At 37.7% G+C, this 60948-nt stretch overlaps 1 long non-coding RNA gene across 1 annotated transcript; it reads left to right on the plus strand.

The window, feature by feature from the left end:
• The first annotated feature begins 14746 nt into the window (after nucleotides 1–14746).
• Nucleotides 14747–60532, plus strand: LOC136003243 (uncharacterized). Its single transcript, XR_010608046.1, has 3 exons — nucleotides 14747–14939; nucleotides 58255–58345; nucleotides 59676–60532. It is a non-coding gene; the product is annotated as an uncharacterized LOC136003243 (long non-coding RNA).
• The last annotated feature ends 416 nt before the right edge of the window (nucleotides 60533–60948 follow it).

A 60948-nucleotide genomic window follows, 5' to 3' on the forward strand; every position in this document is an offset into this window, starting at 1 on the left:
AATTAGTGGGAGCAATGGGAAAAAATATTCTATTTTCCTATGAAGGAATGGGGATATTACAGTTCTACAAATTAACGACTAGCAGTCAGTTGTGAAAGCAGGCCTTCCTCTTTCATCTTTTGTTCAAAATCAAGAATCAAAGGACAATCACTGATATTATCAGGTATCTCATTTAAAGCTGATGGATGGACGTAAGTTTTTCTTACATAACGCATAATTAATGGTATTCTTTGGATCATTGCTTCAAATTCATACCAAAGCAAAAAAATTAATAGGAATTTTTAAAGGATTAGACAAGTAAAGAGATAAAAAGAAAATTCAATTATATAGGTGTGTGAGATTATACACACACACAAGATATTAAAAGAAGTTTATTAAAGTTGTGACATCATCCTTTTAAAAAAAGTTGGAGAATGCCAATATTAAAGTGGCCTGCACAGTATTAATTCAGCCTTTTATGCATGTAGTTATAAATCAAGCTTAAGTTAAACGATCACATCCTTTTTTCCCACAGGACTTCTGCCTCATTTCAGTAATGCTACAGGGACATGTCCAGACAGAGTCAAGTTTATCTGCCTACTCACCCAGCAAATCAAGTGTAAAAAAAACCCCAAACCTAACAACAACAACAAACCTCTGGTCCAGAAGCTGTACAGTCATGTTAGCAAAGTACAACATTTGATTTAATACGCCTCCTGCAAGAAGGCTGCATGGCTTCCCCACCGCAGCTGGCTTTGCTTCTGCCCAGGGGAATGCAAGTGTAGTACGTGGGGCTATCTGCAGCTGGCCATGTAGGTTTGCCTGCAGTTATATCTTGCCAGAGCACTCATACATCTTCATTGGCAGGTGCAGATTTTTAATTTTGAGAATATTGAGCTCAGCAGTGGTATCTTAAGCAACTTATATTTTCCACTCTTTAAATTCATTCAAGAAAAAAGGCTGCTCTGTATTACAGACTGTTTCACTAAGTGACTAATTACTCCAGGGAATGTTGCACAAAGTGTTTTGCATCTCTGAACATTTTTTTCTCCTTTTTCCCTTTCTGGTTTTAAAGAGTCCCAAGACAATTATACCTGTGAATAAGCAGCTTCCAAAACACTGGTTGTTATCACAGGGAGGACAGAAAGCCAGTTGCCAGGATTGTGAGGAATAACATTCAGAAAAAGTTGGTCTCCACCGTTCTTCCTTCTTACTCTCATGTTTCTGTTGCAGAAATCATCTGAATGGGATGCAACAGGCAGTGGTGTGAAAGTGCTCCATGCTGTCACCAGTGTGAGAATTCCTATAACCTGTAATATAAAGTGTCCAACAGACATCAACAGAAAAATAACATGTGCCAGTTTTTTACACTAAAAAATTAGCTTTACTTAACAGTAGGCTTATTGAAACTGCATGTGGAAATACTTGAAAAAAATCAAGATCGTTTAATCATTTTACCAAACAGCATAATTTCGGTTCCATCTCAGTTATGCCAAAAAAAAAAAAAAAAAAAAAAAAAGAAGAAAGAGAAAAGGAAAAAAGAGAAAAGAAAAAAGAAAAAAGAAAAAAGAAAAAGGGAAAAAAGAAAAAAGAGAAAAGGAAAAAAGAAAAAAGAGAAAAGGAAAAAAGAAAAAAATAAAAATGGAAAAAAAAAAGAAGAAAGAAGAAAAATGGAAAAATGAAAAAGAAAACAAGACAACATTTTCAAATGCTTCCACAAAGTTTAAAGACAGAAAAATTTCCTGTTTCAAACATGCTCTCCAAAAAGGGCTTTTTAAGATCTGATTATTTGGAGTTTGAATAAATCCACAGAAGGACAACTTTTCAAGGAAAGTAATTGCAGTACATTTCAAATTCTGTCCAAAACATCCACCTACAAAAAAGATCTAAAAGTTTACAGCTGAATGGATTAAATTACATCCCCAAACCAGGAAAAATATATGATGTCTCCAATCCATCTGTAAACATTTTTCTAATTTCAAGTGATGTAAATCTCCTGACTCAAGTGAAGTTCTTCAAGGAGATATCAGTTCAAATAAAGTCAGAATCTGGCATGAGAGACCAAATCCACCTTTTTAAGGAAACAGAATTTAATAGTTTAACATAATAGATTATTGTTATTATTATTCTCCTAAAGGCTACAGAAGGATAAGATGATTAATGGTTGGAGAATGCATCACACGCTTTCAAAGTTGTTCAGCATGCTTACAGTCCACTCAAAGTTAGCTTGTATGTTTAAGGTCCTCTTAAGTGCATATTCATGCTTAGACCTACTAAAATACCTGTGACCACCTAAAGCAAATTTCTTCAGATCACTTCCCAGAAAAGAGTTGTACTTGGAGTAATAGTTATAAAACACTGTAACATCTGTGAATGTAGAGAACTACTATGAATGAAACATTTGAAAAGTGAGGCTCCTACAGCTCCGTTCTTCAGCTTACAAAAAAAGTCTGGAAAAAAAAATATCCTTAAGTCATAGTCGTGTTACAATGGCACCAGCTCTTGAAAAAAAAAAATCTGAAAGAATGAAGTATCATCTAAATCAAAGTGAGGCATTTATCAACACAAGGATGATTTCTCTATTATAGTATGTTATAGCAGCACTAGTATGAGGCTACTTTCATGCTAATTATGCTCAAGAATTCAGCTCATTCCAAAATCAACACTGCAATTGTACAAGATACAAATACCCTGAGTTGGTCCATTTAACTCAGTTCCTATGGGCAATGTTTTAAGTTAGTGTCTAAGCAGAAAGAAGGAAATGGTGCGGTGATAAAGGCTGGGTGAGGTGTACGCTGAGTCAAGGCGATTCAGCTTGCAGAGGAAAAGAGACTGACCACAAAGGCAAAGATACGGAAAAAGCAATAGAAATTAGTTCAGACAAGTAGACAAGAAGGAGCTGTGTAGGGCCCCAGATGAAAAAGGAGATACGTGAAGTACATGTGTTGGGCAGTTACAGCCACAGAACTGCTTAGAAGGTGATGTGTCATGGATTAAACAATAGTCAGCATAAAAACAGGGGTTTGGCGCATAAAAATAGGGTTTTGACACATAAAAACAGGCCTATGGCATCCATGTATTTACATGGGGAAATCAAAGCCCTGATCTAATTAATGTACATGCTGAGTAAGTATTAAATAGGGCACTCATTATCATGGTATCTAGTCAACAGAAGTAACCTGTCGAAACATTTACCAAAACTTGCCCAGAAAGTGGTGGAATTTAATAATCCTACCACTAATATATACACAGGTATTTCTAACCTTCTGAAAACTGTGTCTATGCACAAATTCAGACTTTTGTAACATGTTGAATATGTGTCACCATGGTGCCTTTACTTAAATATAATCATAGGATCATACAGTGTTTTGGGTTGGAAGGCACCTTAAAGATCATCTAGTTCCAATCACCCTGCCGTGGGCAGGGTCACCTTCCACTAGACCAGGTTGCTCAAAGCCCCATCCAACCTGGCCTTGAACACTTCCAGGGATGGGGCATTCACAGCTTCTCTGGGCAACCTGCTACAATGTATCACCGTCCTCACAGTGAAGAAATAAAGATGTTTTCTATGAAAGTGAAAGTTTGGAGAGATGTTGTGCAAAGATGTTGCCAGGGAATAACTTTCTCCAGAACTGATTTCTTTATTTTCCAGACATTCTTGACTTACACCATGTTTTGTTCTCTCTCTTTGTATAGTTTTAAACTAGGGTATGCATAATAGATGCCAGTATGACCATCTTAAAGCAACTGTAAATCAAGTCGGTCAGCACTTCCAGTACAAATTACTTATGGATGCCCATGAAAACTTTCTTTGGACAGTCAGGTTCAATAAAGTTTCCAGTCACACGCTGCTTAAGCAGACACTGACATGAAGACTAAGTTTGGTACCATGTTCCTAACCCTAAGTAAGTTGTTCTTCTTCTAGGTAAAAATCTAAATCTCACGGTGATTATGACATGAATCAATTTCAAAACAGTTTTTGACTACATATTCTCTGTCACAGGTTGATTATTATAAAAACTGTGCTGCTCAATCAAATGGTAGCTATAACACATGAATTATACTGAACTTGCTGACAGAACTTGCTGTGCCACTGTCACAATCACTGTGTTGTGCACAATACACATAACCAATGAACAATGAGTAATACTAATCTTCAGTTTAATAATCCACTTATTAAAGTGGATGGGTTGTTTTCTCATAAAGATGTATTTCTTTTATAATTAAGTTAGGTCCATTAAATGGTTCCAGAGAAAGTGTTGATATTTTCAATTCCAATTTATAAAATATTCCAGCAACCTGTTGTTCTAATACAGACAAGATCTGTGTTTCTTTCAAACTCAAACATTTTTGAGCTTAGAAAAGGTAGGAGGATAAAGAAAGAAATGAGACTCTCTACTGAGATATCCACAAAACAAAATGCGATAGGTTCAAGCAATGTTACTGTGATCCACTACTTCCATATTGAGGATACTTGAAGAGATCCTCCTGTGTGCTAGCTATCCACTTTGCATTCTTTGTGGATGTCAAAGTATACGTGAAATCAGTGGGAGCTATGATACACATACAGTGCTCAGCTGATCTCACTGATATAAGATTACCCTTACAGCTTTTCTATCATGCTACACTGCATAATGTGCATCTGAGTTTGACAATACTTCTGTATGATGGATCATACTTGAAAGGGAATGTGACTTGTAGACCACATCCTTCTCCATTTAAACAACAACTCTATGACAGTGGCAGCATGTGTTTATATGGAAAAGTAGTATTGGGAAAGTATTTTCACTATTCCTTTCTGTCATTTAACGTGATTTAATGGTTAGAAGGAAAGGAAGTCACACCATATGTCTGGTGTGACTGTAAATTGGGGACAACTGTTCTGAATCGTGTATGCTTTGCAAGAAATAAAGATCTTCCTCTTGCTTCATTCTGAGTACTTACTGGCTTTTTTGTGCGTTTTCAGCTCATCAGAGGAAGACAAGGTCAAGAGCATATAGTACATTAGAGCAAGGAGATTAATCTTACTTTATACCAGACTATTTCCGGAGTAAGGAGACCAGACTTGTTTCATTTTAAATGTACCTTAAATGACTAAGATTACGCATACTAAAACAAATGGTACAAAGGAGTAATTGCCTTGGCTTTGCAGAAGACCGGTACTGCAGAGGTCACAGTTTGAGAGCTGCTGGTACAATATATTTACTTCAGGAACTACTAATATATACCTCGAATCCAAAGTACTAAGGATATTAACTAAACTGATGAAATGATGAATAAGATTCCTTAACTAACAACTAAGTTTGTAATATCTCTATTTTTTTTCTCTTAGTTTGAGTTTATAACTATCTTGGTTGGTTGTCATTTGCAACTCATGACTGAAGCATCTGTGTTCTTTTCTTCATAAATGTAAACTTGAACTTTCATTTCAGATACAAACAGGAAATTAATTTTAATTTCAACTCACAAAAATCTGTGACAGCTTTCAGAGTTGCAGTATTAATTTTTTTTTTAATAAGGAAAGCTTTTTTCTTTTTAGTTTCTTTGCAGAAAAAGTTAATCAAATATCTGATTCACAGTGGAAATACCAACAGAAAGTTACAACAATCCTATTAGATTAGCACCCAGGATTTCATTGGATGGTTAGACCCAAAGGATATGTTGGATGCCAGTATGAAAAGTGGTTTTGAAAACCCTTTAGATATTCCTCCCTTCATTTAGCATATTTTATTTAAAGCTTACTTACCCTTGGCTGCTTGTATAATGCATTAATCCACTCACACCACAGCATTCAAAACTGCCTAGGTGTTAGCACTCTGCAACTTAGAGGAACTGGTTTGACCTAAGATGGAACATTCAGCACTTTCTGAAATGCAATACTCTTTGAGTTATCTGAGATTGGGCAACCATCAACCCTAAGACTTCAAATTCTGGTGTTTAATAATTAAATTGTAGCATTTAAACAACTCTGCTAAAAGTAATAACTAGGTTAAATCACAAAAGCATAGTTTCCTAAATAGACTGATTGTGTCTCCTTGAAAAGGCAGAGAAGGGAGTGAAAGACTACAAGGTCGGGACAAATTCACCTTTCGCTGTTTTTCTGGAGAAGGTGGACTTCTTGATAAATTGTTCTTAGGGAGAGACGAGGAGAAGGAGGCCCAGGGATTACTCCCATCTGCTGCAGGTAGTAATTGTGTTTGGAAAGGCAGAGCCTTCACAGAGCCATTTGGTGGAGGCTGGGGAATGCAGGTCAATGGAGTGAGTAAATGAGACAATAGAGCCTATAATCATTATAGACTTTGTCCTGTAACAGTTAACCTTACAAAGTATTAGACTTGTCCTCTCCTTTCCAGATTAAAGTACCTTTATTCACAGCAGGTGATATATGTCTAGACTAAGCATATTTTAAAGATGGTTTCACCAGAAAGAAGCATATGATCATCTGAGAGGACCCAAGGAAACAGGTTCAGCTCCCATGCTTTGTTGCTTCTTTCTGCCTAGAGAAAATGAAACTAGGACTACAACTAGGTGAGTTAAGCTAAACTGCTTGAGCAATAATTAAACTGTCTAATAAAAGTTTTGGCATATAAGTCCATGGAGAAAAAAATACATCAGTAGCTTTTATTACAGTTAAAAATACTGATTCATTTATCTGCTTTGATGTACAGACATTGTGATAACAGTTGCTACTTTCCACAGATGTTCTCTAAATATCTAGATAGCTATCCCAGACACTATGCGTCAGCACATTTTTTCTTACCTTTTGGAGATGGGAATATCCCCTACTCTGCAGCCCACTCACAGTAGTTCAGTGACCTTTTTAGGATGCTTCTGTTACCATGAACAGTAGGTGGCAACCATGCTCCCTGCTGTTTGTGACAAGTCCCCTTGAAATCCTACCTCCCCTAGGCTTGCACCCCCTACCTAAAGCTGGAGCTGTCTCAAAACTTGTCAGCAGTGAAGCCAAAATTGAATGGTAGGGAACTTTGAAGGGAAGGACTTGAACCTGAGCCTGTGTTGGACAGGTAGGCATTCAAAGTGGTGTTTGTCTGATTCTTCTGTTTCTTCTCTCCTTCTGCCTTCTCAGCCTCACCAATATAGTTGTAGCCCAAACTGATAGATGTTCTCTGCAGTTCACTGTACTGTCACATCTTTCCTTCTGCTCTCTCCCACTGACCAGTGACAGGTTACCTCAGATGCAAGACAAGGAATCAGCTGTGTCCCTGGAAGTCTGTTGCCCTAGCCAGCTCCCTAAGTGATTTGTGCCTAAAATTGGTCCACACATGTCACAGGTATCATGAGACTATGACTGGTAACAATATGGAAGCTGACCTGACTTTCCACAGGAAACTTAATACATAGTGACGTCTCCAGAATTCCATTCACCAAAAGACTATAGATCTTTATTAATAAAGACTATAGGTCTCTATTAATGACATAAATGGTGGGATTGAGTGCATCCTCAGCAAGTTTGCAGATGACACCAAGCTGAGTGGTGCAACTGATATGCCTGAGGGAAGGGATGCCATCCAGGAGGACCTTGGCAGACTTGAGGAGTGGAAACCTCATGCAAACCTCATGAAGTTCCACAAGGCCAAGTGCAAGGTCCTGTACCTGGGTTGGGGCCCTCCTCAGTATCAGTACAGAGTGTGGCATGAACGAATTAAAGGGAGCCCTGCAGAGGACTTGGGGATACTTGTTGATTGAAAAATTGGACATGAGCCAGCAATGTGTTCTTGCAGCCTAGAAAGCCAGTCATATCCTGGGCTGCATAAAAAGAAGTGTGGCCAGCAGGTCAAGCAAGGTGACTTTCCTCCTCTACTCCACTCTCATGAGACCCCACCTGGCATGCTGCATCTGACTCTGGGGTCTCCAGTACAACAAAGACATGAGTCTACTACAGCAGGTCCAGAGGAGGGCCATGAAAATGATCAGAGGGCTGGAACACTTCTACGAAGAAAGGTTGAGACACGTGGGTTTGTTCAGCCTGGAGAAGAGAAGGCTCTGAGGAGACTCAGTTGCATTCTTTCAACATATAAAGGGGGCTTATAAGGTGAAGAGACACTTTTTACCAAGGACCGTAGCGACAGGACAGGGGGCAATGGTTTTAAACTGAAAAAGGTTAGATTTATATAGGGTATAAGGAAGATTTTTTTTTTTTTTTACTATGAGGGTGGTGAGACACCGGAACAGGCTGCCCAGAGAGGTTGTGGATGCCCCATCTTTGGAAGTGTTCAAGGTCAGGCTGGATGAGGTTTTGAGCAACCTGATGTAGTGGAATATGTCCCTGCCCACAACAGAAGAGGTTGGAACTAGGTGATCTTTAAAGGTCCCTTCCAACCCAAACCATTCTGTGATTCCATGACTCTATGGTCCTTTAGTACTGGTAACGTGGTAAACCCCATGCATAGAGATAACCTGGACATCATTGCCACAGCTGTGGCTTTTCTTTAACTCATTCAGTACTGTCCAAAATTGCAATTGTCTTCAGCCACAGAAAGCAAAATAATCACATTGCTATATGACAGAATATATCCAGTACGGTTTACCAAGGAGTTTCACAGAAATAACCTAGTCACAGTTGTGGGTCTCCTGGTGCTTGAGAGAACATCCTAAAATGGTCCTTGAAGTATAGCAACCTATTATTGTTCTCAGTGTATTATTACGTTATGTAATGTATATAATGTATATCTTTTAATAAACCCATCTTTGACCCATGACTTGCTGATGTTTTAGAAGAACTCAATGAAGTTTGCAATGTTTCTGTGGATACTAGTAATTGTGGAAATGCTAATGGAGTATCTAGAAGCTTAACCAGGTGTTCTTTGGTTAATACTTGGTAATGGCTACAATTAAAATGTTGAGCTGTATATTATGTTAGGTCTCAGGTAAACATGAATTTTTTATTAAGTTCAGAGACCAATTAGACTGGATTTATATTCTTAGGTCTGAGACTAGAAATGAGCAAAGAGCCAAGTAATTCCTCTGTCATATGTATGCAGGAGTAATATCTCTTATTAGTCAGAAAAAAAGAAACTTTTATTTCAGCCATCGTGCACTCTCAGCCTTGCCTGGTTGTTTAGCTATATCATATGGTGTAATAAAACATGTTCCTTTTTTTTACAAGTCCTGTGCAATGTGTTGCAGGAGAAGTTACTCTAATGGAATTTGCCCTGAAGTCAACAAGCAACCATGTTAGACCAGCAAGACTGGCATTGACCATTGCTGAGCTTATACCTACTGACATCAGAGGGAATGCTACTGGTGCAGCTACTGTTTCTGCACGTGGTTTGTACTCATTTTGTTTCACCAATTTGACATTGGTATAAAGTATCTCAATTTTTAGCTGTCTTAAAGTGAATTAGGTCAATTATTATCTGAAACTTTTAGTGACTCTTTGAAGAAAAAGCCAGTAAATGAAGGCAGCAATGTCATAGTTTTTTTGTCTTTATCAAGACGCGGATCCAAAACCAGTTTTTCAGCTTGTTTGCCAAGGAGATAAGTGTTTTTATGACCTAGTGCATTTTTCTACAGCTCTGTTCTGCAGATGCTTTGTCACAATACACATTTTTATCTTAAGAACAGGCACTAGAGCATCCTAGAAGGACGAAGTAGGATTTAACTGCAAGAATATTTGGCTACATGAGGTAATCCATTTACATATTCAATAATAATATACACCATAATAGACAATTCTGTTGAAAATTGTGGGCATTGGCTAAATATATAAAAAATTAAACAGTTTAGGATCACAGAAGTCACCATTTCTTCCTTGAGGGGGAAGGGGTAATATCAAACATAATTTAACATCTTGGAATCTGAGTTATTTTACTAGTTGTCTCGGCATTTATACGTGGTCTGATGTGAAACACTTAGCAGCAGACAAAATACAGATGTTTCTTACTCTATTCCAGTTAAAAAATTGCTAAATATATTGGTTTTATTTAGGTTGCAATAACTACTGGAGACATCAACCAGCTCAGGACTCTACTGTAGGGGGATTACTCTAGCCATGCAACAGAACTGGAGTTCACTTTACCTCATTTTCACTGTCTAAAAGATGGAAAAGTGGTATACAGTAGCTATCTAGACTCCATCTGCAGTGAGGAGAGACAAAAAAGGAAAAATCAGGTGTAATTAATTCCACCTGCCCCATGCATCTGTTATGCAGAGGTTGAGTCACTACTTGAAAGTCTCTGTTAGCCACAGGGAAAGCCTGAACAGCTATGTGGGTCTGCTTTTATACTTGTATGTATCTAAATTATCAATCACTTGCTAAATTATAATCTTTATTCTTTTTTTTTTTTTAAACAAATAGTACTAAAAATAGATGGTGAGAAAAGTGGAAACCAACAGGATCAGCAGTCAAGCAAAATATTTACAGGCCTGAAGCTAAAACATAAACTATATTATTGTCTACTGAAGCCTTATTTTTGTTCATTATAAGGCATTAATTTATTTCCCACATCTGATGTAAAGTACCCAACTGCTTGGGGTAGTCAAATATTTATTTTAACTAATCTAACTTTTTTTTTTTTAACTTACTTTCCTTATTACTTCTTTCCTTCACACACAAGTTCCCGGTACCTGCAGATGTCCTCTCCTCCCTTATTTGGATTCTTGGGGAAACATACTCAGACATTTGGAGCACAGGTTTGGTGGAGCCCCAAGTCCCCACGCAAAAGTGCTGAAATGACTCCTCATGGTCTCCACAAGCTCCTGAGTTGCTGGAATAGTCAGAAGATTTCTGCCAATCCTCCCTTAGGTCCAGACTGTTTCTCAATGGCCCCTGGCACTGAGGGCTTCCTTGGTCTTGAATTAAATAAAATCAGTTCTGTAGATTCAATGGAAAAGTTGAAAAATTAAATTAATTTGTTTCTTCCCCCAGGCATCTCACGTTCCTTTTGTTAACAGAAGAACTCTGAAGAGCTTTAAAATTTGGGCATTGACTCCTCTAGGGATCCATTAAAAGGGCTAATCTGACACTTAATTTCCAATCCAGATCCATCTGTAGAGGAAAAAAAAGAACACCACCCCTGCAACTCTGAAGTGCCACCTTACAACATTTTATTTTTTTAAATAGAAAAGAAAGCAAATAAATTTAAGAGAAAACAAGGAAGTTCTATATGAATTGTGTTGTTTGAAGTGCTGTCCATGACTCTATCTATCTTTAAAGCTGCCAAGAATTTCCGTTACAATTAATTCAGCTCAAAGCACATGGTTTACATTTTTTTCTCAGTAAGAACAGTGAAGAAAAAGAAACAAGTCCATTTGTGGAATAACCCCAGATCTCAATGTTCTGGATTTGATCATATTTGATGATAAATAGAAAGTTTAATGGGCAGACCCTATCCTTCATCCAGGTCCTTCTTCCATTTGGCATGAAGTCTTCATAGTGGACTCCTTACTAATGCTATTCACATAGAAGGACTATTCACTGGCTCCTGCTAAGCCTCAACAACAGGACAGACAGAGCAGTGAAGATAGCAGATGAAAAAAAGAAAAATATAGGAAAAATAAAGCAAATAAAACAATGACTGCCTAAACTGAGAATGAGCTGTGGAGCTGAGAGGTTTAATGTAATTAGAATATCCAGCCGTCAAGCTGTCAATATACAAGTGCACATGATGTAAGAGAAGAACAGTATTTTAGAAGAGATGGTATTCTGAACTCTTTTGGACCCTTTTCAGCAGAAACCAGTTGCCAAGATAAAGACATTGTCCCAAAAGGGCTGTTTCAAAATTGGTATTTATAACATTATCCAGTGGTTTTGTGGTGGGATTAAATGTCCACTGAGTACACCAGGTCAAGTCTACAAAATGAATTGACTTGTGACCTACTTTGGACTTCAAATTGCTCCACCAAGGACAGACAAAAGGCTAGGTGGCTCATTGCATGTTGTCTTTAGCTTTACAATCATACCTCTGTCTGAAGTTCCTGGACTTTCCATACCAATAACACTCAAAATACATTAGAAAGGAAGAAAGCAAACTGAAGCAGTCTGATCCTTTCTACATTTCACAGTATCCTCCTCTGCCCAACTGGTTTCCAGTGCTGTGGTGCTAACAAAGGAATTAAGTCTTGAGAGTCTGCAGAGCCCAGCTGATTTCACACATTTCATTTTAACTGTCTTTTCTTAAAATGATCGGTTGTCAAGTTGCCTCAGTCTTTTAATATCTTGCTGTAGAACCTAAATAAAACAATTTATGCATACTCTGTCTTGATCACAGCTTGGGAGAAACTGGCCACAGATTTAAGCAGGGCTGTTGCAGGAACATACTGTACCAGATCTCCCAGATATTGTGAAACTAATGAGAGGCTTGAGTTTCAAGATTTTAGATGACTGTCCCTTAGCCAGAAACAATGTTGCGTTTAAACCTTTTCCTCTAGGCAGTCAGGGAATACATGAATTGTCATTATGCTGACAAATAGCATGCTCTGGGTGTATTACCACATGCAAAGATGGATAAAGTATGAGTTATCTGCTGCCAAAACCTTTGTGCCATTGAAGCATCGCGTATGATGGTACAATATGCTACTGTTTGGTCTACATTTAGGATAATTGTCTTAGATACCCAAATAAAATCTGTTCAGAAAAACATAAATCTATTTGAAAGTTACATTGGTTAACTGTGATCTTTGTTTTCATGGCTATTCTTTTTGAGCCATTGCACATCTTCCTGTTTCCCTAGAGAGATATGAAGCGACAATGTACTTTCCAAAACTGTTGGAAGGCTTTGTGCTAACAATTATGTTTAATTTAAGAAAATAACTGCGCAAAGCAACATTCCCCTTCCCTAAGTTTAGAGATGCCCTTCAGCACATCTACCTTGAAGTCCATTATCAGATGCACCCATAGAAAAGAAGGAATAGTGAAGGCTACCAGCACTGTTGTACGAGATGAAACAGTGGGTTTGAAGAGACAAAATCCCATTCTTTGCTTTACATGGCTGCTAGGGGAACAGTTTGATAATACTGATCATGTTCATGTGCCTGGAAATATTTTGCCTCTGTCACTTTTTGAGGATGATGCCTTTCTGACCTACTCTTGAGATACTATATTCTCATTCACATATATAACATGGACATCAGAAGTTATTATTTAAATCTGGGTTTTTTCCCAGTTATTTAAACAAGATAGATTGCTGTACAACAAAATCCAGAAGGGTACAACCCTTCTGCATGAACCAACCTTTTTCCATCCCCATACAACCCTCAGTCTCCTAGGGAAAAACTGGCCTCAGAGTTTCCTTAGATACTGAAACAGTTTCTTTGATTTTTGCATTTCCTTTTAATACCAGTCAATCTCTGCAGCTGCAGAAATGCACTGAATTAAGTCTATCAGAGACAGGGGTCTACGGACTGAGCAACAGGAAAAGCTGGATATAATTGCACAGTAAATGACTACTGTTGGTAAGAACATCTTTAGAAAAGTATTTTAACATACTGGTTTGCATCAACTGAGATAACAGGAAAAAAAAACTAGACAAGGAAGAATTACATGAAAGAAAATGAAGCAGAAATTACTGTCTGTATGATTAAGTTAAACTTAACAGTGGTGAATGCTTGAAGAGCTTTGTTGTGCTATCTGTATAAAATCTGAAGAAGCAAATCTAGGCATTTTATAATAGTGTGAAAATACAGATTATTTTCCCAATCCTGCCACACCCACTTGTAATTTTATATTGTCTTTGAATGAACATGAATTACATTCTTCCACAAAGGCATCATTCACACTATTGTAAATGTCATATTGTCACTCGATGCATTAAAGACTCACAATTCCCATTTTTATGGACTGCCTTTCTATCTACAATCAGGTACCTTACTTCAGTTGAGATTTAAAGCCAAGACTTGTTCAAATACGGGCAACACAGAAGATTCCTAGGGGAAAAGCATCCTTCATTTAACTGGTGATGGCATTTGGTTGCTTTCTCCCATGGTGGAAATTTATGTCTCAGATTTAAAGAGCACAGCTGGGAGAGCCAACCTCTTAGCCTCCAGCCTAGGCTGCCTGCACACAGATGCTGTATTTGTCAGCTAATGTCATACATGCTAAAGGAGCCAGAGATTTCATGACTTTCTGCTTGAAAGAGCCTGGGGCAGCCTCACTTGAGACTGCATAGCATGTGCAGAAGAGATCAGACAGGAGCTAAGGGCAGGCATTAGTATACCGGTTAATACAAGGGCACACTATAGGCTTAGCAGCTTTGTGCTAGCCCCTCATAATTTTATATTAGTGAATATTAGCTGTATTAGTCATATTAGTTCAAAGTTGATACAGTATGGCACCAAACTAGAGTACTCCACCCACTAGTAGTAGTACCTTGCATCCAGCTTGCTCTCACAGAGAAGCAACTGAACATAGTGTAAAAGAAAGGAAACTGACAGCACATATTATCAATGCAGATTATCTGAGACTAATCTAACACACAGAGTGTAAGGCTTTCTGTGCTCACTTTTAAGCCATGAGCATCTGGTCTTGGCCATATTTGGTCTACTACCAATGAATGGAGAAATCTGTCATCTGTGGATACCCTAACAGAGCTAGTATCTTCCAAATAAATGTCTGAGCAAAATAAACGACTAAGGCGAAGCTCTGTTCATTGCACTGCTCCAAAAATAGGTGTACACTAAAATAGAGTCAAGTGTTATACAAAGTGTCCTGGCAACAAGAACTAATATTGCAGTGAGTTGTAAGTCCCAGGAATGCAAAGGCAGTTGAGCAAACAAACTGAACTGCTAAGTTATAAACACAGGCTGCTGCTGCAGAGAAAGGCAACAACCATAATGAAACATGGGAAGGAAACCTCAGCATACCGCAAATCTAATGCGCTACCTTCGAGCAAAATATCACAGAGGAAATAAAGGTTTTGAAACTTTTAGAAAAAAGATGGAGAACTTCAGCTGCACTAAAGACTCACAGCAGAGTGGGAACAGTTTCCAGAATGTGACAGCAGGTAAGGATTTTCTGGTGAAGGGGAGAAGGAAAAAGAAACTTTCAGCTTTTTAGTCTCTACTTTTATTCCTGTCAGATTCTCAACAGCCAGTGCAGTACAAAATTTTGCCTCTGGATATGTACTGTGGTGACACATATAACCCCCTGCCCATTTCTGCATCTCCAACTCTTCAGTACATGTTCCAGTCATAGAAATAAATTAAAACACCAATCTGATGAAATATTTAGATGACTAATAGTTCTGTCCAACAAATAGTTCAGATGTTTTTACAGAACATTGTTCTTATTAAGTGGAAAACGATTTCAGTAGGGGTCAGCTCCAGTGGGCTTTCTGCATGGCATGCTGATACTGGGCACAGCAAAGCTGGTTATAGATATTGTTTTGGAGAGAAGCACAGGAAACTAATTTATTTCATGTGACCTAGTTTGTGGTGATGCATGGCCTTCTTTCTGGAGACACATTATCTCAGATATATTGAGTACCGAAACAGCAATTTACACTAACACATTTTAAATCTGTGCAGAACTATCAGCTCTGTGTGGCCACTAGTTCTAAACTTCTGGGAACCAGGTACCTACAGTCCTCCCTGACAAACATGAGTTAACGGAGCTATTAGTTTGGAATGGCCAAACTAAGATCCAGCTTTAAGACTTAATCATCCTTACGAAGATCCCTGCAAACTGTGTCGCTATTGTCATAGCTACAGGTTTAAATGCAGATTTATCTTTACAAAAGTGTCAGTCTTTCCACTTGTCTGATTTCCTGTAGTTTTACTAATCACAGTTAGCAATAAAGAAAATAAAAGGAAGTCTAGCACAAGAGAAAGATAAAAGCAAACAGTCAGTTTGTGTTTTGATTCAGAAAAAATAGTAAAATATGGTAATTGTCAATGACAAGGATTGCCAGATATCTACACATCTTTCATTTTTGTAAAATTATACGTGTTGAATAATTTTCATAAATGAGAGAAGAATACGAGAGGAAGTTACCTACTTGCCCACTAACTACTTGAAATTCATTAGTTGAAGTATATAGCAATCCAAATGTTAGGTTAAAAATATATATTTGTGTTCCTATAGAGCACAAAAGAAGAATTTAATCAATCGTCAAACTTAAATGATGGTTCCACTAGTTTCTGGAAATTATATATCTGCTCTGCATGAGAGTCATCAATGTAAACAAGTAGTCTGGATACTACTGTGATTATAGTAGGTAGAAGTTTCCCTCAAAAATCATTTCTCTTTCAGCTTCATTTCAATGCTTTTTTCTCATTACAAGTATCCAAGACCTACCCATCATTCTTTGGCATTTGAAGTGCATCAGATGTATTTTCAAGCAAAGTATCAACTTTTGCTTCTCAATTTTCAAATAAGATTCTTATCATAACATAATCAATATGAATGCAAAAATCAAAGCTTTCCTCAATTATCTCTATTACCTCTATTCATACAGAAGGCCAGCTTGCCGCCTTCTGAACAGAAATGCTTTTCATTCCTTTGCAATAAAGCCATACAGCCACACTGTTGGCTTTACAAAAATAAAACCAGGAAACAGATAACAACTGATCCTTTTATTGTGATGTAGTGCTGAATGCTTAATGTCCATGCCTCAGAAGACCTGAATTTTTACCACTGTTTTCTTACTTATGAAAATTACAGGATTGACAGGAATAGCAGGGTAGAGTTTTTATCACCATTGCAAATAAATGCTCATTCACTTTTTATAACATAAATGTTTGATTGCATATTTTCCATTTTAGAATGATTTCTGCCTCATATTAAAAATACTGCATATTTCTCTGAAGAAATCTGAGTCTTCATTGTTTACTTAGGAGAAGGCAGTTAACTCTGGATACTGAACTGGTTACAAGATCCTTATTGTATTCAGTCTGTCCACGCAGAACAGTATCAATTGATTTTGTGAAGATTCTTGTTTGAAATTACATAGATTTCAAAGGTGAAGTCTATAGATCTACTGACTGTAAAACCATAAAAAGGGCTTCATGGTCTAACTTGCACAACATGGCCATATTACATGCCAGCATAATTTAGTACTGGACTAGATCACATGAGTTAAGATTAAAAAAATACTTTAAAAATATTTAGTGACGAAGAAGCTTTATTACTTGGACCCTTCTTCAACTCATCACAGTGCTGGTTAAAGATCCATATGTTATTTCTAGAGTCTTTCTGCCTAACGTTAGCCTGTAGTCACTGTTGTAACTTTGCTTAATAAGTTGAGAAGTGCCGTTACTGAATTAATGATCAAACATCAACAGTTTTTGTAACAAAACAACTAAAATGAGCTTGGATTTCCACATGTAGAGTGTTTTCTCATCCTTCAAATGTTTTGTGCAGATCTTCTTGGAAACTTCACACCCTCTAGCATTGAAGGTACAAGACCTGGTGCATTTTTTCTAGTCAAAGTCTCACTAGAACAAAATGCCAGCACCAAACCCTTTGGCTCCTTTATTCTTTGGAACGTCATTCAGGGACCACATTTATACACATGTCTAAGCCATGTTTTGGATATGATAATATGTGCTTTCTCCTCAGAATTTTTAGAATGTTTGAACTCACATAAGCAAACTGAAAGCAATTCTAATTTCAGGGAAGTACTTCCAGTTTCTATTGAGAAGTCATATAACAATTGCAGTGATATTCTATATTTTTATTTATCACTATCTGTGTCAATGAAGTAGATAGTATGGCTGTACATCACTTCTGAGTTTCTTCATACAACAATGGAAAAAGCAAGCAGTATCTGCTTTGGTACTGTAATAGATGAGCATGCTCAAAAGATAACTACTGAAAAAATAGAGAAAAAATACATTTAAAACATTTAATGAATAAATAAAGCAATAATTGTTCTGGAAAGTAATTCCAATAAGAAAAACAAATACAAAAGGTGTATTTCATAATGCATTATGTATTTATAAAGATAGCCTAGGCAGTTACTTTTGTTTCCAGAAAAATATTACAAGAAAAGCAGCTCCTCTGAACTACATATTTCACTTAGAGGCCATGAGACCAATTATACCTTTTCATGCATCTATTATTCTGATCAAATAGAAAAAGAATAATTCAAATGAGATGTATATATACAAACAAAATTGGAAGGTTGACTCTAGATATGAACATATCAATTATTTGTAAAGTAAAATGGTTAAGACTCTTTTTCCATTCTGTCCTCCATTTTATTTTCTTAAAAGTGAAAAATAGAACTGTTCTTACTGAGAACATGGTTTCTAGGAGGATTAACAGAAATTTCCTAAGGTCATTTCTATAACTCACAAAAGTATCAGTAACATTTAATTAATAATAGTCTCAGTGAAATCAGATTAAAGCAACAACATTGAGTTTCTAGCCATCACTTCTTACATTGCTTCTGGCTTCTTTGAGATGCTGTGTAATGTTATCACAGAAACATTTAGCCGAGGCAATTTAATATTTCCCATAGAGAACACAAATCCATTTGCATTGTTATCACCAAATGAAACCTTATTTCATTAATATGTAACATAATTAAAATCTATGAAAAGAGCGCAGATTATATTCTGAAAATAATAAAAGATTAAATTTTAGTGACAGTTCTTCTGATTAAACACAAATATATTTTTTTTCAAGTCACTAAGTGATCCCCCCTGTGTTTTTTGTTAGTTGAATATTTGTAATGTACTTTGATATTGGGTGTAGGTGTGAAGTTGTTGGAAGCAAGAGATCTGCAGTGGGCACCCTCTTTGTGAAAAGCCAGGGGCTGCCCCATGTCAGACACAGCCAGGTTGAAAAATGGACCCACCACAGGACACAGCTGAGCCCATCAGCCATGCTGGTGACACGTCTGAGAAAACATATTTAAGAAAGAAGAAAATACCACATAGGCAGTGAGGACTGAGCACAAAAAAAAAAAAAAAAGAAAAAAAAAAGAAAAAAAAAAAAAAGAAACAACCAAAACCAACCAAGCCAAAAACATGTGAGAAACAATCCTGCAAACAACAAGGTATGAGAAGAAAGAGTGGGAGAAAGTGCCCCAGGTGCCGGAGCAGGGCTTTGACTGCTACCCATAGAGGGGACCACAGTAGAGCAGGTATTTCCCTGCAGCCTATGGAGGACCCCACATCAGAGCAGGTGAATATTCCCTGAAGAAACTGTGGCCTGTGTAGAGGATCCCACTCTGGAAAAGGTTTATCCTGAAGGACTGCAGCCTGGGTAGGACCCATGCTGGAGCAGGGAAAATTGTGAGGAGGAAGGAGCTGCAGAGAGGAGCTGTTATGGACTGACTGCAAGCCCTTGTTCCCCAGCCCCCAGCACTGCTCAGGGGTAGGTTGAGTAGTGGAATCAAAAAGGAAGGAATGAAGTTGAGCCTAGGGGAAATAAGGTGGGGGGAAGATAGTTTAGTTTGTGTCTTTGTTTCTCACCTTCCTACCCTACATTCAGTTGGCAATAAATTAATTTTCCCCAAGTATATTCTGTTTTGCCCATTTTCTCCCTCTGACCATTGAGTAAGGGGAGCGAGAAAGCAGCAGGGTGGGTGTCTGGCAGCCAGCCAAGGTCAACCCACCACACTGTTGTACATTATTTTCCAAGTGAAATGGTTTTGATTAGTAGGTCTCAAGATACTGTTGCTAAAGGATATCCTGATGTGAAAATCTCTTTGAAACAAACACTCATAGTACGCACTGAAAATAGAAGGCAGAAGGAAGGTGGGGAAGAAGGCACATTAATCCAGTTTAGTGTGCAGGTTTCAGATGATGAAATGAAGTTCTACGTTTTTAGTTTTTTCCCATTTTTTGAAGGTACTTGAGATTGCTTTTTCAGAACTTCACTAGTGAAACCAAAATCTCATAGAAGTGCACAGTTTATTGTAATTAAATACTTATAGTAGTAATATACGCAACTAGGCAGTTTCTAATTATTATTGTATATGCATTGCATTAGTTCACATACATATCAATACAAAATTGAATTTAAAAGTTCATGAAAATGCATACCTGTAAGAGAGTGAGTGCTTACATTCCTATTTTGTATGCAAACACAGAGATGAATGGCTTGTTGCCGTTTCATGAATTTTCAGAATGTATATGATATAACTAAATTTCTGTGCATGCACCCACAGTATAAACTGACAGTTTGTAAAAGAGCACAGCAGATAAGTTATAAACAATAGAGTGATGATAATAATTCAGACAAATCAAGTTGGTTGACTCAAAAATATGTTTTATAGTACCTTAATTAATTTGCTTAGATTTTCAGATGCTGTTTATAGCCATTTCAGCAACTGTGACAAATTACCTAAGTTGGAGAAAAAAAGGTATGGTTTAGCAAGAATATATCAGATTCAGCCATGATGCTCTCCTAAATAAAACAGCATCTTTTCAACACAATGTATTAAGATGAATTACTGGTAAGGTTTTTAGTTTCGGTTATAGTGGTCTAGCAGATATGCAACTACTTGGAGTGTTATTGTTCAAGTGCATAGGAATTTAGAAACAAGATCAGGAAAAGTGAATCTAAACAGCCATCTAAAAATTATACTTCTGGGAAACTATTTTGTGAACTTGCTGAATTGGATTGTACAAATCAGAGGTCTCCTGAGATGTGAATATCTAAGAACTGAAAAACGGATGGAGTGCTTTCATAACAGAATGCCAACACTTCATGCAGATTTTTGGTAAGGAATAAGAAAATTCCTTGGCAAAAATTAGTATGTCTGATATATCCCTTGAAACACTGAATGCTGTTCTGATTAGAGCATTTATAAATAAAGTATCTGTTGTCAAGTCATATACAAGATAGGTAACAGCTCACAGGATAGTAATTTTTAATTGGACACAGGCACTTTAACCCACCCAGCTAAGGTAATTATCACAGAATCACAGAATCACAGAATGTTAGGGATTGGAAGGGACCTCGAAAGATCATCTAGTCCAATCCCCCTGCCAGGGCAGGAACACCTAGGTGAGGTTACACAGGAAGGCGTCCAGGCGGGTTTTGAATGTCTCCAGAGAAGGAGACTCCACAACCTCCCTGGGCAGCCTGTTCCAGTGTTCCATCACCCTCACTGAGAAGAAGTTTCTTCTCAAATTTAAGCGGAACCTCTTGTGTTCCAGCTTGAACCCATTACCCCTTGTCTTACTGTTGGTTGTCACCGAGAAGAGCCTGGCTCCATCCTCGTGACACCCACCCTTTATGTATTTATAAACATTGATGAGGTCACCCCTCAGTCTCCTCTTCTCCAAGCTGAAGAGACCCAGCTCCCTCAGCCTTTCCTCATAAGGGAGATGCTCCACTCCCTTAATCATCTTTGTGGCCCTGCGCTGGACTCTCTCCAGCAGTTCCCTGTCCTTCCTGAACTGAGGGGCCCAGAACTGGACACAATATTCCAGATGAGGTTTCACCAGGGCAGAGTAGAGGGGAAGGAGAACCTCTCTGGACCTACTAACCACCCCCCTTCTAATACACCCCAGGATGCCATTGGCCTTCTTGGCCACAAGGGCACAGTGCTGGCTCATGGTCATCCTGCTGTCCACCAGGACCCCCAGGTCCCTTTCCCCTACACTGCTCTCTAATAGGTCATTCCCCAACCTATACTGGAACCTGGGGTTGTTCCTGCCCAGATGCAAGACTCTACATTTTCCCTTGTTATATTTCATTAAATTTTTCCCTGCCCAACTCTCCAGCCTGTCCAGATCTCGCTGGATGGCAGCACAGCCCTCTGGCGTGTCAGCCACTCCTCCCAGCTTGGTGTCATCAGCAAACTTGCTGATAGTACACTCAATTCCCTCATCCAAGTCATTGATGAATATATTGAATAGTATTGGTCCCAGAACTGACCCTTGAGGCACTCCACTAGATACAGGCCTCCAACCAGACTCTGCCCCATTGACCACAACTCTCTGGCTTCTCTCCTTCAGCCAGTTTGCAGTCCACCTCACTACCCGATCATCCAGTCCACACTTCCTCAGTTTTGCCGTGAGGATGCTGTGGGAGACGGTGTCAAATGCTTTGCTGAAGTCAAGGTAGACCACATCCACTGCTCTGCCATCGTCAATCCACCTTGTTACGTCTTCATAAAAGGCTATGAGGTTGGTCAAACACGGCTTCCCCTTGGTGAAGCCATGTTGACTGTCCCTGATGACCCTCTTATCCTTGATATGTCTTAAGATGGCACCAAGGATAAGGTGTTCCATCACTTTCCCAGGGATGGAGGTGAGGCTGAGCGGTCTATAGTTGCCCGGGTCCTCCTTCTTGCCCTTTTTGAAGACCGGAGTGACATTTGCTTTCCTCCAGTCCTCAGGCACCTCTCCCGTTTCCCAAGACTTGGCAAAGATGATGGAGAGCGGTCCAGCAATGACTTCAGCCAGCTCCCTCAGCACCCACGGGTGCATCCCATCTGGACCCATGGATTTATGGATGTCCAGATTGCTTAACTGGTCCCTAACCCAGTCCTCATCAACTGAGGCAAACTCCTCCATTGCCCTGCCTTCCTCTGGGGCCTCAAGGGTACGGGGCTCCTCAGGACAGCCTCCGGCAGAGTAGACAGAGACAAAGAAGGCATTCAGTAATTCTGCCTTCTCTGTATCTTCTGTCACCAGGGCACCCACCTCATTCATCAGTGAGCCTGCATTGCCTCTGGTGTTAGTTTTATCTGCCATGTATTTGAAGAAGCTCTTCCTGTTGTCCTTGACCCCTCTTGCCAGGTTTAACTCTAAGGAGGCCTTAGCTTTCCTAGTTGCCTCCCTACATCCTCTGACAACAGCCTTATATTCTTCCCAAGTGGCCAGCCCCTCCTTCCAAGATTTGTAAACCCTCCTCTTCCACTTGAGTTTGCCCAGCAGTTCCCTGTTTAACCACGCAGGTCTCCTGGCTCCCTTCCTTGACTTCCTGCACGTCGGGATGCACTGATCTTGAGCTTGGTAGAAGCAGTCCCTGAATGTTAACCAACTATCTTGGGCCCCTTTACCTTCAAGCAGCCTTGCCCACGGGATTTCCTCCAGCAATTGTTTGAAAAGGCCAAAGTCGGCCCTGCTGAAGTCCAGGGTTGCAATTCTGCTCGGTATTCTGCTCCCACCACAGGAGATTCTGAACTCCACCATCTCATGGTCACTGTAACCAAGGCAGCCCCCCGCCCTTACTGCTTCAACCAGACCCTCCTTGTTAGCGAGGATGAGATCCAGCAGCGCACCCCTCCTAGTCGGCTCCTCCACCATTTGCATCAGAAAGTTATGCTGGCTTTAGAAAAATCTGATACTGTATAATAACTTTGAATTGGAGCTTACTTGGTAGGGAGGAAGTTATGCAATAAAAGTAAATATTTATAATCTCTGAGAAACTTTTATCTTCAAGAGGAGTGTTTGCACAGCTAGAAGAGGACTATAGCTATGAAACGGCTACTGACATTTCAGAAAATAAACACAAAAATACTCCCGGCCCAACTCCAATGCATTAAGGATATGACACATGGAACATATAATTAGACTGGGGTTAAACACAACTTCAGCTTCAAGTCCATTCATTAGTTGATGTCGAAATGGCATAGTAAGTTTTAGACCCATTCAAAATCATCATATGAAGATGTGTAATCATCCATACATTTTAGACCATCACTGAATGTGTTTCAGACAATGAGACAAGGGGTAGTTTTTAAAATATTCTCCTAAGAAAGGACTTCCCCAAGAATGGAAGGCTTGCCTGTTGAGAAGTCCCAGAAAAGGGCAAGTAGTTTTTATTTATATACAGCAGATGTATTTTGTACAGTGACCAGTCTAGGCACTCAAGGATCTCCACTGTCCTTTAGGCATTGCAAAGTACAGTTAGTAATTTACCGTCAATGAGTCTATTTCTAATTGTGTTTCAGTGGCTCATACTTGTTAAGGCTTGCTGATCCACAAGACTTGATCAGACTGAGGTTCTTAACTAGACTGTATGAGAGGTAGCAAGAATAACACTGGTATTGGTTATCAAACAGTAAAATATGGTGTCTGACTCATGCGGTGACTGGAATACAAAGATTTAAACATCCTGCTTCCCCAGGCAAGTACTTTATTATTCCCATTATACTGTGCCACACATTCTTCTAGTGGTTACCGCCGCCTTTCACATTTTTATCATGCCTCTCTTAACTGGCTATTATCCATACATTAAACATATGGTCAAATGCCAGCAATTCTTATCATCATACATTCAGTTCATACACTAGCCACAAAGCAGCAAATAACAAATTATTAAATTTCCTTGTCTACATATATCCATTGTGCAGCATCATTTTGAAGGGTGATATAAGTCTGGTCACAAATATTGCATGGCATTCTCTGAACTACCTCGACACTCACCTGGGAGCATTTATATAAGTCAAATAATTTTCCACATAAGACATATTTCACTAGATTAGCTTTAATGATATTAGTCATGTAATCCAAATCCTTATACCTACATTGTCTTCTGCTTTTAACATACCCATTCTCTTGATGCCCTGAATTTTATTTCCTATAATCAAATTCTGTCATTCTTCAGATGATTGGCAATAGCCCAAATTCATACATAATTTCCTAGCAAAAGCTTAGTTTTTACTAAGTAGGGTAGTTCAGACACAAAGAGACTCTAAGAAAAAGAAAAATGGTTCAGGGCTATAAAGTACATTTGTTATCTGTTGCCCAGCATGCTTAATACACCACATTTAATGAAAAACAAGTCTGTCTTAGAAAAGATAAGCACAACTCTGGCCTGACTGAATAGGAAGCAAAAATGTTTATAGCACAGGAAAGTATTATTTGATTATAACTAAATATTAATATTTCAGTCTTCTTAAACACATTCATATTGAACATGCATATTCCTTACAGAAAAATCAGTCAGTTTATTTTAAAGATCCCACATTGTAAGAGGTGTTCTAATCCATGGAGTGCACTGGTGACTATAACTGGTCCTAAGCAGTGTTCACTTTTACCTTTTTCACTTATTTAACTTTTTCATGGAAAAAAAGTACTATAATTCCATTTTACCACTTTGGAAAGTGTTTTCTGCACTCTTTCTTTCATATGCTATTTTGCACCTTCATTCACACATCTTTTTACATTCACTTAAACTAAACACATAAAGGACAACTTTTACATTTTTAGACTCACCATCTTACTTGAAGAGAAGCTTAATCTCATTCCAAAACAATGGGAGGAAGTAGCCACCTTCAAAGCAAATACTTCAAAGAACTCAACATAATTAAGTAGCTCTTGGTGAATAGAAATTTCAGCTATGAAGGATAATTACATGAAAAGATGATGGAATCTTTCAAAAGTGAACAAGTTAAAAACCACAAACATTCTTCATTTCAAAACATTCTTATTTTATAGGAAGTTTCAAAATCAATATTACTCATTCTTCCAATCATTCACAGCAAAATCATGGTATTTAACCTGTCCACAAGACAATGTTTTCTGTAAGAGAAACAGTATGTGCCAAATCTAACCATCCAAAACATCTAGTCAGATTTTCATATATCGGCCTGCTTGATATGGCAAGCAGGCATCAGTAACAGGGAAGGCACACCCTGGGTTCAGTGATAGGCAATACAGGCACGGCATTCACAGCTTTGCTATTTGCTAAGCTTACTCTAGTAACCACTTAGTAACCAATATCAAAACATAGTAGAAAACTACTTTAATTGCTCAAGGAACAGTAAAGATTGTTCCTTCAACAAACAGCACTGACCAAGATCTTCATCTTAATGAATTGACCATACTCTATTGATTTAAAGGCTATGAAAGGCCCTTATTTATGTTCATCTTTAACCTGTTCCACATTACAAGTTGTGAGACTTACATGAGTCAGTTTCTGCATCCAGTACAAAACCATGGATGAGCTACAGCATCTCTCTTTTAATCATGTGCAACCTCAATTTCAAAGTTTCCAGCAATTTAAAATCCACAGAATATCTTTGTAAATTTCTCCATGGACAAGTTACCTTCACTACTGACATTTGTCTATTATTTTTATGCCATTCTTGCTTTTAGATATTGTTTTGTCTGTTGGAAAAAAAAAAAAAAAAGAGCATGAGTAGATTTATTATTTATGATGAAGACATTATCTTTGGGAAAGACTATATTATCCCATCATCTCTCTGTCTTCTCTAATAGGAGATAAAACTCAGTTTAGACTTGTCACAGCTTTGTCTCAATTTCTGAATTTTCAACTTCCTTTTTGAACTACTAATTCCTGATTGGCTGCAGTATTCCAGTAAAGCAATGCCAAAAGGAGTGATATAAAAAGGTCTTGCTTCTCTTCACAACATATTCCACTATTTTTATATCCAGCAGCTGCCTGAGCTCTTTTCAGTACTCCAAGCATGTGCTTTCACTGCGATCCTGTTTAAGCCTCTGTCCTCTGTATTGGGTGAATATACCTCCACCTAGTACCTCTAGCACAAAGTCTTTTTTATCCAGAAGTGCAACCATACACTGGGTTGTATTTCACACATATGTTTTGATAGCTTCCAGCTTGTTAAGTGATCTAAATTCTGTATCATTTATCTGTCTTCCTAAGTGTTTGCTACTGTCACAGTTGCAAGTTTGTCAGTGGTAATTTCATACCATATCATTGATAAAATATGTTGAAAGTGCTGAACTAAGAATAAGCTCATGTAAGACCTCATTAGAAATGCCTGTGATTGCAGGTCTGTAATTTGTAAGCCACTAAACACTTGGTGTTTCTCTAACATTAAACCACCTAATGAAAATGTAGTGCAGTGCCACAGCTCTTCATAAATCTCTACAAAAAATGCATCCACACCTTTGCAAACTATGCTTTTAACCTCATAAGGAAAAAGATGTCAAGGTAGATATATGACTGTCATTCTTTATAAACCAATTCTGACTGGTATTGTTACCCCCTTTTCAATTCTTTATTAATAATGTCCAATATTAAGTACTTTCTATTTTGCCTTTATTCAAAGTTGGATGGGCAGGCCTGTAAATACCCAGATCATTTTGTTTAGCTATTCAAAAGTTATCGAATGGACCAATCTTTCAAATGTTTTACTGACATCTTTTCCTAGTATATATTTACTAAGAAAACAAAATATAACTTTTTATGAATCCTTTCTTTTTATTATGCATTATAAACTTATTTTCCTTTATACTTTCTGCCATAACTTTCTTTTTGCACCTTTTATCTTTATCAGTTTCCCGTACATTCTAGCTTCTGGTTGATGTTCAGTAGCATTAGTTTCTCCCATCTTCCACTTCTTATGAGTATTTTTGTTCATTTCTTCACTTCCTCTCTAAATACTGAAGTATTTTGTTTAGTTTCATTTATTTGTTTGTTTTTTATAAGAATAGTCTTCCCAATGGTGTGATAGCAAGGTTGACAGCATCTAGTAAAATGCTTTTGAGTAGTATCCAAACGTCATTCATTTCTTGCTAAATTCTTCCTACTATCTGCATTAGCTATCAGTGTCTTTTTGCTTTATGAGAGAGTGTCTTGAAATCATTACATGTATATTTTACTTTTATGTATTATATTCTGTATGCATATTGCAAACAAGATTCACTGGAATATAATGGCAGATGAGGGAAGAGGCTGAGGGAAGAGCTTGCTGGGTATGAAGAGAAGGCGGCTTTGCAGGGACTTAATAGCAGCTTTCCAATACCTAAGGGGAGGTTATCAACAAGGTGAAGCCAGACTTCCTACTGAGGTGTGTGACAGCAGAACAAGGAAAACTGAGATGCCAACTTTACATAAGATTAAAAAAATACCACACTGTGACACTAACCAAGCATTGGAAGAGAGTGCCCAGAGAAGCTGAGTAATCTCTGTCCTTGAAGGTTTGTCTGACTGGATGAAGACCTGAGCAGCCTTGTCTGATCACAGAGTTGATCTTGTTTTAAGCAGGAGGTTAGACTAAAGACCCCTGAGGTCCCATCTGGCTTGAATGATTCCAATTCCTGTGATAAGATCACTCATAACTCTGCCAGCAATTATTTTTAATGCTGTTTACAATCCCCTCTGTCTGTCAGAATGAGGCATTCCACTGGCTTGATTATGATCATGCTTTAAGTTTAGATTTTTAGAAAACAAAAGTGTTTAGAAATTTTGAGGATATTTTGAATTAACCATGTGAGACATCCAGCTCTTGTCAATGAGTAGATTACCTACAATAACACAAGTTCAGTAAATGTGTATGTCTTTTCAAGCCTTTCTCTCTGTTGTTCATTTTGTATAGCAGATATGCAGCAGGCCTGTGTCAATCATTTAAAAACTTTAAAACTGTGTAAAATGCCAGTTGTGGTAGAGTCACAAAGTAGCAGTTACCAGTTGTGATAATACCTTGTCAGAGGAACTAGGGTAAATTAGGATGAGGAACTCTCTGTTGACACTAACTGCTTGGTTTCCCAGCTCTAGGACAGTTCTTTAATACTTAATGTCACTTGGCTAAAGTTTATTTTCTGTGTCCTATAAGCCACAAACTGGCCGATATTGAACACAGCACACACAATATTCTCTTGCACTGAATGTGACACACACAGATCTTTTTTTGCTGACAAAACAAGAGGCCAGATGGTCCAGATTCACTTCTCTGAGCTACTAAAGAATTTTGTTTTCATGACTTAAGAGTGTAAATAATAATTTAAAAAGACTAAACAACCCCCTCTTCTCTGAAAGGTCGCTTGTGCTTGGCTACAGGCTTTCTACCCAGTCTTCTTTCTGTTAATCAGAAAAATGTCTGAGGGTGCACGCCTTTTGATAAGATCCAAAGATAACACCTTAAAGATTATTATTCCCATAATACTGACCTTTTCAATGTGTTAATGTTGAAATGTTAAAGTGAATTCATGCCAATGAAGATTCCTTTGCTTTCATGTCAGGATTTGAGACTCCTTGTCATAAACAACCTCGGTAATACGTCTGTAGGCTTGTGACTCTTCCCATAAAACCAGTCACACTAGCAATCCCATTTTGAAGTTGATCTTAAAAGTGGGATAGGCTATTGTTCCCCTGTTACCATAATCAGGACAGAACTTGCTGTGTACAATTGAAGCATAAAACTTTTCCTGTTATCTGGTCTGCCAGTAGAATTGGAGACATTCAGCAGGACTTGACCTGAGACTTTGCGGGATTTTGTCTGCAATACGCTACTATAGTAGTCATTAATTCCCCAGACTTTGGTTTTGCTATTCAAATTACACACTCAGTATATATTATCCGTTGGTACCCTGGGAGTAATCTGAAGTGGACATGGGTACAGCATATAGCTGAAATCTTATGTTGTAAAAGAGAGTCAAGAAAGCATGCCTTTGTCACAGCATAAACAAAAGCAAACCCTAAGCACTTTCTAAATGCACACGAATATCTTGGTTAATGTCATCTCCCTCTGTGTCATAACATGGATCTTCTTTTAGCCACCCTTTTATATCTTTGCCTCCACTTCATGGAAACACATATAAACCACTGTTCTCACTTGTGGGAAATGAGTGCATTGTCTTTAGTATAGCGTAGATATGGACCTACATATCCGCATTGTTCTCAAAGCATTCAAAACCAAGGAATTGGTTTCATTCTGAATCTCATCAAACAGTGCTGAGTAACATGATTTGTTATGCATGGCAAAATAATTTTTACATCATCAGAACCCTCTGCTTCATCTAAATGGAAATCCCTAACCTACTAATTAGTAAATGCATTGGAAGGAGAGGAGGGGAAGAAAGAATTTTGATGCAACTGCTACATATATAGTTTTTCTCTAAGTATCTTCTGACCATTGTCAGAGGTAGAAAATTTTGAAAGCCTTACATTTTTATCCTGTCTTGGGGACTTGATAAAGGAATCATGTCTGAGGTTTATAGACTCAAAAATCGAAACAGTCATTTGGGAAAATGATTTTGTGTATTACATGAAATTTTATTACCTCTCTCATGAAGATATCATGCTAATACAGAAAAAGAGGGTCTCTGTTAGCCTGTGGCAGTTTCTAGCCAGCAAAGTAATTGTTGTAGACAAGACGTACATTTTAAAATAATATAAAAACAATGTTAGTCTTGTATAACTTCAGCTGTCTAAAAGCTGGGCATCTAACCAATTTGTCTTACACATAGTCCTTCTCTATAAGCAGTCGGGAGTGGTATGGAAAAGCTGATGCATCTCACATCCCATGTTAGGCACCCACACAGTGGGTCTCAGCATGAGGGTACATTTAGAGACAGACTAGAAATAAAAAGACATATGGAACATGGTTATTAGAGGACCAAATAAGTTAAAGATGGGAAATATACCTATTAGTTGAGGAATCAAAATTTCAGGTCCCAAAATTTTAGGCAAAAAAATTTTAGCTCCTAAAGTTCTTCTCTACTTAAATTCTATACTGAAGATTCTTGTATAGCAGGCTTTTGTAGTGGTTAGCCATGTGGTGTTCTCTCCTGTAATTTTTATTTGTGTTTTCAATTACAGTACACTTCTTAGTAGACAGGCAACACCTTTTATACTAAAAAACTGCTCGAAGTATCAAGCCCACACTTAGAGATAAATTGTTAATTATTTTTATTTTTCTGATGTGGAATAAAAGTCCATGTTATTTTCACCACAAATTTTAATTAATCCAAATCAAATTTCATATATGAGCTGTCAGAGGAAATGCCCAACCCACTTGTGAGAGTATAGCTACCTAATGTAATGTGAAGAAGCCTCTACTTGCTGTTATTTTGTTTAGGCATCGTAGGTGTTTAATTAGATTCTTTTGATGTCAGTAAAATCATTTAACTTTCCCTGAAGACATTGAAAAGTATCTTCTATATTGAAAAAAAGTATTTTCCCATGCCACAATTTGAGTTTTAAGCATAACTACTTACCCAACACATAGTTGTGCCTTTTAAAAGTTCAAAATAAGATCCATGCTCAAATAAGAAATCGGTCATTATATTTTGCTTTTAAAGTATAGTCAGCAATACACTAAAAAAAAAAAAAAATTATATATATATGTTTCCATAACAAAGAACCCCATAGCTGGAGATATATTTGGAAGCTGTTCTAATGGTGCAATTTCAGATAATTTTATTTCTTTCCACAATAATTTTGTTATATACCTAAACAGCAGAAACTAGAGGATAGCTACATAATTTATAACCGTATTTGAAATTTAACACCTGGGTCAGCATATTTGATAGTGTAGAAAACTAAGAATTTAGTCTGTCCATGATGTTTCCAAAGTCCCATTTGGAATTAAATTCTTTCTATGCCATAATTTTTTGAACAAGTCTACAAAGGAGAACGTTAAATGGTAGCTTCAGGAGCAGAACACACTGTCCTATTGCTCTGTCTACTTGCATTTCATATTTACATGTTTTGTATGCTAGCAATGCATGTCATAGAAAGGTGCATTACTGACTGAAGATAAGTATTCCATTTTTCATGACAATTTTCTTCAGAACTCCGATATCATGTAAAATGCTTTTGGCTCATTATACCACATTTTCATCACTGTTACAACAGAATGTTCACACACTGTCCTTCAGAGAGCAGCTGTCAGCTGTAAAAAATTAGTATAATATGATACCTCCAACATTCTGTGACCTTTTTATCTATTCACGCTAAATGAGACACAGAAAATGATACATGCTCATTGCTTGCTACTATAATCATAACTTCATTTTTCTATTTTTAAAATATATAGACATTGAAAAGCTTAATAACTGATGTATTTGCAGTGTTTGCTTGTGAACACCCATCTGTAACTCCTAAAAAAATATTTGTGCCTAACCGTTACTGTGCATTTTTGGTTACACCTGGGCTACAGCACTGAGTAGTAGTATTTAAGCGCATGTGAATAAGAACTGAAAGAAAATAATTTCAAGACACTAAAGACAAACCATCATAGCCAATGTTCCTTTATATACGTTTCCCTTGTGCTGCTGCATCCAATTGCCATTGAAAATATTATCATATTCCTTTTTACTATGGCACTTTTTAAAAACAGTTTACAGGTAAGTAGAAATTATAGAATTATTAATTTTTGTAATCTTTCCTATAAATTATGTAAACACAAGTAGTATCTTTCACTGCTCATTGTTAAAAAAAGAAAAAAGCAAGGCTTTCAAGTCTGGCTGTTAAATCACATTGAGAACACTAGTGGAAATCTCATAAGGACATTAAAACAATCAAAATACTAAAACGAGGCCTCACCAAAGGAATTCATAGATTTTTGACAGATTTTAATCCAGTCCAAATGCAAGTTAATCCAAAACTATTTCCTCAGTTAGGCAGCTGTATAGTCACAAAACTGCTGCCATGCTGCAACAGCAATATATATTAACACGTGTAAAGTTTTATATAGCCATAAATATCAATGCAGAAATATAAATTCATCCTACCTAATTTCAGGTGTTAAAATATGTCTCAAGTGAGCGTGCTGAAATTTCTCGTCCCTTACCACTAACTGTAGAGGACATCTAGACATCTTACTCAGAGTAGGTCACTGATCTTTAGGTGCTAGTATTAGGTGAGATGTATTCCATTGTAAAAATTGTCATCTATGTTCTACAAAATCCTTGACATAGAAGATAAGTTAAACTGTAAGAAGCAACCTTAATTTTTTTGTTTTGATAATATATACCATCAAATAACAGTAAAGGAATGTTAACATGTAGAAGGAATGCGAATGAAAATTCTCTCTAGTGCCATGGTTCTCCTTTTGGTTGTCTGTCTTACATTGTAATTATCATAATAGCTTTCGGCTTTTTAAATATAATGTATTCTACTATTAAATATTTCCATGGTCTGTAAAAATATTTTCTATTAAGGAAAAACAGTGACCGATTCTCATTATATATGTCATTTGTTTCATATGCAATGATATCCATGTAGTTCTTGTGCCTAATAAATTCGACTAGGAAAATTCAAATACAAAATACTCTGTAGTTTTTTTTCCAGAAGCAAGATATAACTGGCAATTATAATTTAGTACAAGCTATGAAACTTACATTGAACATTATTTTATTCCTCAACTATTAGAATTTATTTCACTGGGACTGGAGCTCAATGTAAATACATAAGGATGAATGGCATCATACATCGACATGATAACTAGAATTTAAGACTTATTTAATATAAATAATAATGTGCACTTATCCAAAGCTGTAAGTAGCCTGACTATTAATAACACAATATATAAAATAACATCAGCATTAAGTTAATTGGAAACTTAGCAAACAAGAAATATACAAACATTCCTTTCCAACCTCTCGTCTTACTGGGATGTAAAATTTCCAACACCTTTTTCCCTGCTCTCTCAAAATTATTTCTTTTGCAACCTGAAACTGAAGATTATTGTACTCCGGTAGTTTCAGACTCAGGTGGTACCAAGGTAATGTTTACAGTCCTAGGGCATTTGTAGACAACACATCTGATTGCATGTGTGAGTACAGGGAGAAGGGTAAAGAGGAGAAAGGGAGGGAAGAGTGCAAATAAATCAGTATAGAGTTCTCTGCTGGCAGCAGCTGTGGTAATATGACACTGGATAATACAATATTTTGTAGGCGTACATGATTTATAACATCTTAAACTGTTTCTGGAAGCAATTAAGTAACCAGTGCAGGCCTTAGAAGATGGGATGCTGCCTGCCTCCCACAGTTCAATACCTCACTAAATTGACTGCTGCACTTATTATCAGTTTCAATCCATGACTGCCTATATCAGCTTGGGGCAATAGTCTAATTTCAAAGTAGCAAAATAATAGAAAAAAAAACAGCAAAAAGACATGCTTTCAAAAGATGGCAGCTTACTAACCAAATAAAAATCACAATAAGCTTACTGGGTAAGTCGTATAATAAGATCACCAGCAGAAGTTAGGAAACCTAAAATTGTTTTAAATTACTACTTTCACGAATTTTAGCAAGCAATGGTTCCTATTCTCAGTTGTCTTATTTTTCCTTTTTCTGTATCTCTTTTTGTAACCCATTTCACAACTTCAGTCTTGGTCTAAGTTTCAGACAAGTCACTCCCATGTTTCTAGCTCATGTAGATAATGACTGCAGTCCTTTGTCTCAATGTCCAAGCCACAGGCCCAGGACTACACCTTACTGGTAACATCATTTCCTCTGCCCCCTAAAAACTCCTGTAACAATGGGGAATACACACTGAAGAGGAAAACTGGAATCTATGCTTGAGACCTCTCTTGGGAGAGACTGTTAGCTAAGATTTCATCTAAGGACAAGAATGAAGAATTATTCTGTTTGTTTTTGTCAAAGTCTTCAACTGCAATATAAAGTTAATTAATAGACCAGCAGCAGAATTCATAACACATCAGTGTGGACACCTGATCATTATATGTTTCCCAGAGGAAAATCTCCATTGTCCTTATATGTCTATCTGACATAAATGTTTTAGATAGAAACCAATTTTATAATTTCTGAGCAAGCAAACAACTCTTCTAAATACAAACCAAACAATGGATGTGTCTGATTGATGTTGAGTCAATGCTACCTCAAGAGCTTTGGACATACACTGAGCAACCACAGTTTCTCTTTATAGCTGACAAGTTAATAATGGGGGCTAACACGGTTTTAACAAAGATTAAGGCTCTTTTAAAAATAATTTGTTATTTTACAGTACTGCCACCTGTAATATAATGAAATGTTTATGAGTGAAGCTCTGATGAATGATTGCTCAGTGGTCTGGCTGGATAACAAAATGGATTTTTTACTGAGTATGATTAGCTGAATAAATGGTGAAGTGCCAACACATTTAATTTCTAAAGTATCATAAAACAAATGTAAGACTATTAATACAACACAGCATCACTGGACTTTTTACTGTTCTTGCCATACTCCTTGAGGACATGTAATAGTTGTCTTTGGCATTTTAACATTAATTTGCTCATTTGTTTTCACAAGTGTATAACTGTGCTTTTCTTGCCAGGTGCTGATGGTGGTAACAAAGTCTAAGTTTAAATATCAAGGGTTGGAGTAAAAATAACAGAACTAGTGGCTAAAACCCTACCCAGAAATCTGAGAAAACTAACACCTCCTTTTGAATCACTGAGAAAGCCATGGATCCTCTCTTAAAAGCATTGCATCTGCGGATAAATAAACAATACAAGAGCATTAATGTCAGAAGACACAAAGCCAGATCCACCATGTGTCTATCTTATAAACAAAATAGTCAATCTGGTGATGTCTTGGGCTAAAATCCACAGTATCTGGTATCCTACCTTCCAGATTCCATGCCCAGTAGACAGTTGTTTCCTCAAACATTCCTCAATTTTCTAACGCATCACTTTCAGAGTATATTAATTGTGCATAATGTCCCAGAGATGCACTGTGCAACTGGCTGTGTTGGTTCCCTTGGGAAAATGCTGACTAGCAGACACACCATCCTAGCAGCATCACCTCAGGCAAATGCTGCATCTAGTCATGATGACAACTCTGCTCAACGGCACCGGCACCAGAGCTTTGCACTAAATTGTTGCTTCCATCCAAGCAATCCAGAGGTATGCCACCCAATTGAACCATGGGTGTCGGAAAAAAAAAGCCTGGTTCAGAAGTCTTTCTGACTTAACATCATGCTATGTAGGCTCACTTTCTTTTAAATAAAATATGTTGTTCAGGATTTTAACCATACGGCCATATTCTGGGCAGGGCTTGTACCCACCTTTGGTTCATATCCTTACACAGAATACACACCAGCAGGGACTTCACTCCCTCATACAAGATAAAAGTCATGTAGTATTAACTAAGCGCTCCAGCATCCACTGCTCTTGGATGTATATCTGAGTTTAAGATCATGATGGGGTCAGTTCTGTTGCTCACTAGTTGCACAAAATTTTCTTACTCCTGCCTCCAAAGAATTAATGAATCAAACAAACCAAAAATAACCAAAATATTTGAACTAGCATAGCAAGTACCAGTCATGCAGATTAGGATTTTTCACTATGCAGTTTGTTAAAAAGTAGAGAAATAGGCAGGAGAAGCTCCATTATATGTAATCTTGATACCATAAATATATACTAATCTATTCTAAAATATGCCAAATTTGCCGAACTAAAATTAATGACACTCATTTTCTTGGAACAAATGGCTCATCGAAGTCATCATGACCCACCTATTAACACAAAGATTCACGTCGGATTCATTTTCTTAAATCATTCTAGTAGACTAATGCTTAGTATTTGAAAACTACTATGATCCTATAAAAATATTAAGATAATGAAATTCTAAAGTGAATGGATTAAAATTAACTAATTTCAAAGAAATTAGCATGATTACTCAAGTTACCTTCTTTTTTTCACTAAGGAGTTTCCATATCCTTTTCTTTTTATTTCCTCTACACCTAGATTTTATTTAAACTCAGAATAACACCTATAAAATTACACCATTAAAATATAAGTTGACAGGGAATCACCTTTTGGGGACTCAGTACTGAGAGTATCCACTGTCTTGACAGCCTTCTCCCATAGCCTGCCACTCACTACTGCTGAAGTTTGATGCCTTTTGACACTTTGTCCTCAGTTTCTTACATGTGTCAGCAAGCATTTGCCTAGTTTATGTACCACCAGCTTACTTTTTTCAGCCAGGTCCAACAATCTACTTTCTTAAATCCCTACATCTGAGATTGGAAAATCCAGTTTTCCCAATTCTGTTCTTAACAAAACCACTATGGCGCCATGAATATTAAAGATAATTGAACTCCATTGTACTTCTCCACTTATAGCTATACCCACTAATGGAAAAACAGCATCAAAGCTGTTAGGTTATGTGATACAATGCTGCTCTCCATGGACACCAAGAAGTGCTGAGGAAGAATGACAGGCAGGGGAACTCAAATCCTACCCAGCCCCAGCCACTCACAGGCTCATCACAGGAGAGCTCAGCCCATCAAAGGCCCATGTACATAAACACAGAGGAGCACAGACAAAATGGCAGGAAGAGGAAGCCAAATTACAGACTCAGGTGAATGAACACTCTGTCTGGGCACCTTCCAGGGCTTTCCCAGGAGAGCATCAGTCTCGGTGTCCAAGTGTTAAATCCATCAAAATGAGTCAACAGAAGCAACTCTGTAGAGCATCTTTCAGATCACTGCCTAGGGGCTATGGGGCACATTATAAGACACAGGGGAAGAGCATTTTAAGATTGCACAAAATGTGTTATGGGATAAGGGAGGAATCTAAGGTGAGGAAAGGTGGTTTGGGGAGGAATAAGCATGGGAAAATAAAGGGATAAAGTGGTAACTGGGCTGGCAGAGCATAAATAGTGGGTGGTCAGTGGTCTTCTCTGGCCGTGCTCTGCACAAAGGGCTTGTGTACCTGGATGACAGTGTCCAGAGAGACCAAGCAAGTGCCAGCCTCTGAACTGGTGCCCACAGTGCAGCACCTGGAGCAAGTATGGGTGTGTGGACACTAGCAGAGATCAAGCTGGACTTGCCAGCAAGTAGGTGAAGTGGCCTGGGAACAAGGTGGGGGTTGGAGGAGGTGTATCTCCAAGGATGAGATCACAGGAGGACATGGCTACAGAAGGGGAGTCTCTGCTGTCAGAGGGACCACAGGGTCTGGGGGTCCCTGAGAGGAAGATCAGCTGGAGGGTGTGCATGCTTGTGTGTGTACCTGTGGCAGCAACCAGAGTAGGGCTGTGGACTTGGGAGTTCATATGTCCAGGTGCCAGCAGCGGGGGGGAATGGGACCCAGGGACCATCACTGTGCCAGTGGAATGTCTGAATCCAGCTGCTGGGTGGATCCACCTTGTATGTATATTCCCACTGGAAGACCTCCATCCTGCTCAGCCACAGAGGGGAGCTGGATGAAGCCATTGGTCCCATTTGCATGAGTGCTGAGCATGTCTGCCTGTGTGATGTGTGTGGCTGGCTGTGTGTACATGTGTATTTGTGGTCCTGCACATGTGTGTTTATGTGTGTGCCTACTGGGAATACCAGCCTTGCTCACTAGTGGGACCTGGGACTGCGAAGCTGTGGCAGCCTTACCTCTGTTGGGCTGCTGAGTTTGGTATCTCCCTGGCAGAATCTGCAAATTTTTGCAGTAACACCTGCTTAGTAACATTGCATCATAAGCCAAATTATGGATGAATTTGTATAAATTATATATATATATATAATGCCCCAAATTATTACAATGGATACTACGGAATAAAAAAAACCCCAACACGTACAAGATTTAAACTAACATTTTGCTACGTATTTTAAAACTGTATGGGTTTTTTTTCAACATTTGTTGCCTTTCTAGCAATTAAAAAAAAAAAAGGATATTGTATATTTTCATTCTTACTGTTACTTCACCAATACCAGAAGGACTCTGCCGACAATGCCTTGGTGACATGTGCCAGAGGTTAAATGAAATAGAGCTGTACAAAAGTGATTTTTTTTTTTTTTTTTTTTTTTTTATTTCTCCAAATGGACCAGGGAGCCAGTAGAAGCTGATGACATGTAGTTATTGTCTAAGCTCTTACTTGTCAGTGGTGATGGAAATAGAATAGCTAAATAGTATTATCTAAACCTGTGTTCAGAATCAACATAGATAAATAACATAGTATAAACTGTAGAGAAATCTATTAAAATTATTTCTTTGACAGTTTTTTCAACACAAAACCCCTAAAAATATCAGAATAGCAAGGCTGACGCTGTCATTTAGCATTTATTAAGAAAGTGGGGATGGGAATACCGTAATTTTAAAAGCTTGCTAGATCAAACAAAAATCATTAACATACTCTCATTTTTTATTTTCTTCTCCCACAGTCTCAGTGCCAGAATACAGTGGTTTAATGTGGATCACAGAAAGTGTTGTATGCAGATAATACAAATAGAAGTGCAATAAATGTATTCTTTTTATTTACAAAAAAACCTAGTTTAATCTCCATGTTGCCTTTTCACAGGAAAAATGAAGGTTATATGGATTCAGGAACATTCAGAAAATGAGCAAAGGGCTCTGCTTAAGAAATTAAACATCTGTTGACTGAAATTTGGCTAGCAGAAAGTGGAAGATATTTTTGTTCGGTTCAGGGAAATTATTTGATACAGAATATCTGCTATGCCAAATTTGCCCTCAGTTTAGTTCAGAAAATATAGAGAAAGTTCAGTTAACAAGACCACATTTCTGTTTCACTGAATCACTGCTGTCCAAAGGTTTAACAGCTCCGTGAGTCTGGTAAAGCAGCCTAGGAATTACATTTAATTGCATTGACTAATTCCATTCGCATTGATTTGACTACTGCAGACAGTTGTTTTAGCCAAAGTTCAAAGGATTTAATGTTAGCTTTTACACTGATCTTCACAAATGGAAGTGGTTTCTTCATCTTCTGGCATGGCCCTCATCAAACTAGTCTTGTCATCCTTTTAGGCATTTTTCTATCTGTTCCGTGAAGCTTCAGATGTTCAAAGAAAACAGAGATGAGTCTACAAACCCAAGCCTGTCCTTTTTGTATTACTTACAGCCTATTCAAACAAAAGTCTCAGAAAAAAAGTATCTATGTAAAAGTTTTCTGTGCTTCTGCTCCTTTAGGTAGAGCTTGAAAAATCCCCAGTTACCTTCTCTGAGGCTGATAAATATCTAATAAAAAAACAGGGGATTTGACATGAAAATAGATAGACATACAGGAAGAAAAAGAAGGAATTTGTTCAAATTGAATTTTTCAGACTTCTCTATGACTAAACAAAACAATGACAAAAATAACAACACTCCTTAATGAAAACATAATAAAGACCACAAAAATGTTACACATCAAACTAACAATTGTTTACAAAACATGTATTGAATCTCAGGTTGGCCTGATTCATCATTATTTCACTTCTTCAATACTCCTTTTTTAAAAATACCATGCTTTTTTGCTGGCATTTTAGAATCTGGAACCACTAACTGTATGATATATGTACCTATCTGCAAAATTTATAGTAAGAATAAGAATGGCTCCTGAGAGGTCAAAGCCCATTTTCTGTCACTTCTACCTGATCTTTGTCTAACCTCTCCTTACATAGTTTTGAGTATGCAAATTTTATACTTCAACATTTCACTCTCCTTAGTGATAAAAATTTTTCCATGAACAAAAACCAGCCCTTTTCTTGTTGCTTACATCCATCATTTTTTCTTCCATCCACTGTGGATACAGAGAATGGATTGTGCTCTTTTTCTGCAGTACCATTTTAGTCCTATTGCCCTCACTGTTGCTGGTGTAAAGACACGAATAGAAAATTTTTCTTTGGCTCTATGCATGCAGCAGTAGCAAAATTAAGACCTCCTGATTTTGATTCATTTTTCCCACCCTTTGGAACTGGAGAAGGAAATTTACCCAGAGTGTGATTTTCAAGACTACATAATAGATCCAGGAACACCAGGACCTGATATTTACTGGCATTTCATATTTAAGTGACACTCAGCAACTTGTGAAAGACCTACTCTTGGCAAAACTGTACATTGCACATGAGTTATTGCACATTTTCTTGAAGACAAAGGTTCAAGTTACTACTGCTATACCATTACTATAATACAGTAACTTCTAGGACCTATGGTGATGTAGGAACACATTTCAGTTGACTATGGGCTTCACAAACACACAGTGGCTCCTGTCTCCAGGGAGTTTGTGATACAAACTTAAGACAAAACAAATGGATATAACAAGTGTAGCAGTATAAGGTCATACAACATAAATAACTATAATAGTGAGTCCACTGCTGCCAAGTTTTGAGGCCATCATGGTAAATGAGAACTTGAAGGAAAAACATTAACGAGAACAACTTGAGGGATTTTTGCGGGGAACTACACATGGGAGAAACCACAAGCATTCTTGTTTAAAACCTAGTAAAAAACTTGTGGCCTTTAATGTTTTTATAAATTATCTGGATGCAGGATTCAAATGTACATTAAGTAAGTTTGCCAATGATACTGAACTAGGAGGAGCTGTGGAATCCCTCAACGGTAGAGAGGTCTTACAGAGATTTGGATAATCTAGAGAGCTGGGCGATCACCAGCTGTGTGAAATTTAACAAGAACAAGTGCAGGATTCTGTACTTGGGACACGGTAAACCTGGTTTTATGTACAAATTGGAAGATGAGAGGCTGGAGACCAGCCCTGTGGAAAGAGATGTGGGGGTGTGAGTTGATGACAAGTTGAATATGAGTCAACAGTGTACTCTGGAAATAAAAAAAGTGCCAATCGTGTCCCAGGGTGCATCAAAAACAACATAGAGAGCCAACTGAGGGAAGTCATTGTCCCACTCCACGTTGCACTAGTGTAACCTCACCTCAAGTACTGTGTGCAGTTCTGGGTGCCTCAGTATAAGAGTAACATCAAACTATTAGAGTGTGTCCAGAGGAGGACAATCAAGATGGTGAAAGGTATCAAGGGCAAGACTTATGAGGAGTGGCTGAGGACATTTGGTTTGTTCAGCTTCGAGAAGAGTAGTCTGAGGGATCGCCTCATTGCAGTCTACAACTTCCTCAAGGGGGTAGTGGAGGGAGAGGTGCTGCGTTCCTCTCTCTGGTGACCAGCAACAGGACACGAGTAAATGCAATGAAGCTGCGTCAGGGGAAGCTCCGATTGGACATTAAGAAAAGGTTCTTCACTGAGGGTTGTCGATGAGTCACTGGAACGGCTCCCCAAGGAAGTGGTCACAGCACCAAGCCTGTCAGAGTTCAAGGAGTGTCTGGACGATGCTCTTAGTCATATGGTTTAGTTTTAGGTAATCTTGCAAGGATCAGGGAGGTGGACTTGATGATCCTTATGGTTCCCTTCCAACTCAAGATATTCTATGATTCTAAATGGGAGAAAAACTGCGGTATTGGCTGACTGGAAGTGGTATTAATGAAAGCTGAAGAATGGGATAAAATCAGTGGTAGTTTTGAAAGTAAAACCAAATATACTGTTTAGGTGAAGGAGAGCAGAGTGGGTTTCAGGCCACAAAGCAATGTGTGACATGGGCAGGGACATAATCTTTACAGCACCACCCAACAGATGCAAGCAATATTTATACAAACAGATTTATATTAGTCAATGTCAGAAAAAAAGGATGTTGTAATAAATCCGATGTGAAATTATACAATTTTTGATTGTGTGGATATGTAGGAGAGGTTTTAAAGGAAAATCTTCAACCATTTGATAGTATCAGAGAATGAAATGTTCCTTTGTTCATTTGAAGACTTATCAATAAAAAATTAATACACAGGGACAATCTGAGAATAACATAGGACTCATCCTTCAGTCTCTCGCAGTAGAATTCCTAAAGACCAGCTGCAAGATCCTGACCACATTTTTTTGATTTTGCAGAGTAACTCAATTTCATTCAAATCACCAGCAAACTTACCTGACCAAAAAAATTTTCCTCTTTATTTTTTTTTCAGTCTTCCCGTGCTACCACATCCAGCACCCCAGAAACATTTTGTAGATAAATATGTGTAAAAAAAAACAACGAAATGTTAAAAGGTCATTTTGTCTTATCCATTTCTTATCCATTTATATGTGACTCATGCATGAGTAATAACTTTTGCTCAGTGGAAGAATGAGTGGTAATATTTTCCCATGCAGCAGTTACCTGAGCATTAGCAGAATCCCTTAACCCCACCAGAAGTATATCTTCGAGACTGGAAGGATATGCCTGTCCGGCTCTTTGATTCAAAGTAAAAACTGCCAGACTTCCTGAATGAGAACACGTCCTGTGGAAACAGAGGGTGGGTCCACAACATTACTTAAAATGTTTGACTTTTTTGCATTCTGAAAGTTCACCTTGCAGAAACTTTCTAAGAAGACTTCTATGCTTATTCTTCTAAAATTCTTTAGAAGACACCTTTATAGTGGCACTTGAAATGAGAATTCAGTGTTCTCCAGCAAAAGCTGAGCATAACATGTTCCAGTAAAATGACAGGATCTTCCTCTCCATATTTTCCCTTAATCAATAAAAATAATTTTTTCTCTATATACCATTTTAGAATTTTAATCTAACCCATGTTTTTCACAAACATAACATGAAGGCATGATAGACTAAAATATTTGCATTAATTAAATGTTCAAAACATGTTAGACCTGTTTTCATTGAAGACTGTGGGTTTCCTCTGTCAGGTCACAAATTATTATAGTATTTCTTCTACAGTATATGCATCAGTTTCAAAAATTCACTGGATAATAATATCAGAAAAATATGCATACTCTAAGAAACACCTGGACAGATGAAGCAACGTAGTTTGCTTTTGTATTGTTACAAGGGAGTTGTAGGAGGATACATGTTCCTTCGCAAATTTCTGCTTACTGTCTGTGACTCTTTACTTGCAGCTTCTGTGATGCAAGTCAATTTGTGTTCAGTATTCCCAAAAAGTGCACAGGGAAAATTAGGTGTTCTAGACTGGTGTCTATAAAAACAGTACTCTCAGAAAGGAGAAGACTTCATAAAACCTGAAGCTAAAGGGTGTACTCCAAATCTTTCCCTTTCTCTAGAATCAGTACTAACAGAAGGCAAAGGACAATAGCATAATTCATGATGGAAGGGATCACATCTGCCTCTCCAATCAGGAGGGAGAAAAAGAGTTATATTTTCAAATCAGGAGGAACTGAGCACTTTGACACCAAATTGCCAGACCCTAGCAGCAGAGTCAGCTCTCAAAGTCTATACTTGCACAATATAGCACTGGCATTCATTCTTGTTACTCAGCAAATACAAACACAACTTGAACTGCCTTGAGCTCTCAAAGAGGCATGTGACCTTGTGAAAAGGCAGAGAACTTGGCTAACAAACTCTGCCTTCCACTAGGGCTGATCAAGTTTGGTGGTACAGTTGGTTGCACAGACTCTTGGCTTTGCTTCCTTTGGAAGAGGAGCAGGGTGAGCTTGTGTCTCTTGAAGCAGCTGTAGTAAATATGCTCTAAAGAATAAAGGCAAAAGATTAGTTCCTTCAAGAATCCTGAAAACCACCATTCTCAGTAGAGGGTTCCTTCAGGTAGGTTTTTGGTGATCCAGGACTTTTTTAGCACCTGAGGGAGATTTTTAGGATGTCAGGCTTAGGCATGTACATCAATCCAGTTTAGAATCTTAAATTATTTTCTAGAAGTGAGCCTAGTAGTTCCATTTACCATAATGAAGTATATACTAAAAAAATGCTGGGTGGCCACTTTTAGAGATATCAGCCATCCCACACACTGAAGGAAGATGTAAAATATGGAAAAAAGCTATTTGAACAGCTAATTAAAGACTATGTCATCTGATACATATTCATAGAGGAGGAAGGGAGGATAGATTTTGTTTGGACTAGCTATCTTGATCTGATGTTCTCTGATTTCTCAGTATAATAAAGAACAAGTGGGATTTTAGAAGACACTGTAGGAACAGAAGAACTTGTAGCTGAGAGGCTGTACTGTGCAAGGGAATACACTTGAATAAAATACAAAAATTTTGAAAAGATATGGAAGGAACAAGCAACAGATGCATTTAGCTAAAGCAGAAAATGTTAAGAGAAAACAAGTACCAACAAAATTCCAGCAGCGGATTAAAGAAGAAAGGTATATCCTCTTACTCTTCTTAATTTCAGTTGAAAGCTAATTAATGAAGCTACATGTTATGTATGTAAACTAATGCTATATTTTGGGCTTACATGTTTTAATATTTCAATGACTATCTGAAGAAATTAGTAATGGTGACAGCACTCTATGAAAATAGTTTTCACTGCAAGACATTCATGATATCAAACATTTATGATATTAAATTAGATATGGTATTAAATTAGATATGAAATTAAAGATTTATTATATCAAAGGGTAAATCTGTAGTTTTAAACATTTACATAATACAAACCTAACTTCTTGTGTCATCTAAAAATAATAATAAAAATTAACATCAAAAAGATATCTAATTATAAACTCTACATGCCATTTCTCAGCATTTTTTTTGCAGACTCAAATTTAAATGTACAAACAATTATGCAAGTTCCTTCTACTAACACATGATGTAATTCCACAGATGTCAAATTGAAAACCCAATAATCAGCAGTGTTCCTCAGTATATTTTATACTATCTACAATAGGAAGAGATACAGATTAGCAAACTAATAAACTCTGTTTTGTAAAACATTAACGGCATCTCATTCTGAACAGCCACCCATTCACACATCACAAAGATTTTGCAATAATAGCCTGTGAAATCAGAGGATTTAATCATTAAAGAGTTGATTTCTACTGCTTATTCCTTTTGTAGAATGGGGTACAGGTATTTAAGGAAGGCGCAAATCTGCCAGGTGCTTCTGCACTAATACATTCTCCTGAACAAGAAGCAGTAACAATGGTTAAAGTTTTGGGTAACTTAGACAATCAATACTTCATTTGATTTGCCTGTAATATATCAAGACTGACAAATTCATATATAAGTACATCCAGCAATACTTTAAATATGAGAATGATAAATTTGTAGAGATGTTTTTACAGAATGCCATGAGAGACCTGAATCTATTACTAAAAGATAAATATCTTCAGAGAATTAGATGATGGAAACATCTGATCTTCATTATGTCACTTCTGATCTTAGTCCAGAAGCTTGCTATAAAGGTGTGAAGCAGTTAATTTTTCCCAGAATATCTTTGAAACATCATGCCATCATCTATTCAATATAATTCTGAAAAGTGATTTAATCAAAGCACTTAACATATTTAATTACGATAATTTAATAATTAGATAATAGCAAATGCTTTCATGTATGCTTCCAAAGGTTTTTGCATTCTTGCAGACATGTAGCCATAGTTTCTGGATGCTAAGTATATTTCTGGCCATAGTTAATGAACTGTTTTGGAAACAGATCCAGTATTGGGGTTTTTTAGTGTTGATATAATAAACTTCTCTATTATGGCAGCATTTATGTTGGTTGGAATTTCTAATAACCAACTTTGCTCCGCACAGTTGCAGTTTAACGTGGGATACAGAGAAATAGAAAGGAGTCATAACAGAAAGGAGTTATAATTTCTGTCATAAATTTTCATATTAAGAGCTCATACATGAAAAAAAAAGGAAAACTTTTATAAAAATATGCAAGTTTATCTGCATGGTAACAAACTTAGCAGTTAACAAAACATTTTCAAAGCATCACGATGTGGCTTTCTTAAATATTTGAAGATTTCCTAGCCTTCGTAGGATGTTGCTAAAAGAGTTCCCTTAAAAGTGCGATGTTGTTATGTCATATCAAAATGAAATGCTGCAGGCCACTTGTTAGTGGTTGCATATAAAATATTAAAATGTGACATAAAAGTTAATGTTATTGGACTGATATAAGTGCATTATTAGATGTATGATTTTTTATATTAAAATAAATACTTCACAATGACATAACTTACAAAAGGCTATTAGAAGACACAATACAGCATAATGCTGTTGTTTTTAGACAGTTTTTTCAAGGCAGAAATATCTTGCCAATTTGATCAACAGTGAAGAAAATTAATCTCTTTCCTAGAAACTCATACTGCTATTTCAGTGAAAACAGGAGGTCTTTTGGTCTTTTCTCTTTTTTTTTTTGTCAGTTACATGTTCCAAAACTTACTAAAAATTTGTGAAACATTTATTCAATCTCGTCCTGCTAGCTGACATGTACCATAAGGCACAGAGACTATATGAATGCCTCTCTGCAGTTTCAGGATAGTTCGCAAACACATACTATCTGTGTCTTATAATATTCTAGTGATTTAAGACTTGATATCTGGAAATATATGTAGAAACGGCTTAAATAGGTCTTAACAGCAAGTCAATTTTACAGCCTGGGTAGAACTCAGGAGATCATGGCTGCTAGATAGGGGCTCAAACTATTGCAGACTATAAACTAAATCACTGAGAGATTGCTATCAAGCAAAAGGTAATTCCACAAGTTAAAACAGATCTAGGAAATTTCATCCTTGTGTCACCTGTTCTGACAAGTTTCTTGCTCTTTCATATCTACCAGCTGCTAAAATCAGTGTTGAAATTCCTGGGGGCTAGAAAATCTCTCCTGCAAGCAGAAAGAATGGTTACAAACTATGCCTGATTTTTTTTTTTAATATGTGCTTTCAAATAAGATGGAGGACATGCTGATTAAACTAACTCGTTCAATTCTGCTTGAAAAGAGGAAATCAAACTATTGTATCACCCCTGGAGCTTTCTGGGATACTGCATCAGTAACGGGTCAGAGAAATTAAAGTTGTCCAGCAAAATGCTCAGGTTTGCTTGTTTGATTTTTTTTTTTTATTTTTTTTTTTTTTTCCTCCCCAGGAAAGATATAGCAATAACATTCAGGGTAGCAGCCACTTAGATCAGGACCCATGTGTAAAGGGCTACCACAAACATACAGAGACAAAAGAGCTTTGTTACTGCTTCCTCAAAAGGATATTCATCAGACTGCTCTGATTAGGTACTGCCACACTCAAGTTTAAAGTCCCTTCCACAGTGCTAGACCTGATGAGTCCTTGTTTCCATTTGCCACCATGGGATACTGTGAGACGCAGTCTTGATTGTTACTCTTAACAGAGCAAAGACCACACAATCTCACAGCACTGTAAGCTGTAATTGTTAGACTAGGATTGACTACCCATAGAAAAAAAAAAAAAGGAAAAAAGAAAGAAAAGAAAACCCAAAAGGGATAGTTCACTTCTTCAGGGCATATGATAGCTACAGCAAACAGCCTTACGGGCTCTATGAGCATACCACATCTCTACACCTTCTATATTAGGGTAAGCATACAAATCTAGATAAAACACCTACATGCTTTCCCTTGTCTCAGTTTCCTCAGCAGTTTGAAACACTTCTTTGATCTCAGATTAGAGTCCCCTAGGGTGTTTTTGATCTCTGCCCCTGTAGCTCATGATTCTTAATCTGATCCCGTCTCACTTGTGTATCCAGTTTTCAGCTTCTGATGCTTTCCCTTTCTTTCTCTTAAACATACCTTGGTCAGCAAAAACTACTTCACACTGTCTTAACTTCCAAAACTGAGATGTGTTTCTCAGTTATCTTGCTCTGTAGCTTGACCTTAAAAACTGGCAACCATCTCTGAAACTCAAGAGGATTATGCAGGCAGGTGCCTTCTTCTGAAGGCAGTGGCCCACTGTCCAACAGTGAAGATGAAAAGAGAACACAAATAGATCCCAGCCAAAACAATTTTGCATTTTGCATCCAACTTGGGAGCCTTCTGTATCTCATTGATTGTGTAGAATGATTACACAGGTAGATTTTAAAATTCCAAAATACTCATCTTAAGTTTGGATGATTTGGAAGAGCTCAGTTTCTTGATGAAAAGCTGCAAATTGCTAGGAAAAGCAAATATGTTTGATAGGTGTTTTTTAGACAAAAGTAGATTTCTACCAAAACTCACTTTCAATAAAATGCCCTAATAATGGAAGGATTAGTTATTTACACTTTGTAGTTGGGCTAGGAAACCTGCTATGATGTAAGATTTATTATTTAATAATTAGAATCAAAATTTTGAAGATTATTCAAAATAAAATGGTAAGCTTATTACTAATTATCCCCCTCACCTCTTCCCCACCAATCCTTTAAAACTTTAGTGATTCTTCCTTAGATGAGATCAGTTTTGAAATGAAAAACACTATTTAGTACAGATATATAAGTTCTCCACCTGTAGATTTCCTATCACTTTTCTGTTTTCTCTTGCTATGCATTAGACTTCGCTGCCACACGATTTTCCTTATCAGGTCGAAATGAGTACAATATACCATTTCTTTGGTGAGCTAGATCTAGCTAACTTATAAACTGGTATACTTGCCACAATAATCAAGAAAATGTTTGATGAAATTCTTGATACTGAAGTAGAAAGAATTTCCTTCCAAGTTACCTTTGGCGTGTCACACTATACTTAAAAAAGACTTTTTTTTAAATATTATGCAAGAATTTAATCCTTTCCACTCATCTATATAAATAAATTTCAAAAAGCCAGTTAAAAATATTGCTCAGATAGGTGCAACACCTTCTTTATTAAATTTTCAAAAGGTATTCAGTATCTCTTAATGTTTTCCTTTGTATTCACTTCACAGACGTGTAAACTCACATTTATAGCAGCTGATGGCTGCAGTTGTTAGCAACAGGTGTTCCCATACTAGGGCTGAGGATGAGATACCTATTGGAGCTGATGGGATAAGATTTATTGTTGACACAGCAGAAAATAATTTAAAGGCAGAAGTTTGCAAAATGCTTTCCAAATCAGTTTGCAAAATGCACTACAAGACGTGGAGTCTAAGGTTAATAAGAACACAGAAGAGGCATGGCTGGATGGGAATGTAATGATGGTGCTTCTAGTATGCGTGGGAATGCAGACACAGGTCTATTGGCTAGGAGAAATATTTTAATGTCCTTTGATCAAAATGAAAAAGGAAAACAGTTAAATAAATTTTGAATTTAAAATACTAATAAAGCTAATGTGTAGCGAAGATGTGGTGTGAGAATTCCCCATGTTATAAAATGGATAACCTTGTTATCCATAATCATAGGCAACTGTTCATTACTTTGCTAGTCTGCACTCGTGATTTCATCGAAACAGTCTGAGATTTTGCATTTATACCCTGGAGAGCTAATTTTCTCTCCAGGGTGCCCCAAAAGTTTTGGCAGTTAGTAGTGCTTTTGCTGCCCCTCCAGGAAATGAATGAGTTGATGAGGACTGATAAGAGGAACTGTTTGCTGTTCCCTTAAAGACTGACTGGGCAGAAAGCTAGTAGTTTCCCTAATGGGACAGGAAGACGAACCATGCCATGGTATCAGTGCCTTTCCCCCTGCCATCTCATTAGACCTCAGCAGCTCAGTCTTTTTGGAAAAGCTGACAACTCCCTTTCTGATTTCACATGCAGGCCAGATCTAGCAGGCCTCCTTTCAAGTGACAAAATATCCCAAAACACAGCAGTCATTTCTCTTCAAGTCTTTCCTCAAGTATCTCCAATCCAGCTATTTCTTCTCTACTGACAAGAAAACAAATATGGTATGAAAGTTGCCTTGGTGACTCATCCTAATCATGGAACATCTGGCAGTTGAGATTCACAAGTGGGACTCTTAAACAGGACACCTTATCTGTTCAGCTATTATAACCCCCTGGCCTGTTATACAAAGGTCAGTTGATTTCCCATTGCTATACTAGAAAAAATACTGCTTACACAGCAATGCCAACAGTAAGTACAAGACTATTTGCGTATGAACCACTTGAAAACTGACATCATAAAAGAAACTTATATCCTTTCAGACATTTAAAAAATTAGCACTGAAAGGCTTACATTCGAGAACAGAATTGTTAATTAAATGCAAAAAAAGTAAATTAAAAAGTAAAGAAAAAATAGATAATATCCATTTTAGCAAGTGATGTTTTAGACATTACTAGAAATCACTTTCAACAATAATACTTCTAAAATAGCTCGTAAGAGCTTAACAAAGACTTTGTTTTTATTCTTAATGAGAGAAGCTAGGCTTGGCTGGCCTTGACTAACCAGGTGTTCCCTTTCAGAAAACAGAAAAATATCCTCAGTGCTTTTTAATGAGCCCTCCTGCTTATTTAAAATAATTGCTAAAATCACAATTTACTTTCATCCCTTACCTATAAACAGCAATTCAAATGCCAACAAAACACTTTATCAAACACCAAATTGTTTAAAAAGTAATAATTATATAGATATATACACTTACACAGATTATTAAAGCAAAACATCTGTTCAGAGGTGCCTTGACAAAACCTGTGGCCTATGAGATATTCCTTATATTACTGCCTCCCTTGAACCATTAGACTAGTACACATGTTCCCTTACTTCTTTACAAACTGGGTCCACAAAACCAAATAAACTCATGCTTTATGTTTGAAAGGCCATCATTACACCAAAAAATAATCTGAAGCAAGGCACAGAAATATGTTCTTCTGACTTCGAACTTTGCTGCACTCTTTCTTAACACTGTTGAAGTTCCACTGGCATTAAGGATAACAACAGTATTATTGTATTATGCTGAAAACTGTGTGATGAGTGTGGTATTTTAAAATCAGTTTTAGAAAATTAAGTTTTCTAATTACGTTATCTACTTAAATGCCTAAAAACCCTACAGCCATAAGTCTTCTGTGCAAGTGAATCTAAATTAGAGGTCATAATTTTAGAGATAAAAATACTACAGCAGACATGACTGTAAAGAATATCTCCTGGACACTTACTAATGAAAACATTTAAATGAATTATATAAGCAACTTCAGTGGAGACTTTAATGCTACCTAAAAGCACAATCACAAGCAAATACTAACCACCCTTTTAAAATAAAGATTCACTTAACATCCTGCATCCATAGTACATAAGTTTTTTAAAAGGGAAAAAAGCCTGAAGGAAATTGCTTAGCACTAACAGAAGGATGTAAGATAGTCCAGCTTGAAAAATCACAAATCAAAATGAGTTAATTAGACAGACAGATAAAGTATATAGAATTGAGTACTTCAGGTGCTCAAACAGGATGTATTTTTCAAAAATAAAACCAAAACAGTTGACAAAATTTACACAGCTCTGATTTCAAGTTGAACAGCTGATTCTTTGTTGCACCATGGTGAAACACTGCAAGATAGCAGCACGAATTTAAACTTCATAAACAGAAATGAAGATGCTTCTGTTTACCAGAAGCAGTATAGGAGCAACAGGTGGCTGAAGTGCAAATCTTGTTCTCACACCCACTTTTGCATTGATTTTATGAGGTTTATATGGGAAGAAGGAGAAAGTTTTTTTCTTCTTTCTGTTTTACGAAAGAGTTGCAGTCTTAGGTTAGTTGATACAGACTCATGAAAATGTATTAATTGCTCTCTCATTTTATCAAAAATATTTTTCATACTTTATACCCTCTTCAAATTCATGTAAGTGCAGTAGCCATCATATTGATTGTGAACAAATGCATTAGAAAAGATTCCTGAAATTAGAAAATTAAAGACATGAGAAGTCAAACGAGTTATTCCTAGGTATACCAATTTCTGGATCTCTGCCACATCAGTTTCTCTTCAGGAACTACCCATATGCAATGTTCTTACCCTGAGGCACATGCTGGTAAATGCTAAGGAGGATATTCCTCTCTCTCTCAAGGATGTACTCTCTCATGTTTCCACAGAGTGAGAACATGCAGACAGTTTGTCTGCCTTGTTGTAAATTAGTACATAGGTTGACTTGCAATAAATAAATTTTAGAAAAAAAAAAAAGGCCCACCCATATTCTTAGAATAAAAGTATCAAATACACTTTTTGCAACACAGAAGAGAGCTAATACAGAAAAACAAAAGCATTGCAGATTACTTCATGTCTCTCTTCTAAGAGAATGATACCTTGACCACTGTTTCATATGGAAATCATTGGGACACAAAAAAACCTGCAGCGATCAGCAATAAATGCCTGAGATCATGATATATTTTCTACAGAGGTATTTACTTCAGTTGCAAAATTAACTAAATGATACAATCTTATTAGATCAATGTGTCCTACCTGCTGTATAATACAGACTGCAGAACTTAATCTAGTCCCTCCATTACAGGTATCATAACTGGCATTTAGCCAGTGTAATCAATAAAGCCATTCAGGTTTTTATAGGAAAAACTCTAAGAGCTGGGAAGATTTTTAATATTTAATCTTATTAAGTCATTGCTTGATTTCATTTGTAATAACATGAACAGACTGAGCTTCTTAGTATATGACTGTTTTCTGATATTAGAATATTTTTTGTGTTTTGCTGCTATACCTCTAATTTTTTCAGTATTTTAAAATTATTTTTAAATCTATAACAAGACTGCATATGGTATTCCATTATGAGACACAACTATGCTGTAAAAAATAATTTCTTTTTCAGCTCATTCCTGATTCATTTATATAGTCTCTAGATCTAGATTTATATTTTTCCCCTAACATTCATGCTGGCAACTCATTTCAGAATGTCTATCTAGCCTTTTTTTGTGTACAGGAAAAGATAATTTGGAGGAGATCTGAGAGGAGGAAGAATTAGTTGGGTATTCTGAAATTTAGGAGAAGCAATCTAGGTGTGGTGCCTGGTCAAGAAAAACAGAAGTACTTCTCCAAAAATTGAACAATGGTGCAATGGAGGCTGGCAGCATAAACTGAACAAAGTGAAGAACCAGCTTTTCAGGACTAAATGACGCATAACTGACAAAGTGAGGGTAGCCTGTTCAGAGCTTTGGCTAGCCTTTGGGCCCTCTCCTACATCATATTGATTGTAATCTATAGGAGAAGAAAGCCATCAAATGTACAGAGAGGAATATAAATATGATCAAAGTGGCTAGGAAAATATTCTTTACTTGTTCTTGGAGAGAAAAAAAAGAGTCCCACAAAGACTAAGCTAGGAGGATAGAAAGACATTTGGGAAGAATACACATGTAGCATCAATGGGCTGTGCAAAAGTGTGTTGTTGGCCTTTGTCCAGTTTCCAGTTCTACAGCTGAAAAACATCAGAACCTCAACCTTCTTTAACAATACTTTCCTGGTTTCACAGGAAAAGGTCATCTGGGTAGATGCAGAGCAGGTACTACGACTCCCCAGTAGGATGAAGGATTAGATGGAGTTGAGGAACATTAATAAAAAGTTCAAGCTACTTGTACTATCATACACGCTATCTTCTCTTCAAAGTTATTACACCTTTCACCTACAAGGTTATTAAGTTTTCTAACACACTTAATATCCAGTCAAAGGTGAAAAAGAAGTTCCACCCTGAATAAAAAAAAAAAAATTAGGCATCCTGAAACTAATTAACACCTTCCCATTTGACCCTCCACCTCACAGAGAGCGTGTTATTGCCCAGAAGGTGGATTCGTGCATTTAACTCATTATTTTTATGAGAATGGTGGCAGACACTTTGCTGCTTAGATTGTTACGTACTCAAAGACCTATACTTTTTATTAAGTTGAAAGGTGTTAGACAACTATGAAAATTATACTCTTCAAATACCAAAGATATTTCCACTTTAGTTTTCTGTTAAAATACTTTTGATCCAATGCATTAAAATTACACTAAACACAGCAAGTTAAGACATAATGTAGACTTTATGCAGCTAAATCCACAGCAGAATATCTAGGTTTAATTTAACATGTTTCTACTATAGTCAAATTTTCAATATTATACTTCCTTGGTATAAAACAAATTAATTACCTTTTATAATATGTTAGCTATTAGCACTGGTAGATTTTTTTTTAAGATCACGCTGACAATCTTCTAAAAGTCACTGCTTAACGCTTTTCTACATTCACTAGTGTATTGATTTCTGTAACCTATTTACATTTTAAGCCTACATTTAATCATGCTCCCTTCATGAATTCAGGCCAGTCTAGAGCCTCTGTAGGTATGACAAGATCTCAGATATAAATTTGACGATGTACTTAGATTTCCATTGTAAGTAGACAGAAACATAATTTTCTACAAGGATGAGAGTCTGGCAGTCACTAATGTATTTCAAAATTGACTGGGTCATTTATTCTCTCAATCTAAACCATTTAGTGACAGGAAGCCATTAAAATGAATGGGAAATCTTATTCTATAAAAACAGTAAGGAGATGCTTTCCAGATTTCAACTGCAATTCCTTTCATTTCATTCTAAGATAAAATCTTTAATAAATTATGTAATTATTAATCTTCGTATTTTCTTTTCTGCATTTTTTTGATCTTTAAATACACAGCATGCAACTGTCCTAATATAAGAGGACAGGAAAAAAAATCAATGAAAACATGCATCAGATATTTTTAGATTTTTTTTTTCTCTGGGGGAATAGTTCTAATCTGTGGCATTTGAATAAAGATGGAGAAGGGGGGCTGAATCAGTGTTTCTATTTTAAAAAAATATTTCCTGTTTCCCTCTTAAAATCAAATTATCAATAGACAGAAAATTTAATTCACTGAACATCTGCTGTTCTTAGATCAAATGGTTTAAAGTGATTCTGTATGAAGCAAAGCAGGCAGAGCAGGTGCTGATCAGCAGGAATTGCTTTTCAATAAAAATATATTTCAAGATGGGCAACCCTTCTTGCCCCATTGTCCTCTTTTTGTCACTTTTTATAAGAGAGCAGATTACTTTTCTCCTTTTCTCCTTTCCCTGGTGGGGAGGGCAAGGCTTAACAGAGAGCATCTGCCACTGTTTTTAATTTGGCCCACCCTTAAATGGTGACAATTGCTGGCTGTTAAATAACAAAGCCTGATACCTAATTTTGGAGGCTAATTTCCCTGGGCTATCTGTCCAGGGAAAAGAATTTGTGTGGAAACCTTAGCTTAAAGATCACAGAATCACAGAATGTTAGGGATTGGAAGAGACCTCAAAAGATCATCTAGTTCAATTCCCCCACCGGAGCAGGAACACCTAGGTGAGGTTACACAGGAAGGCGTCCAGGCGGGTTTTGAATGTCTCCAGAGAAGGAGAATCCACAACCCCCATGGGCAGCCTGTTCCAGTGTTCTGTTACCTTCACTGTGAAGAAGTTTCTTCTCAAATTTAAGTGGAACCTCTTGTGTTCCAGTTTGAACCCATTACTCTTTGTCTTATCATTGGTTGTCACCAAGAAGAGCCTGGCTCCATCCTCATGACACTCACCCTTTATATATTTATAAACATTAATGAGGTCACTCCTCAGTCTCCTCTTCTCCAAATTAAAGAGACCCAGCTCCCTCAGCCTTTCCTCATAAGGGAGATGCTCCACTCCCTTAATCATCTTTGTGGCCCTATGCTGGACTCTCTCCAGCAGTTCCCTGTCCTTCTTGAACTGAGGGGCCCAGAACTGGACACAATATTCCAGATGAGGTCTCACCAGGGCAGAGTAGAGGGGAAGGAGAACCTCTCTTGACCTACTAACCACCCCCCTTCTAATACACCCCAGGATGCCATTGGCCTTCTTGGCCACAAGGGCACAGTGCTGGCTCATGGTCATCCTGCTGTCCACCAGGACCCCCAGGTCCCTTTCCCCTACACTGCTCTCTAATAGGTCATTCCTCAACCTATACTGGAACCTGGGGTTTTTCCTGCCCAGATGCAAGACTCTGCACTTTCCCTTGTTATATTTCATTAAATTTTTCCCTGCCCAACTCTCCAGCCTGTCCAGGTCCAGACCACACTTCCTCAGTTTAGCTGTGAGGATGCTGTGGGAGACTGTGTCAAATGCTTTACTGAAGTCAAGGTAGACCACATCCACCGCTTTGCCCTAACTTAGTTAGATCCCTAACTTAATCCAGTCACAAAAGAGTCAGGTGTTGCAGTCCCTGATTTGGAGAGATTACTGTAGTCCAAACATACTGTGAAAGATGAAGACGATGGCAGCTGAGGCCAAAATCATTGCTCTACAGTACCCATGTGACATGAGAAAGCTGCCACCTGTATCAGAGTTTCAACGTCATTCTGTCTCCATGTATCTCTTAGTGTTCATACTTGGAATGTTCTGATTTAATCGCAGAAGCAGAAGGAGAATCATCTACTTTCCATCATGATAATATTCCTTGGCAGAGTAGTAGACAAGAAATTCATTTAGTGCATTAATATTTATATTTGAGGGTCTTATTTAAAGTACATCTTTGTGAACACTGTTCAGACTTGCATCCAGCAAATATTTTTAATTTAAATCCAGTTCTTTCTTAGAATATAAACACTTTTATTACTACAACGTTCATAAGCTGCATAAACACAAGACCTTTTTCACCTCTGACATTTCTTGTTTTAATACATTTCTCATAATTATGAAGAAAATTAAATATGGCTTACCATATGCTAGCTGCTAGCTATAGACTGAGAAATGCCCTCATGTCCCACACAGACATATTTTTAAAAAAATGATATAAAGGAGAACCTTGTAGGCTATAGACCTGAGGCTCACTGTTCATAACTGAACTTCCCAGGCGAAAGCTAGCTCTGTCTTTACTCAATACGATGAATAAGGCCCGGATCTTGCTTTACGTCATCTTTGTTCGATTTGCATAACTATATTCCTGATTTTAATGATGAGCTTTTTCTCCTCAAATAAGCAAGAATTAGTTAAAAATGAAAGCAGGTTTGCTGCAGGTCAGGGTAGAGATTATGCTTTAGCAATGCCTATTTGTATCATACTTCCATGAAACTTACAAGTCTTCTACTTCTTCAGTTATTAAAGCCAAAGAAGTGGAGAAAATGTTTTCAAATAAAAATGTCTTTTGGTTTATGTGCTCCTTACTCCAGATACTACACACAGAGGCTAATACATGCTGTTGGTTTTTAATGTTTTCTTCTTGGGTGTTAGATACATGATAACAGTAATAGTCTAGCATCAAAAGTATATGTTAAACCAACTCAGAATTAATTTTCAAGCACATAAAAATACTTGCAATGTTTTGTCCTTCATTAGTTATTTCATCTTTTTCAGTTTGGCTAATTGTAGATGTCCAGAGGCTTATACAGGCTTATTGACTTCTTTATCAAATGTTCTGCAAGGACTTGTTTAAAAAGGGTGTTGGTATTATATACTTCAAAGCATTTTCTCATTCAATAATCCAGAACATGACAGACAGCTTTGGTTATGCAAACAAAACTCAGAGCTTTGTTTCATAATATTTTCCTCTGGTTATTATTGACTGCAAATAGTAACTGCTTTTCAAATAATTTTTCTGCCCTTTATTTTGCTCTGTGGTTTGCACTAAAAGCTTCTATTACCTTTTGCTTCTTTTCGTGTTGTTGTCACACAAGGACTTGGTCTTTCCAAAAGGAATTGGTGTTCTTATCTCCTCCCTGTTAGCACTTTTTGGTGCTGTGTAAATAAAATAATCATAGAAACATAGAATGGTTTTTGTTGGAAGGGACTTTAAAGCTCTTCTAGTTCCAAGCCCCCTGCCATGTGCAGGGACACCTTTCATTAGGCCAGGTTGCTCAAAAAATAATGCTGAAGACCAAAACTATGTTTCGTTTCTGCATACACTGTATTCAGAATAGGGCAACAGATATCAAAGAAACAACAGCAAGGAACCCTGAAGTATCATCTAATTCAGTCCACTGTTCCAAGGCTGAACCAACCATCTTTAAAAACATTCTTATGTATATCTTTCTAACTTGTTTTAGAGAAATGTCAATGGCATAGATTTTACCTTTGCTAGTAACCAGTCTCATTGTTTAGATATTTCTAACAATTAACAGATATTCCTGCTTCTTAACTTGCTGCTCTTTAATTCTTGTGCACTACCAGCTGGTCTCCGGGATTGAGTAAGGACTATGATCTGTTTGCAGTGAAAGTGCAGACGAAATAGGAACATCCTTGCTTTTTTAGAAAACCAAAGACATAAACCCCAAAGAGCTGCTTGTGGAACAACATTTACCCTGGGGCAGCCTACAACACAACATACCTTCCTCTTTTACTGACAACTTTCTAAAATCCTAATTTGTCCTCTCTCCCCATCCACTCTGCAGTAAGAACAGTGGACATGACATGAGAAAGGATTGAGGACACCACGGATGGGCCTTCTTCACCACCTGTAGATTGGGTTGACCAGACGGCCAGGTGGGACCATTCCCTTACTCTGTTCTCCTCAAGAACGGGTTCAGGTTAAGTAGGACAGTGTAGATACATGGGACTTTTGCAAAACGAGTTTTGGTGAGTGCATTGTGGTAAATACTCTTGTACTGGGGCAGGAAGATATTAGAAGCTGAAAAAGTTGATGGCATGTAAGCCTTGCTTCGGCGTCACCCACTAAATGAGCCATTGAACAGGTCTGGCAACCAGGAGATGAAAATCAACAATATCCTGGCAGAAGGAAAAAGTTTCATGTACACCTCACTCCCCTCCACCTCTTCCCACCGCTCCCTGCTCCCTGCCAGCACCCAAGGGGAAATCCAGGCCCAGCCCAAGAGGGCCTGATGCACAGGGACTGCTTGGTTCTTCCTTCTGGTAGCTAAATATGCAATACCTCCAGCTACTGCTGGTCAATCATGGGCCACACTGTCCACACATGAGGGATGCTGTCAAAGTGTGCTTGGCCAGCTGTTGACAACTCATCCTGTCAATGGCCACTCACATCCAGTGGTGGTTTCTGATGGCAATGGATGTAACCATACTGTGGGTTGTCCAAAACAGCAGTTTTGAAATAATTGCTGTTACTATTTTGATGCTACACCCTGGTGTTTGTAACCCCAATCCTTCCCAAGCAAGGTCTTCATGCATGTCTGTCTCTCCCTCTTCCCACAAAAGCAAGTGGCTGACTGAAGTGTGCAACATCCTCCTTTATCTCCCTTCCGTCACCAGGAAATGTTCTCCCATAGTCCTGGCCATGCTCTGGGGGTTTTCCCACTCCACGGAAGTCTGTTACAGGAGTCAGGATGGGGGTGGCTTGTGTCACCAAATGACTGCCACTCCAATGGGCAACAAGAGCACTCCCAGCCATGCTCTGGACTAAAACCATAACAAGGGCCTTTCTAATAATTTCTAATAACCCTTAGACTGGGTTCCTGTGTCCCAGAATGCTCTCGGGACTGTTTATTTTACTAATATTGGCATAGGCTGATTTTACAGGAAGTACCCCTTTCACAGGAAACGTTTTCAAGTTTACATCAACACCTTAGGTCTTAGGTTTGCTACAGACAGACACACAAATAAAGACTTTCCTAATTTGGGGCCGTGTAGAGGAAGTTTTGAGTATGAGTGCACTCATTTTTCTCTCCATTGATCAATCTGTTTCTTAGTATATTCTGTGCCTCAGAGAAAATGGTTCAGCAGCAACACGTCTGCCCTCTGTTCCCTTATAAAGACTCCTTAAACAAGCCGTACTCATGAATTATGCTATTGCAGTCCTATGAATTATTCTAAGTGTCTTCCTTTTTTTTTTTTTGGTTAGTTAAATAAAAGACTAATGTATCGAGATCTCCAATTCCTCCTGCTTACTGCTGTTGTGTATTGATAAGGATCATGGCCAAAACCATTGTGGCAAAACTAGTTCCTCCAGCTCCAGGACTCAGGAGATGACACATCCAGTACAGGATGAACTGTGATTTACATATCAACGACAAGCTAAGGAGCCACAGCCCAGGCCGGATGGCTGATACAGGAGGTGGGGGATGTGCTGGAGGGCACATAGCTCCATCTTCTGATATGCCCAGCTTGGCACACAAAGGGGAAAATCTGAGACCTTTCAACGTGGCCCAGGACTTGTCCAGACTTGTCCATCTTTTGCAATCACCCCTTCCCCCCAGACTTTCCTTTACTCGGAAAGCTATAAAAAAAGCTCACCTAAGCACCGCTAGGGAAGCCACCACCCTGAGGACCCTCTGCGCACCAGCCTTGCCGCGAGAACCGGACCAGAAACCTGAGGATGCTGCGCTCCTGAACTACAAACCCCAGCATCCTCACCATGGGACACCGGAGGCCACACATCATCATACACCACGCTGCGGAGTCGTAAGAGTGGTCAGATCCCTCACTCTTTTCTTTCTTCCTTTCTCTCTGCTCTTTCCTTCTCTCCCTTTTTCTATATCCCTATTTCTTTGTCATCTCTTATACTTTAGTTTTCCTTCCCTCCCTACTACTCTCTTTCTCTCTTTTTCCTTTTGAACATATAAGAGTAACATCATCTCAGCTCTGCTGTTGGATTCTTGTTAAGTTTCGTATTATAGCTGCTAATGGTTGCCAATACATAGCTTGTTGAAGGACCTTTTGCTGTTAATGTGTTGATAAGTTCTGTGATATCATAAAATACTTTTGCCAAGCCACTATTCGCTGTAACTAATATTCCAAAACGTACTTTTAGTAAAATTCATAATTGAATTGGACCCCTGGAGTGACTGTCTGTCATTCACTTCACATAACCACGCAGAACTGACCCAGAGTTAACTCACACCTGGTCTCATCTGTTGAGTCAGGGCGCGTGTCACGTTCAGAGTTAACTCATCCCTCATCCCATCCGTTGGGACAGGACAACTGCCTGTGCTGCCTGAACACTGAGGACATTTCAGATTCTCATACTGTTTTCCTATTTGTGTCTTCTGTGACCTTATTACAAGTGTCCACAACTCCTCTACCTCTTAGTTTTGTTTCCACATCTTTTTGGTTAATATTGATGATGTGGTGTTATTGGAAAGCACTAATCTTAGTTTAAAGCCATCCTCACAAGT

The sequence above is a fragment of the Caloenas nicobarica genome, chromosome 1, assembly GCF_036013445.1.
Source record: "Caloenas nicobarica isolate bCalNic1 chromosome 1, bCalNic1.hap1, whole genome shotgun sequence".
Classification (NCBI taxonomy): Eukaryota; Metazoa; Chordata; class Aves; order Columbiformes; family Columbidae; genus Caloenas; species Caloenas nicobarica.